The sequence below is a fragment of the Phragmites australis genome, chromosome 19 (genome assembly GCF_958298935.1).
Source record: "Phragmites australis chromosome 19, lpPhrAust1.1, whole genome shotgun sequence".
Taxonomy (NCBI): domain Eukaryota; kingdom Viridiplantae; phylum Streptophyta; class Magnoliopsida; order Poales; family Poaceae; genus Phragmites; species Phragmites australis.
In genome coordinates, this window is record NC_084939.1 from 12,340,419 (window position 1) to 12,412,507 (window position 72,089).

Below are 72,089 nucleotides of genomic sequence, written 5' to 3' on the forward strand. Positions count from 1 at the left end.
TATCCATCAAGGCCACCCTAGTTACCTTGAGGGTTACTGGCTGTTCTCAATTCGAGGCTCCCTACAATAGCCTCTTCGAAGGTTGTGGGTCGTGAGGGGTGAAGGCGGTTGCCCGTGCTTTCTTTGACAAGTATTGACATATCTGTGGTTAGAATGAAACCTTCGCCAGTGCCTGAAGTGCTGGGACTAGTGCCTCGGTCTCAGCGATGATTGGACCCGATGGGTCACGAGGTGGAGACATGACATAGGGAGGCCAAGACGAAGGAGTCAGTATTGGCGGAGCCCAGGTGTGGATTTCTAATCCTGGTTCTGCCAATATGTTTATGAGGTCATAGGCAATGGCCTTTGTTCTAATTTCATAAAGACTGGGGTCTTTGTTGGTCTTTTTGTAAGGCAAAATTTTGGTAATGAAATAACATTCCATTGGCTTTATCTCTTAGTCTTCCTCTTAGCTTTTCAACGTTTCAAATGCAACGCCGATGGTGGTTCTGATCCTATTTTTAGGCAGGAGAAGACCATGTCGTCGGGCCTTAGCCCGAAGAGGATTGTGCTGGATGAAATGCCTTTTTTGACGGAATACGAAGGACTTTATATGTATTGTGTGCCATGGCAAACATTTTTATGTTAGTATCCCCATGGTGAGTTAGAAGGCTATTACCATTGGCTTAGGGCCATTAAGGATGCTTGTGATGTCGAGGCTCGAGAGTTTTGGAGAACCATTGATGATTCAGTTTTAGAGGCTCGATGAAAGCGCAGAGGGGCGCAATATTTTTTAGAGGTAGAGCTCCTTGTATCGAAGGAGGATCCTACTAAGGAAGATTAGCCTGCTGTGTCCGAAGCTTTTACTTTGGCTTTGTCATCTGAGTCCCTTCGCTCTGGGAGCTAGTCTGACTGGGAAATAGACTCTGAGGCTCCATTTGATGCGAGGCATGGCCTCGCCTTTCAATTGGCACATAGTCGTTGATATAGGGAGATGTTCTTCGGTGATCCTTCAGGATCTTCGACCGTTCCCTTGGCCTCTTCATGATTTTGTAACATTATCTTGTTAAAAAATTTGTTGGCAACGAGTTAGCAACTATGATGGTGACCCTATGTTACCATGTGAGTTCTTAAGCCCTTAGGTGTTTGGAACCCTTGGGCTCGATCGATGTTTAGGAATCGTGCCCATACATGAGCAGTGACCCTCTATTTATCATGGGCAAGTCCTTAGACATCAGCTCCTCAGAGTCCTTGGGCTTTATTGGCATTTAGGAGGAGTCAAACCCATACATGAGTGACAAACCTCTGTTTATTATGGGCGAGTCATTAGATATCCGCCCTTCGGAGCCCTTGGGCATGACCAGAATTTAGGAGGAGTTGGGCCCATACATGGGTGGCGACCTTCTGTTTATCATGGGCAAGTACTTAGACATCAACCCTTTGGATCCCTTAGGTCTATCCAACTTTTAGGAGGAGTTGAGCCCATACGTGGGTGCCGATCCTCCGTTTATCTTGGGTGAGTCCTTAGACATCAGCCTTTTGGATCACTTAGGTCCAGCCGACTTTTAGGAGGAGTCAAGTCCATACGTGGGTGATGACCCTCTATTTATCATGGGCGAGTCCTTAGACATCACCCCTTCGGATCCCTTAGGTCCGGTCGACTTTTAGGAGGAGTCAAGCCCATACGTGGGTGGTGACCCTCCGTTTATCATGGGAGAATCCTTAGACATCAGCCCTTTGGATCCCTTTGTTGGTGATATGCCCTAGAGGCGATCAAGTTTGCGGATTGGATCTGCTAATGGGCTTTAATGTTGATTAAAGGACCATTAGGGTTTAGAGTCATAATGGGCTTTAATGTTGATTAAAGGCCCATTAGTGTGCTCTATATAAGAATAGGCAGGGGCCAAGGCGCATTGTTTTTTTTCTGAAAACAGATCTTGCCACCAAAAACCCTGGCCGCCTCCTATTCCCGAACTCCCTTCGAAACCCTAGCCGGGTGCGCGGTGCTAGCACACTGGCGCACGGCGATTCCATCCTTGTACGTGTGGATACCGTAGAGGCACTGCTACTATTGCGGTGCTGATCTGCTCGGCGGTACTCGGGACGTGCTCAGGGTACTCGGGACGTGCTTGGGGGTGCTCGGGACGTGCTCGGGGTACTCGGGACGTGCTCGGGGGTGCTTGGGACATGCTCGGGGTACTCGGGACGTGCTCGGGGGTGCTCGGGACGTGCTCGGAGGTACTCGGGTTGTGCTCGGGAGTACTCGGGGCGTACTCGCAAGTACTCGGAAGGTGCTCGGGACGAGGTTGACGATCGACTACTTGACACGCACGACGTTGGATTGGTCTACTCCAACTCTTCTTCTGCTGCACTGCTCGTCAAGTGGTAATGATTCATGATCCCCTACTCGCATGGCTTCCTGGTTGAATGCGGTAGAGAAAATTTATTTTGTGCTAGCGTAGCCTACCCGTTCCCCAACACCCTTAGGATCGACCGGCTTTTAGGAGGAGTCGAGCCCATACATGAATGATGATCATCCGTTATCATATGCGTGTCCTTAAACATCAGCCCTTTAGATCCCTTAGGTCCAGTCAGCTTTTAGGAGGAGTCGAGCCCATACATGAGTGATGACCCTCCATTTATCACGGGCGAGTCCTTAGACATCATCCTTAGGGGAGACCTTAGACCGCTACCCTCTTTTATTATGGATGAGCCTTTAGGCATCAACCCTCCATGGCCCTCGGGCTCGTCTGGTGTTTAAGGTGGCAAGTCCTTAGACGTCTACCATAGGTGAGTCCTCAGATTATCACCCTTTGTCACACGACATAGAAATGCACATTCTTATTCAGGAAATTAATTTTCATTCCTTTAGGGAGAACATAAGGAGGCTACCTCATTAAGAAACTTGCACCCAAAATTGGGGCTTCCACTGCAAAGAAAAGAGTACAACTCCAAAAATACTTCCTTATATATCCTTGCAGAAAAGTAAAGACACTAGCTAACCCTACCTATCATAGCGGGTGTATGAGGGTTGGTCCCTGGACCCAATACTTGCAGAGTGAGTCCACATTCCACATGTGAGTTAGCGTTTCACCACCTAAGGTGGATAGGCAATACAAGCCTAGTCTCTGAGATCCCATTACGATGAACGAGTCGTCCCATTTGGGCTGAAGCTTCCTTACCATTTCATGGTTCGACTTGAGCCGAAGTACTAAGTCTCCGGGTCGGTAGGCTACACCGGCAAACTTCTTATTGACCCAATGTCTAGTCTCCTCATGGTACTTCACTAAGTTAGCAGCAGCCACCCGGTGAGTCTCCTCTACGAGATCCTTCGACAACGCTTCATCGCTAGTGTTTGTTGACAAAACTATTAAAGACTTAACCCGAGCCTCCTCTTGGGTCAACGCTTTGTCCCGATATAGCAAACAAAAAGGTGTGAAACCTATGGGTTAAGTAAGCATTGTGTGGATAGACCATAAACATTCGGTAGCTCCTTCACCCATTTGCTCTTAGGAAGCCCTACTAGCTGCTTGGCTACAACTGTTGACATGCCTTCATTGGACCTCTCGATAGCCGCATCGGACCACGGATGGCACAGTGACACAAAGTATAACTTAGTTCCCATGCTATCATAGAAATGTTTGAACAGTATGTAGTCAAACTTCGTCCCATTATCGAGTGTCACTTCTCAAGGGACCTCGGATCAGCACACAATGTGTTGCCAGAAGAAGCATTGGATGTTCTTCACTGTGATTAGGACCAGTGGAGCAGCTTCAGTCCACTTAGAGAAATAATCTACCGCCACCACTGCATAGAGCAAGTCCCCCAGTGCTCGACAAAAGGGACCAATGATGCCAATTCCCCATCACGCCAGCGGCCACAGTGATGGAATGGGCTAGAGGGGATTTTGATAACTGTGAGACTACCTTCCCTCCACTAACATCCCGGACATGAGCGAACTATGGCCTCTATGTCTTAAGTCTCCATGGGCTAGTAGAAACCTAGCCTAAATTCCTTTGCTACAAGGGCCCTCAGTCCTGAGTGAGATCCACACAATTCATGATGTATTTCTTTGAGGAGCACTGCACCTTTGGTCTTCAGCACGCATCGAAGTAAGGGTGCACAGAATCCCCCTTGTAGAGTACTCCATTAATGACCCAATAGTTCTATGCTCGACATGAGATCCTCTTTGCTGCTGTGTCAACTTTGGGTAGTGCCTGCCCTTGTAGGTATGCCACCAAGGGCTCTTGCCAGTCTTATTTTGCTATCGCACTAGCCTGTATTTTGACCTTTCCTGCTATTGGGGTCTTGAGGACCTCAAAGAAGACTTCAGATGGCAATGGAGTGCCTTGGGCTGTGACCTTTGTGAGAGCATATGCCTCCTGGTTCTCCCCCCTCGGTACATACTTCAGCATAAAACCTACAAAGTACCTCTGCATCTTTACTACCATTTGAAAGTATCTGGCCAGCAATGGATTCTTTGCTTGGTAAATCTTGCCTACCTGACACGCCACAAGCTGCAAATCCATCTTCACTACCGCATGCTTATCTACGAGGGCCTTGTATTTTGCGATATTGTTGGTGGCATCAAAACAAAACCTAGCTGCATAGACAACTTTGACCCTCCTGGCAATTTTAGTACCGCCATTACTCCTACACCTGACAGACCTGAGGTCCGTCAGTGTGTATGGTCCATATCTGGTAAGACTGTGGTTCTTCCAACTCCTTTGCTCCGGGTGTCCAGTCGTCGACAAAGTCTGCCAGCACCTGTGATTTTATGGAAGTGCGGGCTGTGAAGGTGACGCACAGCGGGGAGAACTCACCAGCCCACTTATTGATGTGTCTAGTGGATTCACGGTTCGAGTAGATCTCCTTCAAGGGGTGCGAGGTCAAAACCATGATAGGGTGAGCCATGAAATAGTGCTTTTAGCTTCTGAGAGGCCATGACAACTGTGTCAGATATTTTCTCAACATTGGAGTACCGTTCCTTCGCGTTGTTCAACGCCTCAGAGATGAAGTAGGCCGGTACTTGCCAAAGGCCCCCTTCTCTATTCTGCACCTGGACCAAAAACAACATTTTCTGCTAAGGGTGATGTGGCTACGTATAGCAACAATCCACTTCCAGGCTCCGAGGCTGGCCAAGGTGGTCAACTTCACTAGATAGCTTTTCCAGGCTTCGAAGGCCCCTTGCTGCTCGTCCATCCACCTAAAGAGGTCTGACCCTTGGAGGATCCGGAGGAATGACATGCTATTCTCCACATGTCAAGCAATGAAACAGATCAGTGAGGTCATTCTTACCACCAAACGCTGTCTGTCTTTGATAGACCTCACAAGCTTCATATCTATGATGGCTTGAATTTTCTTTGGGTATGCTTCAATGCCTCTGCGACACCAAGCATACTAGCAGCTGACCTGAGCGGACACCAAAAACACACTTCTCTAGGTTCATCCACAGACCTGCCTTCTGAAGATTGATAAATATCTCCTCTAAGTCGGCCCCATGGTCCCCTTAGCATCAACTTCGGACCACAATGTCGTCAACATATGAAGCTACATTACGGTCTAGCTGGGTATGAAGCACTTTGCTCACTAGCCTTGTGAAGGTGGCCCCAACATTGCATAGGCTAAAAGGCATCCGAACATAGAAATAGGTCCTTGAGGGTGTGATAAAGCTCGTCTTTGCCTCGTCTACTTCGGCCATCCAAACTTGATGCTACCCATAATAGTTGTCAAGGAAGCTCATGAGTTTTGATCCAACGGTGGCATCAACTAATTGGTCTATCATGGCTAATGGAAAATCATCCTTCGGGCACACCTTGTTCAGGTCGATGAAATCCACGCACATGTGCCATTTGTCGTTGTGCTTCTTCACCAATACGGGGTTACCTAGCCATTCTGGGTGCATAACATCGCGAATCACTCCCGCTTCCAAAAGTTTCTTGATCTCCTCCTTCCCATCCTCCTAGCAATCAACAGACATATTTTGAAGCTTCTATTTCCTTGTTTTCACTCATGGGATCACATATAGGTGGTGCTCTATTAGTTCTCTTGCCACTCCTAGGAGGTCCCGTGGTGACCATTCGAATGTGTCTTCATTGGACCGAAGGGTAGCCAATAGCTTCATTTCTTGTTCAGGTGGCAACTCCACACCTATATGCACGGACTCACGTTCATCCTCTGAACGCAGTGGGATCCTCTTGATGTTGCCTTCGGGCTTCGGCATCAGTAGCGTGCTCTCTTGCTCCTTCGTGGCCGCTTTGTACAGCATGTGAATCTTCCACTGACCTAGAGCATAGCCGTGTTTTATCCGATGGGCTGTACTTTGATCCCCCTAGATAGATATGACACCCTTTGGGCTGGGCATCTTCATGCATAGGTAACAATGATGCACTACTACGTTAAATATGGATAACATCCTCATCCGAAGACGGCATTAAATTGGTAAGGTACATTCAATACATCAAACAACATATCCTCTACCCGAACTCCTCTCCCCTCACCGAAGGACACTAGGAGCAAGATCCTTCTGAGAGTTTTAACAGGTATCCCCCTGAAACCTTGCAACGGGGTTCCAACTGGCCGTAGGGGGCTCCTAGGAATTCCAACCTGATCAAAGGCTTCTGTCGATCAACACTCTGCGTATCTTTGATTTGAAAACATCCACAGAAATAATGAAGGCATCTGTATGAGGATAATCATGAACTCAGAGGTCCTCCTAAGAAAAAGTAACCGATTGGTATGACCATCAAGACTTGATCGTTGGGGAGCTTGTTCCCACATGATTGACCCTGCACACATACTCCCACTGCTGCCTCTTGGATTCAAAATCATAGCTGGCACCCCTGGAGATGGCTAATATCATGCTCTAAGCCTCTTCCACGTTATGGACATACCTCATCCCATTAGGAGGCACTTTTCTAGCCATCCTGGGCGGGGGTGGTGGCAACTTAGGTGTCCACGAGCGATGTGAGGAAAGGGATCCAGTCTACGCCGTGGGTAGTAGGGTGGGTGGGAGTACACATGGGGTGATCCGAAGCTAGGCCTCCCTCGTGTCTCCATGTGATACACTATTCAAGGATGGCCTTGAGCCTGGTGGTCTGAAGGACTACTTGTTTAGCACATTCCTTCAGGGCCATTACATGAGGACACAACTTGGTTGTGTGGCCTACGTCTTCGTCATGTACCACACAATATAGTGACTGGGACACTCAAAGCTACAACCATGACCCCTCGCTGAGCCTTCGCCTCATTGTATGCTTCTATGCTGGCCTTCCTCAATGTTGTGCACCCCTCACTTGTAGCCCCTTGGCTGATGAAAATGATGATGATTGGCCCCGCACCTGTCCGAGGACCAGTGGGTTTCTCTCAGATGCTCTTTCTTCTCCATTTCTTGAGATGCTTTCTCCTCACCTGTCCTGTAGCTTTGATTCTTGGAGGCTAGCCTATCGGCTTGCCTTCGAAGTTCATCCACCTCAATCCTCAAATACTCTTCCATCTTGGTGAATAACTTATCCACGTCCATGATTGGCTTCCGCACCACGCATGAGGTCAAGGCCCCTGGCCGAAGGACTTGCCACGTGGAATCTATCACTTTATCACTGAGGCCCTTGGCCTGACACTTCACTCGCATGAAGCTTTGAGTGAATTCTTTCAAGCTCTCACCCTCCTATTTTACCTCAAACAGATCTCCTACAGTGATCAGGGTCACGTAATTGCCCTAGAAGTGCAAGAAAAGCACCTCCCAAAGCTTCTCCCAGGAGAATATCATTCTCGCAAGAAGAGAGGTGTACCACGAGAGTGGAATTCCCTTAATTGCTAGGATGAAGGCTTTAGCCATGGTAGCCTCGTCTCCCCCCGTGGACTCTATCCCGACCTCAAAGCTCATCATGAACTCATTTGAGTTAGTCTCACCTCTGTACAGGTATAGCCAAGGCATCTTGAACCCCAGGGACCATGATAGAATTTGCAAACTCACGAACAACTGAGAAGCTTGATCTACCGCCCACAGCCAATGGGGATCCTTTGACCCTTGGTGATGAGTTAGCTCCGGATCCCTACTGTGGCTGAGTCCTCCCGGAGGCCCTTGTTGGGAGGAGATGGACTGATGGAGGTACCCGAGTTCCTCACGTAGCTCTTGGATTTGCTTATCGGCCTCTTCCACTCGGTTCCTGTACAGCGCATCGTTGCCTTCGCGAACTCACGCTCCATGGTCCCTTGGGTTGTGTGGGGGAACCTAGTGATGCTCCAGGGCATCAGGCGCAGTCATTCGACCCTCCTAAGTGTCTGGAGTGATCGCTCTAGAACCCCTATTCCACCTTTGACAACCATGCTGACTCTCGGTATCTCAATCCTAGGGCCTCGACCAAAGCTCCAGCCCCCTCGGTCGCCACAGTTCCTCCTTTCTGTGAGGGAACCTCGAGCCTCCATAGTTATCTATAGATCCTTGTGCTTTTTCTTTCGTGGCCTTTGGTGACATGAGATCACCGAGTGGTTGTGGGTTTGATCCCGACGGACAACGCTAAATGTTGGGATGTGATCGCAACACGGTGAACATCACTTTATAATCGTAAGTGTAATAATTGTTCCTCTCTAGTTATTAGAATAGGTGAGCAAGGTATTTATAGGCACACCTCAACCACTCACGTCGTCATTACATTTTTACTCCTTATCCACAGGAATGCTGCTTCTAACACTAGAGAATATCTTAGAATATTCCTGAGGTATTACAATCATTTCCCACATACATTGACATATGCAACCAAATCCCAACACGTGTCCAAGAGGGACCCGCACTACATGATCCATCGGGGCTACTAACGATTCCCTTTTGGCCATTTCCTGGTTGGATTATAACTAACTTGCGAGCTCCTTTTTAGGTGAACCTTCGCTCTATCACCGAAGGTCCTCGTGCCGCCTCCTTTCAGCCTAAGGGCTTCACTATACCCTTCATCCTCCAGGCCTCGTCGCGCCCATTCATCCTTTAGGCCTCGTCATGCCCCTTCGTCCTTTGGGCCTCATCTCTCGGCATCCTCCCTTGGGCTTCGCTGCACCTTCTTGAGCCTACCTCCTACAAAGCATAAAATGAAACATCCCTACCTTGATGTTAGCCTCGCTATTTTGGTTTTGGGATTGACCATTGTGGCCAAAGTCAATGAACAGGAGTCCACTCGGTACCATTCCCCCAATAGTTAGTTTTGTCTACTCTTTCAAACCTTTGTTGTCATTCATGTATAGATGTTGTGTAGGACCTTTCTAAGGCCTTAGTTGAAACACGCAAAAGAGCTATCTATGGATGTGCTTGGTTGGAGGACAAGGTTGGATGGGATATAACCATCCATGTTTTGTTGGATGGGGTGAACAAATTTCTTGTTTGGTAGAATGGATAGGGTGATTCAATTTCTTATTTAGTTGGACAGATAGAACTTGGATGGGGTTAACTAAAATTTTGTAGGGTCTACTTATCATATATTTAGTATTGTTGATTTAATTGCAATGAATACAATGGTACAATCAGATAGCAAATCAGATAAACGGTTTAGAAGATATTATCATTTAAAGCTTACTAATAAAAAAGTGCATTTATTCTAACCAATCAGAATATACCACATCAGTAAGATAAAGTTCATCTAGAACTAAAAGGATTGAATAACCTAAGAGGAGGGGGTGAATTGGGCCCTAATTAAAACTATTTCAACCGAACTCTAGAGCAAGTAAACACCCGTATCCTAGATGAATAGTAAAGCATCTACAACACCCAAATTAGATAGAAATCTAAGAAAGAAAACATGGAGGCTACAACACAAAGTGAAGGCGAAATATTAGCATGCATGAATGTAAATGCTCAAAGTAAACGTGGGGAAGTAAAGAGATAGGTAAGAAGGCACCAGAATTTTTTTTGAGGTATCGAGAAGTTGGCACTTCCTCCTAGTCCTTGTTGAAGCATCCACTAAGGATATCGCTCCCCTTTGAGTCACCAAGACTCTCCTTCAGGCACCAAGACTCAAGTGCACACTAGTGATAGCCACTTCTCCATCTCCAGACTAGCAGGTATCAAACTAAGCACAAAACTTCTTCTTGGGGCTCCCATAAGAACTCCAAGATCCCACCAACACACCTCCAATCACCAAGACCGGCTAGGTGTTGCCAACCACCAAGAGTAGCAAGCCAATAGCTTCATTTGATCTCAATCAAGCCTAGACTACAGCTAGATGTACACTTGCTACTCTCCTTGCACTCATGATGTCCTTAATCTTTAATTAAGAACTTTTCAGATCACTTTACTACACTCCCTTGCCTCTTGATAACACATTAAGTGTTTATGCTCTTATGGCTCACAAGGTTACCCAACTGAGACAAAATGAGGGGATATTTATGTGCTAGAGATCCAAACCTAGCCGTTGCCTAACCACCCATATTTTTATGAACATCGAATGATCCGGTGTGAACCATCCACCCAAAACTAGTCGTTACTGCACTGAATCCTTTAGTGAAGTCCCCGATACATACGTCGGACCATCCGGTGTGTATAAATCCATCTTCCATTGAACCGAAAGGAATTCCTCTGGACTTTGCTCTAACGATGTCTCCCATATATGCGCCAGACCATTCGACATGTATAAGTCATTTTTCCACTCAACAGAAAACCTTCTGGACTTTAATCCCATGAAGCATCTCATATATGCGTCGGACCATCAAGCGTGTATAACTTAAAATCCCTCTACTAAAAAATACCTTGGCATAACTAACTTAACCTCGTCGGATCATCTAGCGTGTACACGCATTAAAGCCTGCTTCTGAACAAATACTCCAGCGTATACAAGCTCCTTAGCGCCAGATCATCCGATGTGTAGAGGTTTTTTAGAACTTTCCAATTCAAACTTCTATAAGTTCTATCTTCTTTTCAACTGATCCATGGGCTTCTCTGAGGTACCTAGAACTAGAAATTCAAAAGTGTGCATTCAACCAAATCGAGACTTAACTAGATAAAGCCACTACTCTTAGCCCACCTTAATAGTATGGTCAAAAGAGAGCATATACTACTCTAAGTATCATTCATCTCCTTATGACACTTAGAACTAGAAGGTCCTTAATCTTAACGTTCACATCCTTTGATCACTCATCCAATCAATTAAGAAACTAAGATCATCCAACAATATTGTAACTAATCTTTTTAATTATCCTTTAAAATAACTTGTTAGTAGCAATAATAATAATATTGTTATTAATCACCAAAACACTTACCACTTACCTAGAGAGCTACATACGATAATAACATGGATGACTCGATCCAGCAGTGTTTAGTGGATGGACTCATCTAGCATATGAGAAAAATATTCCCTTTAAATAACAATCCTATCTAACTTATCCTTCAACCAAACACCTTAAAAAATAGAATGGCCATCTTCTATCAATGATATCCATCCTTTATGCACACAAGAAGGCCTCAATTGAATCCGGATACCTCTGATGCCAAGGGTGAACCTCAATGCTTCCCATGCGAATGGCGTGAACCCCAATGCCTCTAAAATTATTAGGTTACAAATTATTTTTGTAAAGTTACAAATTTATTAGCTTCAAAGATACATTGAATAAAAAATTACCTAAGAAAACATCTCAATATCAGAAAAGCTTCGCTAGTATGAATACAATATGCTAATACTAGGAAGACTGGCTAGCTTCTCTAGCGTGAAATTCTAAACCTGGGGATGATGTTAATCTTGGACTGGAGAACGTCATTATATTAATCTTCCCGTAGCATGTTTTTGATTAAAATTCTGTTTGTAAACAAGGTCTATTGGTGCTTTTTCCAGGTTTGAGATTTCTGTATAATTATTTGTTTAAGATATTATTCCTGTCTACGAAACCTATTATGTGCTAATGTTGCACATTTCAATTCAGATTTATATAGTGCGTTTCTGTTATACTTGCATGTTTCTGTTTCCGGGTTCCATTGCGGACCAATCTTGTACTCATGCTTCTTACTCCCCACTAGGTGATGGCAAAACAAATTACATAGTACCTACTCATCATTCAATCATGGGCTGGTGCACTTCAGAGGCCACTAACTTTTGCTTACCAATCAAGGATCGGGTCAGTTCCCGTTCATGGCACTTAGGTTTGGACATGATTTTCCGTGCTGCATTGCTGCGGACGTTTGACTACTGGAAAGAGGAAGATTCTAGCTGACTGACCATGATGGTCCAGGACCCTGAGTCCTGATGCCTCCGAAACCAACGGCGAATAACTGCATATTCTATTGTGCTGTGTCGATGTAGGATTAATACAGAGACGGTCAACTAGCTAGCAAAGAGGTCAATAAATAAGCTGGTAGTTAACTGCATCAGGTTCTCTAGTTTCTCTCCCTGAGCTATAGAAAAAACAGTAAGAAGCAATCAGACAGGGAGACAGGGGTGTGTGTATTATATACAGTATATCCCAAGTGTGTACTGATTAAGGACATACAGAGTTATGTGTAGTTGAATTGCTCAGTCCTGTACAGTCTAATAAATTCTCCATCTCATACCTATCTATAATTGAATATAAATGTTGTTCCATCTCATACAATAAAAAAAAAAAATTTGTCTATGTGTAGCTGAGAGTGAATCTACTTTAACTTAACTAAAAATATCATTGTGACGTATTTGGATGGACCATGTGAAAACTACATGCACTTGTCTTAAAATGTTATTTCTCTTAATGTTTCAGTTTCTACGAGATTTGATATAATTAATAAAAACTAGCAGCCAAATTTAGCTTTAGCACAGCACACTACGTAAAAAAAAGGCCATAGGTGACGAGTGATGTTGGAGCAAAAGATCATCTCATCCCAGTAAGTACGTGAGAGTTTCTTCTAAGGAGGAGACTCATGCTTGGAGACGAAGTTTGAGAGGAAAGAACACTACAAATGTATTGATAGTAAAAATATGGACCGAGCTAGCGGGAGTATCACAGGAAGGCTTTGTGATTATGCTCCTCCATGCTGTGTTGAGTGTGCTCTCTTGCTCAGATGACCATGGCCCCTTATTAATAGGGTTGTACGTAGCTTAGCGTACAAATTACCGCTATGTACAAAATATCTAGGACCTGATCTAGTTACATGGCCTTATCCTGGATAACTACTTTTTACCCTACATAGAAGATAAATATCTACTATGGTAACTATTGGCATGCCTGTACCCAGAGGAGTGAGCCCATCACCAATTGCGGCCCGGTGCCGTGATGTCAGGGGTGTCAGGATAACCTCTATTGTACTGGGGTGTCAGGATGGCGCCCACTAGCCTAGGTAATTAATGCCGATCACTTCCTTGCAGGAGAAGGATGACCAGTGTTCCTCTCCTGGCAGATCTTTCTTGAGGCCCGATGGCTTACCTCGTAGCCTTTGGGAAGCCTGCCCAGGCCCCGGAGACGGGGGCTCTGGGGGAGGCATGCTCCGGGAGATTAATGCTTCGGGAGGCATGGCTCCGGGAGGTATGGCTCTAGGAGATGAAGGCTTCAGGAGGCATGGCTCCAGGAGATGGTTACTCTGAAGCCTAGAAGTCAGAAAGCGGCCTTCGGGAGGTGTGGACCCATGGGCATGGGCTAGCTAAGCCAAGGGGCTGTTAAGGGTCCTTAACAATGACCCCTAACAGTAGCCCCTCACGAGGGCAGCCAGTGGAGCAGTCGAGCCCACGGTTCTTTCAGAGCAGGGCCTCCGGTGGTCCCTGGCTTGCTGTTGATGGCTCATGGTCCCTAATATCACTTGGCTTGCCTAGGAAGATTCTATCCACTTGATATGAACTGTCCGTTCGATGAGGCTGGTGATAAGGGGCATTGAATGCGCCCTATGAGAAAGGCGTGATTACGCCTTGTCAGAAAGACGTGGGACCGGTGGCATCTAGTGGTTGGGGGGTCGTGAGGGGCGGTTCTGCTTCCCTATGATCGTGGCCTGGCAGGTGAATGGATAGGGCATTCGCTCGTTTTTCTAGAGGGGGGGGGGGGTAATCTCTCCCTTACCTTTGTAAGGGGAGGGATAACCCTGAGCGGCCTTTTAGCTTGCGCCTTGTTCTCGTCTGCCCTTTGCCTACGGTTGTCTTTGCTTTGCGCATGTATCTGTTGATTGTTGCTCTTCTTTCTTCTCCATCGTCCACTGCCTTTCATCGTCTTCCTGTGATCTGTATGAATGGCTCGAGTGCCCTAGGTGGAGTAGGAACTCAGGCGGCGAGCGGAACCGCCGGTGCGGCCGTGGCTGGAGGCCCTCAGGTGGCACCAGTTCACCCGTTGTTGATGGGGCCATCACGCCAGCAGAAGTCATCCCCAGCAAACCACCGTGCTGGGGGTGTTTGCCATCGATGATGAGGAGCTTGACCGGATGGTTAGGGAGGGAAGATTCCCTGTAGAGCCGTCATTCGGCCTCCGCTAGACGAGGAGGTCCTGAAGCCCCTAGGCCACGAAGTCGTAGTGTTCGAGGCTTTCTTCAAAGTGGGCCTGGGCTTTTCTTTGATGCCGCTACTCGAGGAGGTGCTCCGCCACTACTACGTGGACCTTCCGCAGCTCCATGCCAACGCCATCACCCCCTGGCCACCTTCGAGTGGGCCATGCAGGAGGAGGGGTGCAAAGGGAGGGTGGACTTCTTTGCGGCCCTCCACTTCACCAGCTGTCAGTAGTGTTAATTTCAAGGGTGAGGGGACGAAGAGGCCCCTCAGCGTCGATAGTGTTAATTTCTAGATATGGCTGCAGTACCACGATGCCTTCTCGATGAAGGCTATTAACGGTCAGTGGTATACTGGCTAGTTGTAGCGATGGTTTTACTACAACGTTGGCCTCGCATCCACCCTTCGCTCCACAAACCAAGATATCACGTATGTCCTGGAGCCGGAGATGGGGATCATGGACGACCAGTTTGCTTCGTGGCTGGCCCTTCTCCGGAGGGTGGCTGAAAGGATGAGCATTAGTGATCTCGTGGAGGAGTTCACCATGTTGCGCATTTATCCCCTTCAGATGGGCCGGGACTGTGCCTTCAACCATGATGCGGAAGAGTGGCCGAGGATGTACTCCGGCCCCCGTCAGCTCTGGTGAGTCCTCTTTGTTGTCTGCTTTTTTATTCGCAGATGTGAGCTACCTTTTTCTTTCAGGGAGCTACATTCTGTTGGAGCACGGGGCGGAGATCGCCGAGGTGATCATGGGCCCACCTACTCACGTGGAGCGGGAGCGGCGGGTGGCTCTAACAGGAGTTGGGAGCGTTACAACCGCGTTTGCTTTTATCTCGGAGTGGGGGCTCCGGCGTGGCAGGATCCACCGGAGCCTAAGGCTTCTGGGAAATGAGCACACGCCACTCCCGTGATCTGAGTGAAGCCACTCTGGTCCTGGCAGCCTTCTATCTCTGAAGGTTTGCATACTAGTTCGATGTCTGAGTCATCTGAGGTGTCGGTGGTTCGCAGGAAGCGTCAGAGGCAGGCTAGGAGCACGGGCGACCTGTCCAGAGGTGAGGGTCAGCTCGGCAGTGGTGACCGGGGGAAGGGCCTAGCCTCTCTGAACATTACCGGCAATGGCCAGAGTTGGAGAGGAGGTGTGGCCTCCATGGAATATGATTTTGGGTTCGCCGGTTCGGACGTCGATGACGATATGGGCCTTTCTATGAGAGTGTTTGGGGGACTTGGTGAGGCATTGTTGCTTCATTAGCTATATCTTGTTTGGGTCGTGCATCGGGATATTGACCTTGTGTTTCATGGTATTTCGCAGCGACCGTCGAGGTTGATATGTCTTTGACTCCTCCCTCGGAGGTTGGGAAGCTCCAGCAGGGGTCAGGGACTCCTCCGGAGGTGTCCCCGAAGGCCGCCTTTGGGTACGTGGCCTCGTCTCCGCGGAGCCCCGAGCAAGGTGGTGACTTGGCCCGAGTGGCCGGTACTGGGGGCACTGTGCCCTCCACCGGGGCTCCCTCTGTGACGGCCAACGGGGGCCCTGGCCTTGGGTTATTGACTTTGGATGACTTCATGTTGTTCCCGGAGGAGGCACCAAGGGCCTTCATCATGTACTCCTCTCTTCTCTGGAGTGGAGAGGTCGAGCGATCGTTAGCCCAGCATCCTTTGGAGGAAGTGGAGGCGCATCTAGTAGTGGCAACCCTACAGGTCAGTGGTTTAGTCGTGATTTACAGGGTATGGTGTCTGGTTCTGAGTAGCTTATTTTGTCCTTTTTCTTCTTCTGTTGTGCCTCGTAGCAAGTAGTTTTAACGATGGCACTGGGAGATGGGGAGCGCCAGGCCTTTGCCGCGGCCCGTGATGAGGTTGATAGCCTTTGTCAGGCCTTGGAGGAGGCCCAGAAGCAGGTGGAGTCTTTGGAGGGTCATCTTCAAGAGGAGATGGCGCTTTGTAAGCATGAGGAGGGTCTCCGGTGGGTGGAGGCTTTGAAGCGGGAGCGCATGGAGGCTGAGGCGCGGAAGGCTGCTGAAGACCTTCGGGATTCAAGGGAGTTCGCCGATGTGGCCAATGCGGCTCGGGTGTCAGCCAAAGGTGATGTTGAGACCCTTCGGGCCGTGGTGGGTGAGGTGCGAAGAGAGCTAAAGGAGGCTTAGGCATCGAAGGGAGCAATGCACTCGGAATGCCAGCGGATAGCTGCATTTGCGTCGGAGGTTGCCCAGATCACCTCCGACACCCTAAGTGGCCTTGGGGCCACGTGCCCACAACTACCTTCCAACTCGAGGTCTAGTGCACGTGTGGCCGCGGCGCTCCAGCTGACCCTGCTGCACCAAGAGGGGTTCGGTCCTCTTGAAGAGCACCAAGTGCCAGACTCCGTGATTGAGGGTTTTCGACCCGAGGCACCTTTGGTGGAGATTTACGCGGCTCTGGAGAACTTCCATCATAACTTGTGGGCAAGGCACAACCAGGGCATGATGTTGCGGTACATGGTAAGTCAGGTGATTCCAGGTGCCCCGGGAGGACTTCATTCGGGTTCTTCGTCGGGAGGTCCGACCCTTCATCCAGAGCCTGCTAGTGTGTCGCGACCTTCTGGGGGCCTGTCGCTTCACGCCGTTGCCCCACAAGAGCAGTCTTTGTGTGTAGATGCCCCAGAGGTATAGCTCTACCGTAGGCTGTCTGTTTTTTTGCTTTCTTTCTTTTCGAAGGGGTTCAAAGTCTTAGTATGTTTACTACCCCCTTTTGCTCTATGTATTTGGGCTTTTTTCTTATCTAAATGGAGTCATGTCTGCCTTCTTGTGGTTCTCCTATGTTGTTTTGGAGTGTTCGTGCCTTTGAGGCTAACTGGAGTCCGATCTGTGTGTATATGTGTGGCGGCCCGAAGCCAAAGGGGGCCTCGCTTGTATCTTGGATGGTGCCTCCCGGGAGGGATCGAGTGTGTCCGGAGTGTCCGGAGCCACTCTGTCTGTCCGAAGGTGGAGTCACTTTGTTATGCCTCGTGATTTCGAGAGGCGCATGGATCCGAAGGTGGCCACCGATGTCTTGGTCAAGGTCGAGCCGGAGGACTCCCTTGTGTCTACCCTGGATGTATGTTTTGTTGCAAAGGACAACTGGTGTGAAACTCGAACAGCCCGGGAGGTTGCCGGTTCATGTTTCTTCCAACGCTTTGTCTTCCCCTGGGATTTTGATGGGTGGGTGCCTTTGGAAATCCTTGAGCCTATCCTGGCCGAGGTGAAGGTGGAGGAGGTGCAGGCTGCGGAGTCCCCATCAGAAGAGCAGGAGGAGGATGAGCTGGATTTGTTAGCCTTCGACTCGTATCCCTTCCCAGTGAATTCTTCATCTTCCCGAGGCCGAGGGGCTTTGCTTTAGGCAGTGGTTCCCTCCGTGGAGGGGATTCGCATCGACCTCGTGTACACAGTTACCGGGTTCAATCCTCCAAGTCCTGTAGTATTTCTAATAGGCGTGGTGGTCGAGCACCCTCATCCTCCCGTAGTGTTCCGGGGAGGTGTAATAGGTTAGCAAGTTTGCTAGGCATAGATTCGATGTATAGCGGTTAGCTGAGTGCAAACTCTTTATATGCCACGTATGAATAAACTTTTGTTGTGTTAGCTTGTTTTTTGGTGTTTTTATAATTTATTGCATCAATGCTTTGTTATCATATCGACATTTCTTTAGTGTCCCCTATCCGAGCCCCTTCACATTTTGCGGTTTGTTAGTGGCCACAGGGTGTGAGATCAGAGGGGTGCAGCGTAGCGTTAGGTGTGTGCAGGGAAGATACAGTAGGTGTGAGATGATTTTGGCACAGAGACTTTTAGTCTTCAAGGTGCCGAAAGATCAATACTTTGTATCAATCCCTTTTAGCATGGAGGCTAGGCCTTCAAGATGCTGGGGAGGTTATCCCTTTGCCACGTAGGTCAGCCAGACCTTAAAGATGATGGAGGGTCTTATGCCTGTCCAGCACGGAGGGTCTTATGCCTGTCCAGCACGGAGGGTCTTATGCATGTCTGCCGCCTAAGTTCCCGCTCCACCTAGGGCACTTGAGTCCCACATCTGCCTGACAAGGCGTAATCGTGCATTTCTCACACGGCACATTCATTGCCCCTTGTCACCAACGTCATCAAACAGACAGTTCACATCAAGTGGATCGAATCTTTCTGTAGGATAGAGAGCCTTGCAAAAACATCCGCAAGATGGAGAGACTTCCAAAACCGCCGCAAGTGGGAATGTCTTCCAAAAAGCCCCGCCAGACGGAGAGGTTCTAAAAACCTATCGGACAAAATACCCTGGCATCTTGAAGGCAATCGCCTTCGTACCAGAGGGGTGCGAAACCCACTAGCCCTCGACAGGCACAGCCAACAGACCAAAGGGGTATAAATCCCCCTCCTCGTAGGAAGAGGTATGGCCCGCATGACTCAAACTATTATGGTAATAGGTAAAGTCATTACCCTACAATCTCATCTAAGACACGATTCATATGTCATTTATGAAGATCATGCAAACATTAAGTAAAAGCCCACTCTATGTGGCACGGGAAATAGTATGGAATCCCTAAATGTTTATTGCAGGAGCCGGCTAGCGGCTAAGGGCTGAGAGGGTCAAGAACCACCTCTCCCACCTAGCCTTCGGCTTTGCCTCCAACACGTCATCGCCAGGCTTCGGACGAATTACCTCCGGAGCCGGGCAGCGGCAAAGGGCTGAGGGGGTCGAGGACTACCTCTCCCGTCTAGCTTTCGGCTTCACCTCCGACACGTCGTCGCTAGGCTTCGGACGAATTACCTCTGAAGCCGTGCAGCGGCTAAGGGCCAAGGGAGTCGAGGACCACCTCTCCCGTCTAGCCTTCGTCTTCACCTCCGACGCACGATTACCAGGCTTCGGACGGATTACCTCCGGAGCCAAGCAACGGCTTTGGGCCGAGGGGGTCGACGAGCACCTCTCCCGTCTAGCCTTTGGCTTTGCCTCTGACATGCTGTCGCCAGGCTTCAAACGGATCGCCTCCGAAGCCGGACAGTAGCTAAGAAACCAAAACTTGTCTCCAGAGGGTCCAGATGGACTTCGCTGTGTTAGAAATCTAGAACAAATTTGGAAGAAGGCCCTACCAGCGCCAAGCCCGAGGAGTATGCAATAACTGGGAACAACGAGGTCGCCACTTCTTCACCCGGCCCTCCTTAGTTACCCTACATGTATACCACTACCAGATTCCCAGGGCCACTTCTCCCCTGGAAGGAACGAAACTAGCTATGATCTATGCAAAGGCTCGGTACCTCGGTCAGCCGATAAACTAGCTATTGCCTACGAAGGGGACGAAGAAGCACGGCTCGAAGGCATGAAGGCACACAGACATGCGGTCCCCTACTCGAAGGATCCCATTACACTTCGGCCCAAAAAGAGATACAATCACCCCTAAAGGTCCAAATTATATTATTAAACAAATCGTGCATTCGGAGGAAGTGTACAAAGAAGCAAACAGTACAAAGACTGCTACAGAGGAGACAAACCCCAAGAGAGCAAACCAGGGGGAACAAGAGTACAAGGTGGTAAAAAACAACTATGACCTGCTGCAGGGCCATAGTCGAATGGCAAAATAGGGATGTCCACGAAGTAACCCCGTAGGCCACCTTCGCCTCCTGCGGATCCTAGTAGGGCCTCGCATTGAGTGGCATATGCACTTCATCTGCGACCTGCTACCACAGAAGTTGATGCAGTAGCTAGCCCCTGAGCTATCTGAAGATGAAGAAGAAACCGAAGGAGCCACCGTTGGGGCCTCCTCCCGCTTCTTCTCGGCGCTTGCTACCAAAGCCTGCTCGTCCTCGTCACTCTCCCTCTGTTGGAGATCCCAGTCGATCTCCTCATCATCATCAAAAATATCAATGATCTTGATAGGCGTGGTCTCCCAAACCGATGGTTGGGCAGGGGCAATAGGTAGTTGTCCACCCTGTAGGGACGAAAGCCAAACAGCCACTAGCGCCACCACCGGTGGCCGAGATGGCCCAGCCCCAGTAGAAGCAATCGAGATCATCGACATTTCCAAAGAGGATTGGGAGGAAGACGATGCCTTATTCAAAGTCAGGTTGAGTACTCGCTCATGGGGCAATGGTAAATCGAGCCGAATGACCCTAGCTTTATATCCGGGCTGAGCAGACACGTACACCCAGGAGGAGAAGCGGAACCAATGCACCATCGCTCCATAGAATCCCTCATTAATCTCTGGGGGGCTCGTGGCCATATCCCAGTCGTTCCAACGACACATGGCCACATCTTATGGCAAAGCCTTGTTTTCTTTCACGAACGTCCCATCACTTTAATGACCTAGACTCCTTTCAGCGCATGCCAGGGGCATGGGCATAAGACCCTAAACGAACCCATGCATTAGCCAGTCAGAAGCACGCTAGTGACACATCGATCCTACCATCCTCAAATTGGTGAACGTGGGGATTCCCCAATCCCACAGTAATCCCCCACTCTAACAAACTCAAATGGCGAGAAGGCCCATCACCAAAGAAGTCCAAAAAATCTAAATCAGCCTTCGCACGAACCCCGGAGCGCATCACCTCCACCGACGCCCCTCCAGCCTCTGGTCCCGATACTGCATACTCCAACTTCAACAGGCTCCGAAGCGTACCTCTTGTGCTAATACGTCTTCGGTGTTTGACTCCAAATTCAATACTGGCTGCACCTCCAACTTCAGCATAACCCTAGGGGTGCTGCCATCACTAATGCACTGTCAGCCTTGAGCTTCACCATCAACGCCCGCAGTTCTCACTGAAAAACTCCTCACGGACGGGGAATGGCCTTCGGGCATTCTTGTTACAAACCCAGGCTAGAGTTGGATTTCCTCTACATCCTCTCACCCCTCCAAACATCGAGGCCAGAGAATGAGGGGCACTGTTGGGGGAAAATAGACCAGCCTGAGGATAATAATTGACGATCGCTATCAAAGGTCCCTCCAGAGCCTTCGGCCACTGGACTCAATAGGAGGTCTTATCCCCTGAGGCTGCGAACACCTTCGGGCCACCTCTCTAGCACGTACGTGGCCTTTTGAAGACTCGAAGCTATAGTAAGTCCCTCCAAAGCCTTCGGCCTTTGAACTCAGCAGGAGGCCTTATCCCCGGAGGCTACAGACCCCTTCAGGCCACCCCTCTAATGCCCATGCAGCCTTCCAAAGCCTAAAGACGCAGCCGGCATGCGGAGATAATATCAGGGAAGAAAGGACACCCTCTGGAGCCGACCTGAGGTGAGGTGACGGACGATTAATGCTCGTGCAAGTGGTGCTCATCCTAACACCCTAGCACGATGCAAGTCATCCTAACACCCTAGCGCTGGGCCGCAATTGGCAACCGGCTCACCCCTCAGGAGGCAGGCACTACAATAGTTACCACGGTAGATATTTATCTTCTATGTAGGGTAAAAGGTAGTTATCCAATATGAGACCCAATAATTTGGTCAGGTCCTAGATATTTGTACATTGTGATAACTTGTACACTAAGCTATGTACTAACCTATAAATTGGGGGTTGTGGTCACCTAGAAAAGGGAGGTCAGAAGGAGCACGCTCAACATAGCACGGAGGAGCACAATCACAAAGTCTTCCTGTGATACTCACCCTAGCCTAGTCTATATTTTTACTATCAATACATTTATGGTGTTCCTTCCTCTCAAACTTTATCTCTAAGCTTGAGTCTCCTTCTTAGAAGAAATCTCACCGTACTTGCTGGGGCAAGATGATCTCTTGCTCCAATAGCGCGCCGTCCGTGTCTGGAGGCGATATTAATGACCATGAGCCATCAATAGCGTGCTGTTGGAGCAAGAGATCGTCTCGCCCCACCAAGTACAAGAGAGTTTCTTCTAAGGAGGAGACTCATGCTTGGAGATGAAGTTTAAGAGGAAGGAACACTACAAATGTATTGATAGTAAAAATATAGACCGGGCTAGAGGGAGTATCACAGGAAGGCTTTGTGATTATGCTCCTCCATGCTGTGTTGAGTGTGCTCTCTTGCTTAGATGACCATGACCCCTTATTTATAGGGTTGTGCATAGCGTACAAGTTACCGCTAAGTGCAAAATATCCAGAACCTGGCTAAGTTACATGGCCTTATTCTGGACAACTACTTTTTACACTACATAGAAGATAAATATCTACCATGGTAACTATTAGGGTGCCTGTACCTAGAGGGGTGAGCTGGTCGCCAATTGCGACCCGACACTGTGATGTCAGGGGAGTCAGGATAACCTCCATTGTAATAGGGTATCAGGACGGCACCCACTAGCCTAGGTAATTAATGCCGGTCACTTCCTTGCAGGCAAAGGATGACCGACATTCCTCTCCTGGTAGATCTTTCTTGAGGGCCGATGGCTTACCGCGTAGCCTTTGGAAAGCTTGCCCGGGCCCCGGAGACGGGGGCTCCTGGGGAGGCATGGCTCTGGGAGATGGAGGCTTCGGGAGGTATGGCTCCGGGAGATGAAGGCTTCAGGAAGCATGGCTTCGGGAAATGGTTACTTCGAAGCTTGGAAGTCACAAAGCGGCCTTCGAGAGGCGTGGGCCCATGGGCTAGCTGAGCCAAGGGGCCGTCGGGGGTCCTTAACAACGACCCCCAATAAGTGGTAAACGTCATTAGTGACAGGTACCGCACTTGTCACCCTGAACGTATTACTGATAAGTCTTCATTGGTGACGGGTTAGGACCCGTCACCAATAAGGTCATAGATGACGGGTGACAACTTGACCCACTACTAATGAAGGTCATAGATGACGGGTCATAACAGTGACCCATCACTAATGATTGATCATAAGTGATGGGTCATAACAGTGACGCGTCACTTATAACTGATGGGTCATAACAGTGACGCGTCACTTATAACTTATAAGTGATGGATCTGATAAAAATAAAAAATAAAAATTTCATACAAGCCACCCAGGGGCCTATCGCATATGGCCCACAAGTCACATCATTTTTCAAACTATTTTTAGTCTTCGTGTTCTGTTTGAATCAAATTCGCGACCTCCCCTCGCGCGCGAACCACCTGTACCACGTCAGCTATCATGTTGTTGCAATAAGAATTGGATATTTTATCCTTTTAACCTTTGTTGCTGAAGGTCATAGGTGACGGGTCATAACTATAACGTGTCACCTATGACTGATTAGTAACAAGTCATAACCGTGACCTGTCACCTATGACTGATTAGTGACGGGTCAGAATAGTGACCCGTTAGCTATGACCATGTTACCAATTTCAATTACAGGTTGCTCCAGAGCTTAAGAGCAAAAGGAAAACAAACACTTCAATGTTTCAATTTAAAGTTTTGGAATCACATAGTGGAATTAAAGTTCAATTGAGCTGTTCATCTCAACCCAAAGCAGCTACAGAATTGAAATAAGCAATATAACAAATGTTTTAAATAGGTGACCTGAAGTGCCTTCGGTAAAACAGGCAAATTTTTTATATACAAACTCTGATTTCAACGTTTTCTGACTCTCCGGATATCTACAGAAAAAGTTACTTCTATTTCTCCCCACTATATTGGGTTCGTCATATTTTTCTAGGCCAAATTTGGCCTAGAAGATTAAGTTCTCACCCCCTGAAGTTTCTACACTATTTTCGGAACGCACGTTTGTATCCATAGCCGCCACCCTTAAATCATGTATAATGGTTCCTATTCTAGTGCTGCTAAGGTGAAAAAAAAGAGAAAAAAGAAAAATAAAAAAATATAGCATCATGCTTATTGTTCCTATTCATAAGTCAGAAGCCTTGTTCAATTTGTGTACAACATACTTCGCTCTTGGCATTCTTGCCTCTTTAATCTTTATGCTTAGTCAAAATACTTTGTGTTTGATTTTTAGTACAATGATCCAGAGAAATATATTAGCTCCACTTTTGGGCACTATAGCACCGAAGTGAGGAGGTTGGACAAAGAGAGGATCGTTATGCCATGCTCTTAAGACTACAATCATGCAAATTTTTGTCAAGCCTGAGTGGATATTTAGTAATAGCTAGGTTATATGCCTACTAAGTTCATTCATGATGTGGATATTTAGTAATAGCTAGGTTATATGCCTACTAAGTTCATTCATGATGTGAACCGGTTTAGTAATTTTTGTTAAGCATGGGTGGTTATCATTACTAAAAAATTATTTTTAGAGACGGGTGATAACTCATTTTTACAGGCATTTAATGCATCTGCCTGTGATCGAAGGCCTGTAGAAATAAATGATTTTCACAGGCGCAAAAGTGACCGCGTGTGAAAATCTATTTTCACAGGCAGTTCCTTAAGCGGACCGCCTGTGAAAATTAATTTCCACAGGCGGTTTCTTAAGCGCATCGCCTGTGATAATCGGTTACTCAATCGATATTTTTTGAACCGAAAAAAAGCAAAAAAAAAAAAATTAACCGACCAGTAACCCAGCGCGTTTTTTCGCGCGAAATACACACGCTACACGTTTTTGGCACTCGAACTCGAAACCTGTCGGGTCGCGCGATCCCTCTCCACCATCACATCAGAGAACGACAACTGAACATTGAGCATATGTAATTCTTTTGATATCTGCAATCCGAAAATTTAAATGATTATTTGAGCATCTAAATGACCTCAAATGAAAAACTTTTCAACTACAAAGTTGTAGATCTCGTCGAGGGCTACAATTTTCATATAAACTTTATCCTCATCCGACTTCGTATGAAAAAGTTATGAATTTTTAAAAATAAACTGTCACCTATTTTCACAGGCGGTTGCTTATGTGAACCGCCTGTGATAATAAGTTATTATCACAGGCGGTTCACATAAGGAACCGTCTGTGAAAATATATTTTCACAGGCGGTCCGTAACTGCAGGGGATCCTCACTAATTGTTCAGGCGGGTTTTCAAATAAACCGCCTATAGAAAATTATTGTAAGTGTCTTGAAAAATAGTTTTTTAGTAGTGTATTCTTGTTACAGGTTTGTATGATGTGAACTATAACTCTGTAATATGTGACGGATTGGTGCATCTATAGAGGCGGTGGCCGAGATAGCTTTTTATTTCATTGTCTAAAAAACAAAGCCATCATTAGTGACAGATCATAATTTGATCCATCACTGATGAGTTGATCATTAGTGATAGGTCACAACTTAACAAGTTATTAATGACTGGCTAAGATGATCTGTCACTAACGAGTCATCATAAATGATAGGTCATAACCGTTGACTGACCTAGAATGATCTGTCACTGATGAATCATCACCTATGACTGGTCTACTATCATAAGTGACACATCATATTATGACCCATCACTAATTTTATGTCTCATTTATCTGTTATTCACGTTGTGACAGCACAATGTCCAAAATATATTTATTGGGAATACACTCTAGCTCCCAAACTGTGGTTTTGAACGTGTCAGAAACATCTCATAACCCCAATATTAATTACTTATGGAGAACTTATTATACTAAATTTCTTTAACATAGTCTTTCAAATTTAGTGTGTAAACCTGATCTATTGATTTTTTTCTGTGGTTTCAGTTCAGTTATTGGATCAATAAATGAAACCAATTTTTTTTGTGTATTTATTGCTCAAATTTCAGTCCTCACTTTGTAAGCTCATTTGTTTAAGTTGTTCTTGGTTTATATGTTTTCCTGCTTCAATTGCCTACAGGGGACTTATCTGATGATTCTATGTGCTTCCCAGTTCCCACAACCCAGTAGTTGGTGGCGATACATATCATGTCGTACCCCATTCATCGTTAAAATTCCAGATTGGTTTGTCTGTTCGATTCATTTCAAGGTTCTCTGGAGGGACGTGGGCCTCGTTCGCTCTAGCGACTAGCCAGGCGACGCCCGCCCCCGCCGGAGTCGGCCACCATGCCATCCTCCACCTCGTCACCTCCTTGTCCTCATGCTAAGATCTGAAAAGCCAAACCCCAAATCTCCATCCCCAGATCCAGATCTAGCCCTTCAAAGGAGGCGGAAAGAAGAGGAAACCCCCAAAATCTGGACGACGTTGATGAGGGCGTCTCGGTGCAGCGAACTGAGGGCCTGGGCTGGGGAGAGGACGACCATGATGCGGAGGTATCACGTGCGGCCTCACCGGCAGAGCCAAGCTCTAGGGCGCCGCCCAGGCTTAAATCAGTTGTCCTCACCGCCCCCTGAGCGTTCAAGTCGCAGCATCGCGATCTGGAAGGAGGTGAGTCCAAGATTCTGGTGGAAGCATCGATCTACCCATCAGCTTGCTCTGTCCATGGCTTTGCGGCCTCCCTCCTTCACGGCAGCTCCTGTTGTCAGCCGCATTCTTAAGCCGCCGTTGCGTTGCGGTCCCTGCTTCCGGTGCCTCGCCAAGGACCACAAGATCGCGTCCGGTCGTGACGTGCCAAAGTGCTTCCATTGCGGTTGAGGCGGGAACTTCTCCAAGTCATGCATGGCTCGCCCAAATACACGTCGGCTGGTCAAGAACAGACCCCGCTGCCCACCGCCCGGTCCACCATCGGCTATACTTCCCCGACGAGTTCCACCTGTTGATGTACCTTCCGCTGCGGCAGACACCTGTTCGTTAGCGACTCCATCAGCAAGCACATTGCTTGTCGGTGCACGCCATCACTCTTCAGGTCTGGGTCTGCACCAGGTCGACAGCGACGACCAGCATCACCTTCGTCGCTTTGACGGCGGCCACTCTGAGCCGCGTTGCAGTTACCAGGCCGTTATCTTTCTGCGACGTGACCGTTCTTGCAGGGATAGATCTAAGAAATCCTTCTAGAATATAGGATAATTTTCATATTTAGGATGAGTAGCTTTTAAGTATATTATTTTTATATTTTATTTTGTAGCAGCTATGACTAAGTCACGTATCGACTAAAATATATTAAATTCTCATATACCTTTTATATATATACATAAAATATAAAATATAAAATATATATCCCATCAATTGTAAGAATTATGGACACTTTACTAAATAGAGTCCTAATCAAGACCGTAAAGAAAGAGCCAATCTCGTCACAAAATAGAACGATGATGAGCCAGCACTATTGATGGTAAAAAGTGGTGAGCTCATCCACATAGTACCGGCGCCGGATGAGGAGACATTCTTGCATGTTGAAAAGGTGGTGCCGAAGCTCAGCGTGGCACCCAAAACACACTACAAGAGAAATTATTTGTACAGATAATTCAGAAACCTCGTGCAAAACTCTTTTCGAACGTCTGTGGAAAAGAGTCTGTACAAACCAGATTTGTATAAATAATTTTTGAACCGTCTGTATAAATGATTTATATAGAGAGTTTCAAATTTCAACCGTCTGTACAAATCATTTGTACAGACGGTTCCAAACTTAGAACCGTCTGTACTAAGTTTATTTGTACATACGATTTTAAATTGGAACTATCTATACTAAATTTTTTGAAGCTAAAAAAAACTAAAAAATATTTTTCTAACCCACACCAGCCCCTTTTATTATTATATAGACATGATCGTAAGTCACATAATTTTTCACGTGGAATACCACACGTGCGTTCTCAGGACTCAACCCCACAACCTCAAATATCGCGCAAACGTTCCTTACCGTCTCGCCTATTATTCATAGCTGATCAATATATGAAAATAATCTATATCAGACATACTTTTAAAATAAATAAGACACTATTAGTACAGAAGTTCCAAACTTAAAACCAGGTTCAAGTTTTGAAACCGTCTGTACTAATAATACATATAATTTTCATTTTGTAACCGTCCGTATTATTTCAAATTTGAACCGTCCCGGTGTTGGACGTGACTGTTGTGCAGACGGTTCCGATTAGATCTCGTGACAGTGGTTGATCCAGTACTCTTCTTCCGCTCGGTGGCGGAACAACGTCTGTGAGAGGAAAAACAAAAAGGAAGGAGAAAGCGAAAGGGGATTGATCCAATTGCTTGCGGCAAATTGATCCATATATCATGTTTTTCTGGTCTGCACTCGATCCGCTCTCCGCTCAAGGCCAATTTTCAGCCAACCTAGCTGCCAATCTAAGTCCTTGTAAGGCGCTGCTCCATGCATGGACCTGAGCTCCCACGCCCTTCTGAAATGGCTGGCTTGTTTGTAAGGTTGCAGATGAAGACAACGGTGAAGACCCACGACAAGCGATTAGAGATCTCGACCAAACCATTCGCGCGGAGCCAGGTAGCTCCTCTGGGTCATGGTTGTAGAGATGGACGGTGGTGAACAGTACAGACAGTTTTAAAATAGAACCGTCTGTACTGTTCCTTTTTACACAGACGGTTTTAATTTAGAATTATCTGTACTATTACTGTATATAGTACCAGCGGTTCTAAACTAGAACTATCTGTATAAAAATATACAGTACAGATGGTTTTAAACTAGAACCGTCTATACTATTATTACAGACGGTTGTAGTTTGTAACAGTCTATAATGTATTGTCTCGCTTTGTTAAAATTACGTATTACTATTTTCTTAGACGGTTCTAGTTTGAAGCCGTCTGTGGTTACCTATGTACAGACGGCTCCATAGATCCTGTTTGTATAGGGACGTCCTACTAAGTGAATTTTGTAGTAATGACAAGGCATGACATCTTGATACGGGCTTAAGTAACCATATGATCAGCTGCATAGAGAATTTTGTTGAGGTCGACATGTCCATCAAAGTGTTGGTCAAATTTGGAGATGGTACGACTGTGGAGATACATGGAAGGGGCTCAGTGTTGATCAAGGGTTACACTAGTGAACATCGGATACTCACAAATGTCTACTACAACTGGAGACTGAAAAGTAATATAATTAGTCTCAGCTTGGATGAGAACGGTTGGAAGATTGTGGTCGAAGGAGTGATGTCAATCCTTAACAGAACACGTAGGATGTTGGCCAAAGTGAGGAGAGATCAAGGAACTACTTGTTTATATTACACATCGATCCGGTTGTCCCGTAGTGCCTCTTGGCAAGAAGCACTAAAGAGGCATGGTGTTGACATGCAAGCTACGAGCATGTAAACTTCTATGCCATCGAGGATCTTGCCCACAAGACGATGTTGCACGGTATGCCCATGATCAGCATGTAGATCTGCAATGGTTGTTTGATAGGCAAACAACATCAAAACCTGTATATCTCCTCAATAGAGCACCGACACCTAGCAACATCGGTAAAACTCTCTATGAAGCCTACTATGGTAGTAAGCCAAGTATTGATTACCTCAGTACCTTTGGGTGCTACTACTAGAAAACATGTGAACAGTGTCAGTTCCAAAACCTCATCAGTGTCGGTTTTGGATCTGATACTGATTACTCGGCACTAAAAATAACTACCAATGTCGGTTTGTAGATCGAATCGGCACTGATAGTACATGTTGGAGCAAGAGTTTGTCTTGCTCAAGCAAGTATGGTGAGAGTTTCTTTTAAGGAGCAAACTCAAGCTTGGAGACGAAGTTTCAGAGGAAGGAACACCATGAATATATTGATGATAAAAAAAATGTATCACTCTGGGAGGAGTATCATAGCGTTCACTGTCTTGCATGTTCTTTCCCACTATCTGTCCCTTGCCCAGAGGACCATAGCCTCCTATTTATAGGACCATACGTAGCTTAGCGTACAAGTTATCATAATATACAAATATCCGGGACCCAGCCAAATTACTGAGCCTTATCCCGGATAACTACCTTCTATTCTGACGGGAGATAAATATCTACCATGGTAATTATCGTGTTGCCAACTACAGCTCGGCGTTGCACTGTCAAGGGCGTCAAAGCAGGCACCATCATGCTGGGGTGTCAAAGCAGCATACACTAGCCTATGCATTTAATGCCAGTCACCTCCTCGCAGGAAAAGTACGACCGGTTCTTCCCTTTTGGTAGATTTTTCCTAAGGCCTGATGACTCACCCAGTAACCTCCGGGAATTCAGCCTGGGCAGCGGGAGGCTAAGGCCTTGGGAGGTCGAGCCTTCGGGAGGCTGAGCTCCGGAAGGCCGGGGCTTCAGAAGGAGAAGACTTCGGGAGGCTGAGGCCTCGGAGACCGAGCCTTCATGAAGCAGAGCTCTGGAAGGCCGGGGCTTCGGAAGGGGGAGGCTTCGGGAGGCCGAGGCCTCGGAGACCGAACCTTCGGGAGACAGAGCTCTAGAAGACTGGGGCTTCGAAAGGCAGAGGCTTTGAGAGGCTGAGCCTACGGGAGGCTGAGCTTCAGAAGGCTGGGGCTTCGGAAGGCGGAGGCTTTGAGAGGCCGAGCCTTTGGGAGGCTGAGCTGATTAAGCCAAGGTGCCGTCGGGAGTCCTTGATAACGACCCCCAATAGTAGCCCCTCGTGAGGGTAGCCGGCGGAGCGATCGGGCCTGCGGTTCCTTCGGAGCAGGGCCCCCCCGGCGGTCCCTGGCTTGTGGTTGATGGCTCGTGGTTCGAGAATCGCTTGGCTTGTTCGGGACAGTTTGACCCGGGTGACAGAACGACATGTGGGATGACGTTGGTGACATGGGGCATTAAATGTGCGTATGCGTGACCTCGTGGAGGAGTTCACCATTTTGAGCGTCCGGCCCCTTCAAACGGGTTGGAACTACGTTTTTGAGCAAGGTGCGAAAGAGTGGATAAAGGTGTATTCTGGTCCGCCCGTCAGTATTGATGAGTTCCCTTTGTAGTTGGGTTCTCAATCTGCCAATGTGAGCCATCTTTTTTCTTCCAGAGAGCTGCCTCCTACTGTAGCGCGTGGTAGAGATCGCAGAGGTGATCCTGGGCCCCCTACTTTTAAGGAGCGGGAGCGACGGGTGGCACTAGCACGGAGCTTGGAGCAGTACTTTCGTGTCTGCTTTTACCTTGGTGTGAGGGCTCCGGCATGGTAGGATCCTCCATAGCCTAAGGCTGCTAGAAAATGAGTGCATGCAGGCCCCCCATTCATGCGAGGATGCTCCAGGCCTAGCAGCCTTCAGCATCCGTAGGCTCCCATACTTGTTCGACGGCCGAGTCGTTGGAGGTGCTCCTAGCTCCCAAGAAGCTAGGGAGCATGAGCGATCAATCTGGAGGCGAGGGCCAAGGTGGTGGTGATGATCGGGGGAAGGATTGGGCCTCTCTGGATATTGCGGGTCACGGCCAGAGCCAACAGAGAGGCGTGGCCTCCATGGACTTCGACTTCGTATTGTTGACTTGGATGTTGAGGATGCTATGGGTCCTCCTCTAAGAGGTTCGGGGGAACCAGGCGTGATTTTCTTCGTTAGTCATATCCCTTTTTTGGTCGTGCACTGGGATCTCAATTTGTGTTTCTTTTTTTGTAGCGACTTCGAGGTGGATGCGCCCTTGACTCCACCCCTCGAGGCCCCGGAGAAATCAATTCCACTCTTGACCCTGCCCCTATCGCCCAGCGGAGATCGGGGACTCCTCTAGAGGGGGTTGGTCCCTTCGAAGCACTGGAGCGGTAGGTGCTGGACTCCATGGTCGAGGCCTTCCAGCTAGAGAAACCTCCGACAGAGATTTGCACAGCCCTGGAGAGTTTCTACTGTGGTGTATGGGCGAAGCATGGTCAGAGCATGACATTGCACTTCATGGCTGGTCAGGGGACTATGGGTGCCTCGGGGGCCTTCGACTGAGTTCTTCGTTGGGAGGTTTGGTGCTTCACCCGGAGTCTACAGGCGCTTCACGGCCCTCTGGGGGAGCTTTGTCTGGCGTTGTTGCCCCATTGGAGCTGAGCGTGGATGCCCCAAAGGTGTAGCTCTACCACGGCTGTCTTTTTTTTCTTTTCTTTCCTGGGGAGGGGCGTCGAGTTCTAGTATGTTGACGGCCTCCTTCAGCTTCATGTATATATTCTTTCTTTTATTCGATGGAAACTGCGCCTATCTTCCTGTGTTTTACCTGTGTTGTTTCTGGAATGTTTGTGCCTTTGAGTTTTAACCGGAGTCTGCTCTGTGTGTATAGGTATGGCGGCCCGAGGCCGGAGGAGGCCTCATCTGTACCTTAGATAGTGCCAAAGGGGAGGACGAGTCTCTGTTTCGGGCAGTAGCCCTTCTTGTGGAGGGGCCTCGCGTCTGTCAATCGTGCGTAGTTGTCATGGACGACTCTCCAGGTCCCGCGGTGTGTCCGGGAGGTGTGGCAGTCGGGCACCCTCGTCTTCCCGTAGTGGTATAGGGGCGCGTAGTAGGCTAGCCCGTTTGCTGGGCATATATTCGATGTACAGCGGTTGACTGTATAAAAAGACCCTTTGTATGTCATGTGTGTAAAACTTGCGTTGTGTTAGCTTCTTATTTTTGTTTCTTTTCATCTCAATTTTTTATGATTGATCGTGCCAACATTTCGCCTGTGCCCCTTGTCCCAGCCCCTTAGCATCCTGTGGTTGCTCTACGACCACGGGGTGCAAGACTTCGAGGGGCATCGGAAGGGTTGGGTGATAGAGACTTTTAGTCATGCTGGTGTTGGTGTGTTTATCCCTTCGCCATGTTAGGTTGTCCTGGCCTTAGAAATGACGAGGGGTGTTATGCCTGTCTGGTCTGAAGGCACTACCTTCAAGATGCTGGAGCGGTCTTTGCCTATCCGCCATTTTAGGTTTGCTAGGCCTAAATGATGATGGACGGAATGCCTGTACAACATGGAGACTTGTGTCTTCAAGATGCTAGAGCGGTCTTTGCCTATCTGCAACGTAGGTTAGCTAGACCTTAAAGATGGTGGACAGAATGCCTATCCAGCACGGAGGATTATGCCTTCGAGATGCTAGAGCGGTCTTTGCCTATCCACCATGCAGGTTAGCGAGACCTTAAAGATGGCGGACGGAATGCCTGTCTAGCATGGAAACTTATGCCTTCAAGATGCTGGAGCGGTCTTTGCCTATCTGCCACGTAGGTTGGCGAGACCTTAAAAATGGCAGATGGAATGCCTACTCAGCATGGAGGCTTATGCCTTCAAGATGCTGGGGGTCTTTTTTTTGGTATCTTTAGGGATGACTGAGCCTGGGGTTCTCTGTACATAGTACTTGAGGAGGGTCTCCGTGTTCCAACTGTGTTCAAGGGGGGTCCCCTCTGTATCGACCAGTCGGTAGCAGCCGGGTCTATTAGACTTGAGGACTAGGTATGGGCCTTCCCATTTGTTGTGTAGAGTTCCTAGGGCTAGGGCACGTCGAAGCACTAGTTCGCCTGGTTTGAAGTTTTGCGGCGCAACCCTTGGATCGTACCAGGCCTTAGTTTTCTTAATGTAGTGATCTAGGTTCTGAATGGCATGGAGCTGCGTGCCTTCGGTAAGGTCGAGGGAGAGCTCCCTTTCTCCATCAGTTTGTGGAAGTTGTACCCTAAGTGAGCAGGCCTTGACCTCAGTGGGGGTCATGGCTTCGTCTCCATACAGGAGGCGGAAGGGTGGGACCCAGTGGCCCGCGTGACAGGGGTGAGGAGGGACCGTAAAACCTTCGGAAGTTCATCGACCCATAGGTCTCAAGCTAAGCCCATAAGGCGACGATTTAGGCCGAAGAGGATGTTGCCATTGGCCCTTTTGACGGCTCCAATGGACTGAGGGTGTCGAACTGTTGCGAAGAATAATTCGATGCCAAGGTCGTCGCAAAACTGTCTAAAAGGCCTAGAGTCAAATTGTGTGTCGTTGTCCATCGTGAGTTGTTGTGGGATGCCGAAGTGGCAGATTATGTTCTTCCAGAAGAATTTCTGGATATTTTTTGATGTGATTGCAGTGAGGGGTTTGGCCTCGACCCATTTGGAGAAGTATTCCAATGCTACCACTGCGTACTGAAGGTTTCCTTTGGTGCCAGGGGCCAGACAAGGGTGATTGGTTGCAAGGGAGTTGGAGATCGGTGGCTTCGGCGTCCCATCCATTGGCATCCTTGGCAGGTGCAGACGAGTTCTTCCTCATCGGACATGATCGTAGGCCAATGGAGCCCCTTGCGATGTGCCTTACAGGCTAGAGGCCTTCGTGTATTTCCCTGAGGAGGTTGGCTCCTTCTTGTTTAGTAATGCATTAAAGAAGGGGAGCACAAACACCTGTCTTGTAAAGGGCGCCATTTATAAGATGGTAGCCCCTGGCACGATGCTGGATGCGGCGGAGTGCAATTGGGTCATCCAGTTCTGCTGTTCCTCTCAGGAAGGATAGGAGGGGGGGCCCTCCAGTCTGCAGTTTGGATGGGGAGGATGGCAACGGTTGTCTCGTTAAGAGCTCTGGTGGTCGGCTGGTGTAGGGTCTCAAGGAAGGTGCCTATTAATGGGTCTTTACCTGTGGTTGTGGCCTTCGCTAAGGCGTCTGCCTGATTGTTGTCCGCTCGCGGGATGCTTCATATTGATATGCCGCAGAAGTGTGCTTCGGCCTTGTGAATGGACTCGAGGTATGTTATCATGTCTGGATGGCGGACATGGAAGTCCTTGTTGACATGACCGGCGATCTGAGAGTCGGTTTAGATGATGACTCTGGCTGCTCCTAAGGCTCGGGCCTTTTGGAGGCCTCAGAGGACGGCCTCATATTTGGCTATGTTGTTGGTCGTCTTGAAATCTAAGCGAGCAACATATTGATCCTGCTAGCCTGTGGGGGAGATGAGGACCGAGCCAGCTTCGGGGCCCGTGGAGCAGTATGCTGCATCAGTGTAGATGGTCCAGATGTCTTGGGTGGGTGTAGTGTGGGTTCAGTGGGTGTCGGGGTCCATTCAGTGATGAAGTCCTCCAAGATTTGGGATTTGATGACAGTGTGGGCTACAGACCGTACCACGAAGGGGGCTACCTCTACCGCCCACTTGGTGATGCGTCCTATCGCCTCCCAGTTGTGAAACATGTCACCAAGCGGGTACGAGGTTGGGACAGTGATGTTGTAGGCAAGGAAGTAGTGCCGGAGCTTGCGCGAGGCCATCAGTAGGGCGTAGGCTATTTTTTCGAGCTCAGTGTAGCGTGTATACAACCCTATGAGTGGGGCGACCATTACTTTTTTCCTCTCGTACCAGGGCGGCATTGATGGCGGATGCGGAGATGGATATTGGCTGAGATGACCAAGGCATCGGAGTGGGGAAATTTTACCCCTTCGGAGTTGTTAACAGTAAATGTTACGGGGGTGTCAACCTAGTCGGGGGCCTATCGATGGATGCTAGTCACTCCGATGTGGTGTACCCCGCATGCGTAGTCTCGCCACTATCGTTTCGAAGTGCCACCAGAGCTCCCTCCGCCAGTAATGACGAGGACAATCTGTTCGCCACGCGCTCCTTCATCACTGTACCGTTCTAGGGATGACTGGGGTGGTGAAAGTAGGGCCAGCTGCGGAGGATTCTGTAGGGCCAGGTGGTCGACCCGTCGGTTGGCCAATGACCTGCGATCTTTGGACTGCCCCTTGGGGGCCCCACCGTTGGAGGCAAGGCCGCCTGCCTCCCGAGGTACTCCTCTCGGAAGGTGGTGAGGGTTCAGGAGTTATCGGTGTTATGCCCTCGTCCTACGCCATGTAGAGTGCACCAGGACTCTTCCTCAGAATGCTGGTTTGTGGTGTGGCTTCACTCTGGGAGGCCTCCGGAGCGTCCTCGGCCGCGTCCCGTGGGATGGCCTTGGTTTGGAGCCCCGCAGCTTAGGCTGATATTACTGACATTTCAGCATTATTGTTGCCGGCCCCTTTGGGACCCGGTGGTAAGGGCCTCCTCAAAGCTCCTTTTTGCTAGGGGAGCAGGGGCATGTGACGATCCCCCTTTGAGTGTGGTCTCTCGGAGTTGGCATGGGAAGCCTTGCCACCTTGTGAGCACCTCCGGTGGAGTTTTTTCTCCTCTGCCCGTGCATATTCCTCAAACTTACTCATGAGGACTTCTACCATGTGTATTGGGTGTCAGTTTAGTCGATCATATAAGGCCTTTAGCTAGGCCTTGGGTTGCGGCATCGATGATCAAACAGTTTGATATGTCCCTAATCTGGGCTTTGATCTGGGAGAACCTTCAAAAGTAGTCCCGAAGGGTTTCATCTGGCCCCTGCCTGATAGTGAACAAGCTGCTAGAGGATACTGGTTTGATGAAGGTGCCTTGGAAGTTGGTGCGAAAGAGGTATCAGAGTTGGGACCAGGTGTGAACGGTGCCGGGTTCCAACGCCCAGAACCAGCGTATGGCCACCCCTTCTAAGGCTAGGGGGAAGCATTTAGCCATGGTGGCCAGTCCACCCCCGCTGGCCCTATGGCTAGGGCGTAGGATCGGGCGAACTCATCGGGGTATGAATCACCTTTAAACTTGGGAAACTTCGGAGTCTGAAAACCCTCTGGGGAGGGCATGGCCTGCAGGTCGGCCCGTATAGGAGAGTCGTGGTCCTGCAGGGGGTCCTCACGACGCTGGCCCCAAGGTTTCGAGGACTGAATGGGTCATATCCTTGCATTGAGGGGTTCACCTGTTCGTGGAGCTTGGGTCAAAAACGCGCCAGCCATCCTGGGAGCGGTGGCAAAGGTGTGGGCAGCTTCCTGCTCGACCCATAGGGCCGTCCATAGCTCCTCCATCTACGCCAGGGGTGCCACCAAGCGTGATTGCTGCTCGGGCAAAGCGGTGATTCCGGTGGCAACGCCGGCCGCAGCCTCTAGGGGCGCAGCGGGGGCCTCGTCTTGCTGCTGCTAGGACTCCGGGGTAGAGAACCCTTCGGTGTCACCCGCATCTGTAGTTATGGTTGGGTCAGTGGTCACCGTAAGGTTCTCGTTCTCCCAAGCTGGGGTATAGCCGGCTGGACTGCCGCGCAGGCGTGACTAGGGGGTCGGTCGCTGCTGATGCGGCGTTGGTGGTCTTTTTCTTGGGTGGCATCCTACCTCTCTTAGCACTTCTGTGTTCGAGTCCCCACGGATGGCGTGCTGTTGGAGCAAGAGTTCATCTTGCCCTAGCAAGTATGGCGAGAGTTTCTTCTAAGGAGGAGACTCAAGCTTGGAGACGAAGTTTGAGAGGAAGGAACACCATGACTATATTGATGATAAAAAAATGTGTCACTTTGGGAGGTGTATCACAGCGTTCACTGTCTTGCGTGTTCTTTCCCATTGTCCGTCCCTTGCCCAGAGGACCATGGCCTCCTATTTATACGGCCATGCGTAGCTTGGCGTACAAGTTATCATAATGTACAAATATTCGGGATTCGGCTAAATTACTGAGCCTTATCCCAGATAACTACCTTCTATCCTGTTGAAAGATAAATATCCACCATGGTAATTATCGTGGTGCCTGCCCCTTGAAGGCGGCGGGATGGTTGCCAACTATGGCCCAGCATCACACTGTCAGGGGTGTCAGAGCAGGCACCATCATGCTGGGGTGTCAGAGCGGCGTCCACTAGTCTAGGGATTTAATGTCACCTCCTCGCATGCAAAGTACAACTGGTTCTTCCCTATTGCAGATTTTTCCTGAGGCCTGATGACTCACTCAGTAACCTCCGGGAAGCTAACCCGTACAACTGGTTCTTCCCTATTGCAGATTTTTCCTGAGGCCTGATGACTCACTCAGTAACCTCTGGGAAGCTGACCCGGGCAGCGAGAGGTTGAGGCCTTGGGAGGCCGAGCCATCGGGAGGCTGAGCTCCGGAAGGCCGGGGCTTCGGAAGGGGAAGGCTTCGGGAGGCTGAGCTTCGGAAGTCCAGGGCTTTAGGAGGGGGAGGCTTCGGGAGGCCGAGGCCTCGGATACCGAGCCTTCGGGAGGCAGAGCTCTGGAAGGCTGGGGCTTCGGAAGGCGAAGGCTTTGAGAGGTCGAGCCTACAGGAGGCTGAGCTCTGGAAGGCTAGGGCTTCGGCAGGCGGAGGCTTTGAGAGGCCGAGCCTTTGGAAGGCTGACTTGATTAAGCAATTGGGCTGTCGAGGGTCCTTGATAATGACCCCCAACAGTACACATATCAGTTCCGGTTGGTAAAACAAACTGGTAGTGATCTGCTATCAGTGCCGATTTGTTTAACCAACCGGCACTGATAGGTATTTCCCCACCATTTTCAAAATGTGGCGGTTGCCGCTAATTCCGTGACATTTTCAAATTTTGGTAGTTGCCGGCAATAGTATACGGTATATTTATGGACACGCACATATAAATTTAATTTAAGAGACGTTGAGTTTTATCGTAGCATATATACAAAAGCACATATAAATTTCATTTCAAAAACATCTAGTCTCATCGAAGGTTCTGTACTCTGCTTTTTCTTATTGGATCAAGGTAATGAGAGAGAGGAGCCAAATTCATGGAACTCGCGGTTGGACTGATGACTTGGTCACTGATGAACCCGACAAATTTTTCTTGAAGTGCGATGATTTCAATGGCCATGAGTCAATCTCTGGATAGTGCGAGGAGCTACAATTTCAACAATTGAAGAAATCAATCCTTATGAACACGTGGCGAACATGAAAATTAGTCATAAAATATATATCGCATACCTCAGCATCGACCACGTGGTACGATGCGTCTCTGTTGAATCCGTGCATAAATTCCATTACATAAAAACCACATAAATTATTGCCCGGACCCTGCTTCCTACAAGGAAAGTCATGTCGAATAATCCATTCTTTTGTGAATGGCCAGCGTCTGACACTTTTCTTGATGTATCATAGGTACACTCGATATGTGTGTGATTATTACCGTAAGTAGATTTAGATTCAATCTAATCAAATATTACAAGAGCAATAACGAAATGGTCAAGTTTTACCTTTGTAGCAAGTCAATGACGGGTTGGTAGGTTTCTTTTGAATTATTCTGTGCATCAAAAGCAACGATCTTACTGATGTCTGGCTAGATGACAAGGAGGATCCAGTGATAACTGCATATAGGTCACCATAGGTTAGTTGGTCCTAATTTCTAACTATGTATTGCTCAAAACGAGTAGAACATTCATGGAGGGAAACACATACCCGAAGTGGTAGGGCAAAAGTATGTATTTCTTCAATTGTAGCCTTAGAGCATCATATTAACCTTACAACACTTGACTCATCCAAATCTTGATTTCTTCAACAGTGAAGATGGCAAAAATGACGAACGACGCTGTTCTGGTGGGCTTGCGGCGGCTCTGGTAGCGCTTGGGGGAGAAGGCGGGCTTTATACTGTAGGGCCACATCAATGTCGGTTCTCAACTCCTCAGTGGTTGTTCACGCGTGGGAGTTTAAGAACCAGCACTGATATGTCAACAATATCGGTTATTGTTGAACCGACACTGATTGACCGGCACATATGTGGTGTTTTGTAGTAGTGTGCCTTGCACATGTGAAGGTGGTGACACCGCACTTCCCCAAACTAATAGATTGAAGCATGCCAATTGTGTTCATTAGATATGATTCAAGACAAAGGGCTATCAGATGTTCAATCCTATGACACGACAAGTTGTGGTGACTTGTGATGCAGTGTTTGAGGAGGAGAAGCAGTAGGAGTGGAGCGGAAATCCAACGACCGAGACATGACATGTGGTGTGTGTTTACATTGCATTATCCTCCTGAGACGACATAGAGACAAATGGAGATGAGGTCGGGAACATGACTCTGAGATAGACTCCCCATCGCATGTGCAGCATTTGTCTGGCGTGCTAGATACGACGAACAAGCCTGAAACAAGCACAGGATCCAAATCCCTTAGATTGTCTTCACCACACATTTCAATAGCTACAATTGATGCACCGGTGTTGCACATATCTCAGCTGCCAATGGTATCTGAAGCAAGCTCAATAGAAGGACCACAATGGGAGCGTGACATCCAAAGTTTGTATGATGCCACATCCATAGTATTGAAGTATTAAGGATGCTATTTGCTAGGTAATGAGGAGCCCACAAATTTTGAAGAAGATAAAGGAGAGCATGCGTGGACAAAACCTATCGAGGAGTAGGTGTCATCTATCCAAAAGAATGGATCATGGAAGCTTGTTCCATTGCTTGATGGCCATAAACCAATGGGTTCGAAGTGGGTATTTAAGCTAAAAATGGACACTCTAGGCAAGATTGTGAAGCACAAAGTGAGGCTAGTAGCAAAGGGGTACATTCAATGACAAAGAATTGATTTTGAAAAGGTGTTTTTCCTTGTTGCTCGACTAGAGATATTGCGCCTACTCATTGCAATTGTGCTGCATGAAGGATGGGAGGTTCATCATATGAATGTTAAATCAGCTTTCCTAAATGGTGACTTGGAAGGAGAGGTCTACGTTGTGCAATCTCAGGGATTTTAGGAGAAAGGAGAAGAACGCAAGGTGTTAATGCACAAAAGCTTTGTATGGCCTTCGTCAAGCCCCAAGAGCTTGAATTTCAATGTTATACAAGTCCTTGGTGGCACTCAGTTTTGAAAGATGCCCATTGGAGCATGTGATGTACATAAGAAGCCAAGGAAAGGGGAATTTACTAGTTGGAGTTTATGTGGATGACTTGTTGATCACCGGAGGCTATGCCAAAGACATCAAAAACTTCAAATCTTAGATGAAGAAATTATTTAGCATGAGCGACCTTGGGTTACTTAGCTATTACATGGGAATTGAAGTTTGTCAAAGCTTTGAGAAAATTATGCTCAGCTAGAACGCATATGCAAGAAAGGTATTGGAAAAATGTAGCATGAAATATTGCAATCCAACAAAACTTTCAATGGAACCACACCTGAAGTTAAGAAAATAAAGCACAAGCCCTCCTGTGGATAAGACCCTACACCAAAGTATAGTTAGCAGCTCGAGATACCTGCTACACACATGCCCAGACTTAGCTTTCTCGGTTGGCATGTTGAGCAGATATATGGAGCAGCCCACAATAGGGCATGTTGACTGCCATGAAGCATGTACTACGGTACATGAAATGAACTTTGAACTTTGGTTGAGTCTACAAAAAGAAGGAAGGATACTTGGAGTTGATTGGTTACTCTGATAATGATATAGCCAATAATATCGATGATGAAAGAGCACTTCAGGCATGGTATTTTTCTTGTGTCGAACACTGTTAGTTGGTGTTCACAAAAGCAGAAGGTAGTCACCCTATCTTCTTGTGGAGTAGAATACATCCAGGTTATGCGGTGACATATCAAGGGATGTGGATGGGATGATTATTGGCAGATGTGCTAACTACAGAGGTGAAGAAAGTAACCCTGAAGATCGATAGTCAATCAGCAATTGTCATTAGCAAAAATTAAGTCCATCATAAAAGAAGTAAACACATTTGTTGGGGGGGGGGGGAAATAGACCAACCTGAGGATAATGATCGAAGATTACCATCCAAGTTCCTCCGGAGCCTTGATCTCCAGACCCTCAGCTAAATGCTTGATCTCCGAAGTCATCAGATCCCTTCACGGCACCCCTTCGTACCTGCGAACCCTTCCCTTGGCTCAGCCGGCTCGGTCTCCAGAGGCCTCCCAAAAACCCAACCTCCCGGAGCCTCGGTCCCCCGGAACTTTGTCCTCATGAAGCCACGGCCTTCCGGAGTCCTGCTTCCCAAAGTTTTCACCTCCCGAGGCCCCCGCCTTGGGCTGCTTGAGCTGCCTTCGCAAAGGCAACAAGGTGAGTCAGCAGGCCTTAGGAAATATCTACCGGAAGGGGAGCATCGGTCGTGCTTTGCCTGCAAGAAAGTGATCGGCATTAAAACCCTAAGCTAAGGGACACCGCTCTGACACCCCGCCGTGATGGAGGCTATCCTGACAACCTTGACAGTGCGGCGTCGGGCCACAATCGGTGACCGGCTCGCCCCCTTCAGGGAGCAAGCACCATGATAATTACCACGGCGGATATTTATCTCCCCGATAGGGTAGAAGGTAGTTGTCCGGGATAAGGCCCAGCATTTTGGTCCAATCCCGAATATTTTCAAATTATGATAACTTGTACGCCAAGCTATACACGGCCCTATAAATAGGAGGTCATGGTCCTCTAGGCAGGGGACGGGCAAGACAACAAAAAAGACACAAAGGTGAAAACACACCAAGTCACGCTGTGGTACTCCTCCCAGAGCGATCCATTTTTCTACCATCCATACATTCGTGGTGTTCCTTCCTCTTAAACTTCGTCTCCAAGCTTGAGTCTCCTCCTTAGAAGAAACTCTCGTCGTACTTTCTAGGGCAAGACGAACTCTTCCTCCAACAGCGCGCCGTCTGTGGGGACTCGAACACAGAAGTGCTAACAGAGGTAGGAATCCACCAGAAAAATAACCAAAGGGCTAGCTAAAATCGTCATACCCACCGTTGCAAGCATGCAATCATATGCATGGCTTCCTGAGCCATACGCAACGTATGCCTACTCCAGCCTCGCTGCCGTATGCGACGGCATTCCTCTAACCTTGGCCAACTCAGAACCCTAGGTCGGTACAGGAACTCCAGACGGCGCGGAGGCCTTCTAGCCTCTGCACGACCAAGACCTCACCGCCTTAGGAGAGGACTCGGCCGAAGCCACCACCAAGCAGACTGCCTTCCAATGGTTTTGGGCGATCCAACCCAGGAGTGCTCCCACATAGACTTGGTCCCCAGGTATCTCATTCGACCATACCTGGGATACCCCGAGCGAGCCAACATCTTCAAAAAGTCTTTCCACACAGCGCCCTCCTTGGCCCCTCAGGCGAAAGAAGGTTCCAACGAGACGGATGGCTCTGGGGTGCGTGGACCCCGCCAGTGCCTCCGACGCCACCCTCGTAACGCCAAAAGATTAAGGAGGAGATTTTTGAGTTAATCTAGTTGCTTTTGGTTAGAAATTAGAATCCTAAACAAAGTATGTTTAGATTTTCTAGTTAAAGTAGGAGTCAAGTACGTATCCTAGTCTGATTATGGTAAATCTATCCTGTATATATATAAGAAGGGAAAAGGGGTCTGTTTTTGTACCAAGCAAGAGAAAACAAAATAGAAATAAAGAAGAGGAGATGCGATACGTACCTCTGGCCAAAGTGCGATTCAATCGAGTTCTAGCATATGTGAGTTTTGTGCGAGTTGCAATGTATACGTGAGATTAGCAAGAGTTCATCCACTTGTCGTATCTTGCCATTTTTGCAAGTGCAACTCAATTCCATTCTTCATGTCAACACCTTGGGCGTATAACCGAAATTTAAGATAGATATTAGTTATGCAAAGTGCATCATGCACATTCTCTTAGTGGCTCCTACTTTTCACATTACAAATCTAAATCACAAAAAGAAAGCAATTAATCTATGAAATCATTAATGGTATTAAACGACTCATTAACATATTAAATAGTATAAACTCCTCATTCCTGCAGTAAAAAGAAATAGCATAAATACAACCATGTAATCATAATTTCAAGAGAGTAAAGAACCGTCCTTAAACTTGTCCCTGGTGTCACTTAGGTCAACTATGAACTCTCAAAATGTAGTTTTAGCCCCCTAAATTTGTTAATTAGTTCATCAGAGGTCCAAACCTGCCAGGTTAGCCTCTTTTTGCATATGGTGCATGTTGGTGTGTGTCATCGATGCGCAGATCCAACGAGGAGGCAGCGAACAAAGGCAACAGACCGAGGCAGTAAAGATGGCAACTGTGACTTGGAGAAAGCCCATGACGGCGCGGGGTATATGAGACCAAGGTTGGATACAGACGTGGTCTTGCAGGACACGATTTGACAATAGTGAGATCGGGGAGGCGTAGGTCCAGTAGCGATGTGACTAAGAATTGTTGCAGCGGTGGCTGTCAGCTAGTCAACAGTCTTGGCGCCTAGTCAGCATACCACATCAGTAAATGTGGAGGGTTATAGGCTGGACATCAGTAAATTGTGTTTAGGAGTTTATGCATCTAAGTGACACACTAGAAACAATTTAATTTCATGGGATATTGCTTATTGGTTTCTTGAATACCGTGTCTCTAATAACTTATCACAGACAGTTATCGTCAGTGATAATCAATTATTACATATGGTATTATTAAAAAACTGTTAGTAATACTATTGTTGACCGTTCTATTTAAAAGATAGTCTGTAACAATGGACACCATCATTAACAGTTTTTAAATTGAACAACAAGTGATAATGACCATCTATCATATACTGTTATTAAAAAGAACCGTATGTGACAGTAGATTATGACTGACGGAATTTTGTTTGAACATTTAGTGATAATAGTTTCAAAAATAATAATATTAGTAAAAATATTTTTACAATTAATATTTTACACATAATGGACTATCAGTGTTGGTTCCATAATTGGAACAATCACCCATAATATTTTAACTTACCAAAAATTGTTCACACTTGGAAGAGGGTTTTTAAAATAATAAAGAATATTCTGAATTACATGAATAGTTGTGCAAAAATGAAAATTGAAAATATTCTTATGATCAAGTGTACACGCGCAAAAGAGGATCAAAAGAACACTTATCCTATCTGTGAGCTCACCCGGAGTCAAGAGGCTGTGAGATTTTTTTAATTTTCCATTTTTTTATCATCGAAATACTCATTTCTCTAGAAATAATATCACTAACGGTTGGAATATAAACTGAATGTATTAATCAGTTTTACAAATGACCAGAATTTTACTGACCTTTAGCATGGCGGATTGGAAACCGACTATAAAAACGGTTCTAAACCGTCAATGAATGATCTTTCTATCATAGTGACACTGCATAGGACCACTAGTGTAGGTATTTTACTCATCTTCCAAACTATCATCTGACTTATATCATGAAATGGCTTCTTTCAATAAGACTTGTACGGCTATGTATTGAAAAACTGATGCAGAATATATATGTGCAAGCAAAAATAGATAATAACAGCAACCGGTAGCAAATTATCACAAAGTCCATCACACAGCGTACCATTATTTAGGACTTGCGTACAAGCATGGCAAACGCAAAAGTCCCAGATTCAAGCACTAGTAGTAGCACACAGAGCTAGCTAATTCGTCCCCTGAACTGGATATATATATAAGTCCGATCCATGCATGGGTGCAGGTTATTTAAGGGGACACACAACATGCATGCACACACATATATAGCAGTTTTTTTTAGCTGATCCTCCATCAGTTGGCGACAACTCGGAGCTTCATCCCGGCAGCGCAGTGGCCGGGGACGCCGCAGATGAAGTAGTTCACGCCCTTCTTGAGATCAAACTTGGCGGTGCCAGATGCCATCGCGGCTGAGTCTGCGGCACTGCGCACCTTGCAGCTCTGGTACTCCGACGCGCCCACGGCCACCGCGTTGTGCACGCCTGCCAGGAAATTGAAAACTGCAAGCACAAGGATTAATTTCATTTCCCAGGGTTATACTGAGGGTTCTTGGATTTGTTTTCTTAATAACCCATAAAGAATTGTGTCCTTCAACTTTCTTCTGATTGGAACGCGGGTAAGCACACTCTTTGCGTACTGTATAAGCAGCGTGCATGTTTACCTCCCATGACATACCATTTGAAAAATTGAGAGTTCATTTTGCTTATCAAAGATATGTAAAAAGATGGACCCCTCTATTTAGCCTTAACTTCATTATAAAGGGCCAAGTTCCGTATGCCTTTTTTCGGGTTAGTTGGAGTAGCAAGAGATTAAACCAAATCCTTCCTTCGGATTGGCAATGAATATTTTAGCTCATTTTCCCAACAATCCCAATGGATTCGATGGAATTCATGCCTATCTAAACATGTTGAACTTACGAACGAGAGGGGGAGAGTGAGAGTGACAGAGAGAGTCTACCGATCGTGTCACCAGCAGCGAAGGGCTTTCCGTTAGACCAGCTGTCATACGACACAGACAAGCCCCAGCCCTTTGAATCTCCAACGACATAGGTTTCAGCAGACACCATCGCTGAACAGACAAGGAGCGCGAAACCTAGAGCCACAAGGCTGCCACTGCACATGCCTCTTCCCATGGCGTATTTATGTGCTTGCTCAGACCTTACACACGACTTGCAACTACAAAGAGAAGTTTTGTCGGGTTGAATTTGCTGTGCTTCGCAAGCTTAGCCAGAATCCATATTTATACTGGTTTCTTTGCGTGCAGTTACTTGTTAGTGTACATGTACGTTAGTTTTATTGTGGAACGTGATAGTGTCGTGTGCACATGTGCTACGTACTTTTCGGTTCCTCAGCAAGTTGCAAGTATCATGCTCCACCACGCTCTTGTGGTGTATGAGTAATCTGGCATGAAGAAGCTTCCCTTTGTCCATAAAAAAACACTACTAACGTCTCGTTGTTTCACCTTAAGTGTGCATTCTTTTATCCAACATTACTCACTTGATCAAATTTTATATGCCGGCAATACAAAATATAGAATGAACGGTATCTACGATTTTGTTTATTTATCTTGAACCCACGAGCTTAACCTATGTGCACTCCCCGCAGTTGGTTCGCACACTCAATTGTGCTTTTAATTAAGTATAGTGGAGTACATGCTCTATCACTAGCAGTAAACTATGTATGTAAATATTCATTAGTCGCTCACAAAAGTAAATATTCATCAAAAGCTTGCATGTCAGCTAACTCCAATGCCGCTTTCTGTCCACTCACAAAAATAGTGACATGTTGGATAACCAACGGTAGCTCAGTTTGGTGCACCGTCAGAATCACCGTAGGTATCATAAACCTAGGAACGTGTTAAGTAGCTGGCTGAATGATATATTAGCAGCCTTATTTTGGGTTATATGGAAATGACGCAACGATATTGTATTTGACATAAAAAAAATTAATTCTTTTTTACAGGCACTTTTTAAGGGTACCTATTGGCTCAGCTGGATGCTTTTGCAAAAAGAGGAAGAGAGGGAGCCACACGGATGCCATGCCCAGCACTGAAAGTTGTGGCTATGGAATTTTTCGTCAAGAATAGATTGCGGTTCAGTAATCTATGTGTTAGATGATTTTCTTCATGTAGCTTATTATTTTATCTTTCGTGCTTTTCAGCTATGAGCTGACATAATGTAATAATGAACAAGGTTTGGTGCATCTTACAATGCAGTGGCCGGAACATTTTCCTTTTCCAAAAAATAAATCTAAAAATAAGTCTGATGTTAAATCGCACGAGAGCATCGAGATTATTTTTGCGTCTAGTTACGTAGATAGGTGATGGATGAACAGATAGAGTGTGCTCAACTGAATGTGTTAGCTCACGGATTGTCAACTACAATCTTCACATTTCAAGGATATAATATAATTGTCTATACATTTTATACGAGAGCACAAGATAATAAGAGCGTCAACCAAAATAGCGGTGTTTTTATAGATGCTTACAACTGTAATGGTAATAGAGAGACCTACTATAGATCCATAGAGAAGAACTGAGAGCTTGACTATGGAGTGTTAAAGATTTCTCTTTTCCGATGCCAATGAGTCAAACTCCCAGCAGGTGTGAAGATCGATAAGTACGGTATGACTACAGTGGACCAAAAACTCGTTGGATACAGAGAAGAACCATTTGTACTTGCAAAAGATGTTATGAAAGTCTTCTACGTAAAGGACCTAGACTCAGCTAACAAGGAGGAGCACGACATGCTTCTTCAAAGAAAAATAAGGATTGTCAGAGTGGAGAATGTCATCGTCGAGGGAGACTACAATCAATTCAATACGCTATCTCCTTTCGGAGAGGATGTTGATTTAGTTCTCATAGAAAACATCGACAAACCTATATACACCGTGATCGTAATGAAGAGTGAATCGTTAAGCTAGATTAAGTAGCTTTATTTGCATATTAATGAAGGACATGAATTACTATGTATTAATGAAGGACTAATTTGATTTGTTTACCTAATGAATTAAAAAATTTAACCATGAAATTTAGAAACAATTCCATTTTTAATAACTTACTACGATAGTGAAAGCACACACTTTGAATGTTTAGATACAATATTCAAGTAGCTTTTTTGGATACGGCGAAAGCTTGAAGTTGTAGAAATCAAGCATAGATACATAATCTACTATATTAATTAGCAATCTCCAATATACAAATTTAGGTATGAACATATTTATTTTCCTTTTTTAAAAAATTACAATTTTTAATGAAATTGAGGTATATTGCAAACTTTAGGTATAAAATTAAGGTATATAGCAAGTTGAAATTAAAATAAATATAAATACTAGCTTGCTGGAACTTAACTTAATGCTAATGAGCAATTTCAGTACCTACTACAACTAACATAAATATTGGCTTGCAGGAGCTTAACTTATTCTTAATAAACGGTGTACCTATTTGGCCAGCAGTGAAGTCCCCTATATAATGAAACATCGTTGGCCTGTTGCCCTCCAACACTTGGAAAATTTTCACTTCTCCGATCCCCTTCCCTGTGCCCTCCGCTGAATCGTCTCCCGACACCACGTCCCCAAGTCCACCGCCCCATCCCTACAGACGCCTACCTCCACGCCACCATCCCCATCGCCGCCTGCCTCCATGCCGCCATCCCCGAGGCCATCTTCCTCCATGCCACCGTCCCCGTCGCCATCGTCCCCGAGGCCTCCATCAACCGCGGAGGAGGTCCCTTCAACATTCATTGATTGTTTAGTACACCTAAATGTTACCTTTAATGTTATCTCTTAGGGCTTTTGAGTTGCACCCACTATTTTCGATATAATTCAATTGCATGACTGGAATTGTTGTTCATTAGAAAATAATTCATTCTATCATTTTCCTGCGCTTTTGTTTGTGATAACTTAAATACACAACTCTACCCATGCATGACAAAAATAGTTGGTGCCTACCAGTTCTGTTTTCTATAGAGTTAGCTTTGTGTCCTATGTTGTATTTTTCTTAGCGAATCGTGCAAGGTTCTTTTCCTAGTGGCCAGTGGCTGATGGTAATTGAAATCACAAACTAAACTGATTCTCTTATAATCAGGCTCTTTAGCCTCATTTGAGACCAGATGCTTTATCCTATGAGGCAGGGCTGTTTATTGAAATCCAGGCAATTCATGCTGATTTTAGCTGAGTTTCGGAAGGCTCTTATTTGTAATCACATCATTCAGGAATGTTCTCTTTGAAGATAGAAAATGTAAAAGTGTTGCCTCTGAGTCACGCTGAAAACAATCAAGTTCTGTTGGTGGCTGCAAATATTCCTAATGAGAGTTGTCTCTGCCAAGACTACTATGCAGTGATTAGCATCGATAAGATTGCAGCCTATTATGATTAATTGCTAGACCTGAAGCAGTAGCTGCTCCTGTACAAGGTCTGGAATCCTTGGTACAAAGCCATTGGTGACTTCAGATGAAACCACAAGTAGGACTAGTAATTGGTTGCTCTCTCCCTCTTTGATTCACCCGTGTCAAGATTTTAATTGTGCATTGCGTTAAGTGATTTATCTGCCAACGGTATTGTCTGCTCTCAATTCAGTATATTATATTGTGTAGGACATCTGCAGAATCTGTAACTTCCCTGGTAGCATTGCACTGAAAATTGGCACGTATATATGATTATGAAAAAGATCACTGAATGATGTAATGATTTATCAGAACTTCAGATTGCTGCATTGTGTAAGCTATACATTTAGTTAAACATAGCTTTAGTTCTGGCATTATTTGATGCCTCTTCAAATCACTGCAATTGCGTTTTTATTCGTTTGTTTTGCTTGCCTGAACTAGTTTATTGCAGCAGGGTTTCTTAGTCTGTTACCTGCTACATTCCATAACATACTGTTATATTATAGTCACATATGTCACTACACATTACTTATTGGCTTATTCCACATTATGTTATAGATTGTTTTCTTCTGGTGACTAGTGAGCCAATAAGATGGTGCAGGCACTCGTAATTTGTTTGATTAGCGTATGGTCAATTTTCTACTAGCAGAAAGTGAGCCTGGGCTGCTTTCTAGTTGTAGTGACATTTTTGTTTATGAAGGAGCACTGAAAAAACAAGATCGGGACAGTATTGATGTAGCAGGAACTAGTATAAGGAAGTCAGATAATTATGAAGTGTTTTCTCCTACAATTTTAATTTCATTCCATTATAACTATGGCAGTAGCTCATTTTACTCAGATGTGAATGAAAACTAGAGGGTAGGTTCCGAAATATAAATTATTTTCTAGTTTGTCTGCTCAAACATATTATTTAAAATTTAGGGCTGCTATGATATGGTATATTGTGCGTTGTGGTTGGCAAAGTAGAGTGTTCTTCAGTTGGGAGGCACAAGTTGATAAATTCAAAGGAGCATGTTACAAAGGATACAAGTTTAAACATGAAACTGTTGTGGCATACAACAGTCAAGTCATCCAAGCCGAGCTAAATTTGACTATCTTTGAAAATAAGAAGAAGTGTGATTTCACGTGTAAAGATGTCATAATCCGAGTTCTAGTTGTAATCGTCATTATTTTGCTATGTAAGATGATGTGACTTGTAAAGTCAATATGTCAGTTGTCAGTACCTTAATTTGTGCCAATTTTGCTATGTAAGATGTGACTATTTGTGTCATAATCCTATTTGTACCTATTTTGCTATTTTGTCCCGATTATTTCACTCTTTCAAAAGCTCTCTCCCTCCTTTCTAAGCTCTTTATCTGTAGAATACTCAACCACTTATCGTCATCGTATGCAGAACTCTTAGAAAAGGATGGCATCACCAACCGCTCATCGCCATCATATACAGAACACTCAGGAAGGTGGCTCCTCCGATCCAGCCTAGGTGCTAGAAGGAGTTGTGCCGCCATCCAACATTACAGAAGGTAGCCCGAGCAACTACCTTAACCAAGACCAAACGAATGCCCATGTAGGCGATAAGGTAATTCAAAAGTAGATGAATGCATTTGTTGTACAAATTATCATATAGATTCTCAATACATTTTTCACTTATGTGTAGATGCCTGATGCTCTAGAGGGTCACGACAATGATCAATCCTAGGAGCATCATGTCCGAGGTCCCTCGAAGATTCCTGGGGTGATAAAGGCATGGCTCCCTCGGATACACACAAGGTAAATTCTTTCTTCATTATTCATATTTTCTTTGTAAAGAATAGCATACTACTAAGTTTTTTTATTGTTTTGTTGCTTAGGAATATAGGAGAAACATTACAAGCTCACTTGGACGTAATTATTCAAGTGCCAAGTCTACTCAAACAACAAGTCAAGCTCAAGTCAGACTCCAAATTCGGCTTGGAATCTCATAACAACATGTTCTCAGAGTCTAGGATTTGTACGTCTCTTTCCACGACTACACAACCTTAGGTCGACTTGCTCATGACCCCTTATATATACACAGTAGATGTCGTAGTTTAGACTTGGGTTTTGCTTAGATTATTCTATTTTAGACAGTTTCGTCATATATTGGTTTGTAGAACCCCAAACTCGGGCACTTCATTGGTAATTAGTAATATTAAGATTGCATCTACATATTCTTTCTTGTGTTTTTGATTCTCTTACAGGAAAAGCCTTCTTGGCAAGGTCAATCACGTCTTGGCACAGTTAATAACCACGGAGTAGTGGTGTAGTAGTTGCGAGGGTTCTGGATTTGTTGTGATAGGAGCCTTTGGATCATAAACATCAAAACTTCACAATCGATTTATCATATTACCTTTGGAAGATTGGGCAAACTCATATCAACTGGTATCAGAGCTTCGGTTGCCCGTTAGGTAATCTTAGTTATCCCTTTATTTCGTCGTGTTCCATTACTTAGAGTCCAGAAAATTACCCCAAAAAAAGGATTTAGATCTTAGTTTTTCTGTTGTCCAAACCACTTTGTGCCTTTCATAATTTTTTTTCCAGTTTTCGTGTTGTTGAGTTTGAATCCATTGTCGGTGTCTTTGTTGTTGGTTGAGTCATTGTGTTCTAGTTTCTAGTGTCGAGTCTTTGCTGATTTAGTCATCGAGTATCCCGGCCTGGCCTTGTTTGCTATAGTCGAGATTGTGTCTCTAGTCGAGTCGACTATCAACTCGTGTTCTACCACAAGTGACTTCAATCATCTACTCGTGTTTGACCACTAGCCGAGTCGACCATCTACTAGGGTTCGACCACTAGTCGTGTTGACCATCTATTCAGGTTCAATCACTAATTGTTTTGACCATCTCCTCGTATTCAACCACCTAGTCGGATTCGACCATCCTTTCGGGTTCAACCACCAAGTCGGATTCAACTATCCACTCGATTTTGCCTCCACAACCTAGTCAGGGTCTATCAGTTTCTGGTTGCTCTCGGTCACCTCCGTGCACCCTTCATATCGAGCATTGCCCAACAAAGTTCGAGTAGCAACTCCTTAGGCAAAACAGGGTAAGCCAAAGTTCAGAGAGAGAGAGAGTTTTGAAATATTGTCCAAGTTTGTGACCCATATACCTCATTGGTCCTAGAAAAGGTAGTAGAGGAGTTTTTAGTTTTTCTCACATTCACAAAAAAATCAGAAAAAAAAGAAAGACAGAAGAAAGCAAGAAGCAAAGAATGCCAAAATAAAAGGGAGAGAGAAAATTCAGGTTTGCATTGCGAATTTTATTCTATTGTGCTTGTGTCTTTTATAGTCTTCGGCTTGCTTGAGCTAGTTCTAGGAACATGTTCAGGTCAGCAACTATGATGAGTACCGTAGATTCTTATTCAGCTTTGCTAATCTGATTTCATTAATTGCCATTCCTTGCTACTAAATATTGCTTGTCCAAGCTCCACCATCTCTCGATCAGAATAGTTCTCCCTTTGCAGCCACCTCACTTGCACTCAATAAGGTATCACGAACTAGCCACTGGTTGTGCCATCTGTTGCGATTGGTAAGAACACTTTCTAGAATGTGGTAAGACACTTAAGAGTGTGTGATTCCACTTCAATCTCCACCACGTAGTAGTCGATAGGGATAATATTTTTTGTTGTCTCTTGTGTGCTGCTAATTATGGTAGGTGAAGCACCGGATGCGAAAGAGTATGTTTTGAGGGAAGAACTCACAATATTGTTGGATGATCATCGAAAATCTATTAATGACGACATTGTTAAGAAGCTTGCAGGAACAAATACTGCTTTATAGCGACTCAACGATAGCATTGCAATGCTCAATACATGCTTTGATCAGTTGGTCACTCAATCCCCGAACAATGACCATATGGACCCTCATGGTGCAGCCCATGAACATGACGAGTCCATCGTTGTTGATGAAATTTTAAGACAAGAACAAGATGTCTTTGATGCATGACAACAGAACCGATTAAACTTCAACCGTCAAGGTATGAGAGGTAATAATTTTCAGCAACATAACCTATGAATTAATGATGATCTATTTGCTAAGGTTAAGTTTACTATACCATCTTTTGCAAGTGTTTATAATACTGAAAAATATTTAGATTGGAAGATGATGGCCAGACAGAAGTTTAATGCTCATTTAGTTCCTAAAGTGCATAGAGTTAGGCAAGCCACTAATGAATTTAAAGAATTTGCAATTATCTCGTGAAATAGAGTATGCATCGATGGGTTAGCGCCTACTACATTGAATGTTTGAAAGGTTGCTATGCGTAACAGATTTATTCCACCCTCTTTTAAATGTGATTTGCGTAAGAAATTGCAATACTTAAATCAAGGTGATAGATCCGTAGAAGAATATTATCAGGAGCTATAAATTTGTATGTTACATCATTATATTATTGAGGATGAAGAGGCTACAGTAGCACACTTTTATGGAGGATTAAGACATGAAATTCAGGACATAGTTGATTACAAAGACTATAATAGTGTTCCTAGATTGTTCTAACTTGCATGTTTGGCATAGAAAGAATTGCAGGGATGACAACAAAGATCCAAGAACAATTTTGGAAGCACGACTACTTCAGAATCAATGCCGGGACAAGTCAAAATAGCCCCATGTTCAGCTGCACGGTCTGTTGTCCCTTTCTCGAGTAGGGCACATTCAGTAGCACCTCCAGCAACCCCAACAACAACTCCAAGCTCCGGTGCCCCCGGAGGCATACGGGTGCGTCCTGCATAGACCAGGGTGCGGCCACAACACCAACGACTGTCGCACCCTCATTACCTTCTGGGAGGAATACCTCAGAAGGCAAGCTGAATACCTAGCTGGAGAAGGAGTCAGCGAAGGATGACGTGGAGTTCGGGGGCCTGGGGAAAACTCCCGGGCGAATCCTCGGCCCCTCAACCTTGCACCATCACCACCAAACCTACTATCAATGGTACCATACCCTGCAATGAGAACTGAGTCGAGGACACGCCGTCGCCAGGCTCCGGACAAAGTACCTCCGGAGCTGGGTAGCGGTTGGGGGCCGAGGCGGTCGAGGACCGCCTCTCCCGACCAGACTTCGACCATGCCTCTCACGTGCCGCCGCTAGGCTCTGGACGGGTAACCTCCAGAGCCGGGCAACAGCTAAAGGTGGAGGGGGTGAAGCTCTGCCTCTCCCAGCCTAGCCACAGGCTTCGAGGCCGCCAAGCCTTACAATAGAGGCCTTATTTCTACAAAAGTACGTCCACTATTAACTACCCAGTAGTTTATCTAGTGATCTACCTTTCATGCGCCAAGGATAGAGTCTGTTGAGGGCCGCCAACTATATTGTTAGAAGTCTTTTTGCAATAGATAGCTACTAAGTAGATGCGGTAGAACTTAAGTTACATTCTCATTTAGCATGAGTAGTTGTTTAACCTAGCTTTGTTTCATGCTACAAATAGCTTCTTGTTGCCAGCAGTAGACTGCAAAACTTAGGTATTATAACCATGCAAAATCCCTGCACTCCCGCAGACGCATCGTGCCTAGGTCGCTTGGGGGGCAAGTCTGCCTAGTTTTCCTGGAAGGCATTGTGTGGCCTCGGAAGTGCAATTGCCATGTATCAAGGGATTCCCTTGATAGACCGTGTTGCGGTGCCACCCGGAGGACATCTTCGGGTGGTGTGACAAGCCCACGTATCGTGGATGTAGCATGCCTAGGTCAACTGGAAGGCAAGACTACCTAGATTTCCTGGAAGGCATTGCGTAGTCTCGATAGACAGTGAGGCCCACACCCACGGGCGCCGCCCATGCCTAGGTCACCTGCAAGGCAGATTATGCCTAGGGTGCCCTGGAAGGCATGTGCATAGCCTCGGGTGTCGAGGCCACGCCCCGGGGGATGTCCTCGGTGGCGGAGTTGCGGTGCTCCGAGGAATGCTGACGCAAGGAATTCTTGTTGCATGACATGCCTACACATCGGGGGCGTAGCATTCCTAGGTCACCTGGAAGGCAAGACTGCCTAGGTTTCCTGGAAGGTATTGTGTAGCCTCGATAGTGTGTAGATGCCGGATACCAAGGGACTTTCATGGTAATGTAGTTGCGGTGCCCTCGGGGGATTTCTCCGGAGGCGTGACAAGGCCATGCACTAGTAAGCATCGCTTGCCTAAACCCAAGGTCACCTGAAAAGGTTTCGCAGAGGGTAGGCTTTGCCTTGGTCGGAAGTGGAGCCCACACACCACGGGCGTAGCATGCCTAGGTCACCTGGGGGCAAGATTGCCCAGGTTTCTTGGAAGGTATTGTGTAGCCCCGATAGTGTGTGGACGCCGCATATCAGGGGACTGCCCTGATGTGAGGATGCAGTGCTCTGAGGAATGCTGTTGCAAGGAATCCTCTCTGCACGACATGCTTATATACCACGGGTGCCGCTTATGCCAGGTCACCTGCAAGGCAGATTATGCCCAGGGTACCATGGAAGGCATTGCACAACTTTGGTCATATAAATGCCACGCGCTAGGGTACATCCTTGGTGGACAGTGTTGCCGTGCACCCCGAGCGTTTCCTTGGGAGCACGCCAAGCCTACACACCGCGGGCGTAGCATGCCTAGGTCACCTGGAAGGCAAGACTTCCTAGGTTTCCTGGAAGGTATTGCGTAGCTCCGATAGTGTGTAGGGCCTTCGACATTAATACATGCCAAGGAAACTTACCAAAAACCTCCCGTAAAAACAGAGAGCTTTACCAAACCTCCGATAAAAACGGAGAGCTTTACCAAACCTCCAATAAAAATGGCTGGTAAAAACGGAGAGCTTCACCAAAAACCTCCGTAACTCCCGTAAAAATGAAGAGCTTTACAAGACCTCCGGTGAGAACGGAGAACCTTTCACAAGCCTCAGGCAAAAATGGAGAGCCTTTTCCAAACCTCCGAACGACAGAGAGCTTTCACAAAAACCTCTGCACCATGGAGAGACTTCCGAAAAAACCCCCGCGATGGAGATGTTTCTTCGACAACTCCATCGGGCCAAAGGATTCTGAAAGGACCTAGCGAGAAAGGTACCCCAACATCATGAAGGCTAATGCCTTCGTGCCGAAGGGGTACAAACCCACTAGCCTCTAAAAAGGCACAACACGCCAATCAAAGGGGTATAAAAATCCCCCTCCCTACGGGGAAAGGTATGAACCGTGTGACTCCAAAACACGCATGGTAAAAGGTAAAATCATTACCCTACCATCTCCCTTTAAGACACATTTCATACGTCATTTTTTATACTAACATTTAATAAAAGCCCATGCTGCGTGGCACGGGAAACATAGTGGAATCCCTGACTATCCATTGCAGGGAAAGCAAGGCCTGGCAGGGGCTAATGGCCAAGGGGGTCACGAACCCTCTCTTCCGCCCGGCCTTCGACTTCGCCTCCGACGCACCTTCGCCAGGCTCCGGACGGAATACCTCTAGAGTCGAGCAGTGGCTAAGGGCCGAGGGCGTCGCGGGACCTCTCTTCCACCCAGCCTTCGGCTTTGCCTCCGACGCGCCGTCGCCAGGCTCCGGACGGAATACCTTCAGAGCCGGGCAGCGGCTAAGGGCCAAGGGGGTCGCGGACACTCTCTTCCGCTCAACCTTTGGCTTCACCTCCGATGCACCATTGCCAGGCTCCGGACAGAATACCTCTGGAACCGGGCAGTGGCAAAGGGCCAAGGGGGTCACGGACCCTCTCTTCTACCCAGCCTTCGGCTTCACCTCCGACCCGCCGTCGCCAGGCTCCGGACGGAATACCTCTGGAGCCGGGCAGCGGCTAAGGGCCGAGGGGGTCGCGGACCCTCTCTTCCGTCCAGCCTTCAGCTTCGCCTCAGACACGCCGTCACTAGGCTCTGGATGGAATACCTCCGGAGCCGGATAGCGGCTAAGGGCCGAAGGGGTCGCAGACCCTCTGTTCCACCCGGCCTTTAGCTTCGCCTCCAATGTGTCGTCGTCAGGCTCCAGATGGAATACCTCCAGAGCCGGGCAGCGGCTAAGGGCCGAGGGGGTCGTGAACCACCTCTCTTGCCTAAGCCTTTGACTGCGCCTCTGACACATCATCGCCTTCAACCCGAGCAGTTGCTAAGGAACCCGAAGGGTCAAGGACCACCTCCAGAGCTCATATCCAAAGGTTCCAGAGGGACTAAGCTGAGTCAGAAATCTGGAAAAAATTAGGAAGGAGTACGCGGTAACTAGAGACGACGAGATGGCCACTACTCCACCTGGTTCTCCTCAGTTAGCCTAAGTATCCACCGGTCATCAGAAAAAACTAGCCATCGCCTTCGAAAGGGACAAAGAAGTACGGTTTGGAGGCACGAAAGCATGCACGCATGCGGCCACCCCTTCGAAAGGTCCTCTCGCATTGCGATACAGAGGGAGACATAACCGTTCCCGAAGACCCACGTTATATTATTAAGCAACCAATACATCCAAGGGATACAAACTAAAACAACCGTACAAAAATTGGCACAAAGAAGATAGATCCCTGCGGAGCAAAACAAGGGAGAAAGAGTACAAGGTGACTAAGTTTAGCCATAACATGGATATATCATGGCGTCACAAAGTACACCATCCCGGTGACCGCCTTCACCTCCTACAGGTCCCGGCAGGGGCCACGCGTGAGACGGTGTATGCGCCTCATCTGCAGCCTGCCGTTGCGAAAGCCGATACAGTAGCCGACTCCCGAGCTGCCAGAGGATGCTGAGGAGGCCGAGGAGGTCACCAGCGAAGCCCTCTCCCTCGCCTTCCGGGCCCAATTGATGCCAGCTTATTCTCCCTTAATAAGAGATCCCAATCTTCTCCTCGTCGTCATCGGAGATATCGATGGTCTCGACAGGCATGCCCTTCCCAGCCAAAGGTCAGGCCGGAGTAGCAGACAACCACCTCCCCTGCAGGAGAGGAAGCTGTTTCGCCTCCGACACCTCTACCGACGACCGAAACAACCCGGCTCCTGAAGGAGCCATTGAGGTCATCGATGTCTTCAAGGATGAGGAGGAAGACGATGCCATACTCAAGTCAAGGATAATTGCTTGCTCATGGGCTTTGGAGGCTCCAACTGGGTAACCCTGGCTTTATACCCGAGCTACGCAGCCAAGTAGGACTGGAAGATGAAGCTGGACGAACATCTCCATGTCCTCCCATTAAGACTCCTATTGGAGAGGTCGTGGCCCTATGCGGTTTCCCTCTAACACGTGGCAACACTCCACGACGAAATGCCTCGTTTTCTCACACGGACGTCCCGTTACATTAATGACCCAAACCTCTTTCGGCGTGTGACAAGATCACGGGCACAAGACCCTAGTGACCCCTCGCATTATCTAGTCAGAACGCAGTAGTGGCACGTCTTGTCCTGCCAGGCGAACGTATGGGATTCTCCAAACCTACACGAAACCTCTACTCTGGTGACTTCAAAGACAGAGAATCGCCATCAGGCATCCTTGATACGACACCAGGCTGGGGTTGATTTTTCCTCTACATCCTCTCCCCCCTCTGAAACATCGGTGATTAATGACCACCGTATTATTGTGACTAACAAATTTGTTTTGAAGGGTATCAAAAATTTTAGTTCACAATGATGATTGGGTATTCTTAGTCCCTAAGTTGCTTATATGGACGATCAAAGGAGATGTGTATCAAGCTTAAGGATCTTCTAGTTCTAAGTATCACAAGGGAGAGGAAGGATACTTAGAGTAGTATAAGTCTTCTTTCTTAGTCTTTTGATCATACAATAAAGAGAGGCTAAGAGTAGTAGCTTGACCTAGTTGAGTCTAGACTTGGTTTGATGCACACTTGTGAAATTCTAGCACTATGTAGCTCATACAATGTAACACCCTGATTTTCAGATTTCTCAAATTTCTAAAATTTTCCAAGAGTATTGAATAGCTTCACTAGTAGTATAGGTTTAAAACTTATTTTCTTAATCAATCAATCAATATAGGTTATTATTGCTTGTGCATTGCATGCTGAGTTTTGCAAGGAGCCAGGTAAATGTATTAGAGTTCTTTTCTTTTCTTTTTGTTTGGTGTTTTGAGTGAAAAATATTTAAAAAAGGTTTTTACAATACTCAGTAGTGAATAAATTAAGGATCTTAATGGTTGGAATTCAAAATCTTTGAATTCATCATCTATTCAATCCTTGATTATACTTGATCCTTCTCCAGGTCAATTCAAATCTTATCCAAATTCTTGTTTAAAGTCAATCTCTCCCCTTTCTCAAATTCTACCCAAAATCTAAATTCAAATTCATTTTCTACTCCTATTTTTGTTCAACCTCATCTTTTTCGTTTCTCTTAAATTCACTCCAATCTCAATTCAAATTCAAACTCTGTTCAAATTTTACTGCAAAAGTTTCTTTTCTAAACCCTAGATATACCTAAAGTATATTTGAGCTCAATCTTGCTCCAGTCCAAACCCTTAGCCAAATCTTCTAGATGACCCAACAAAGGATCCATGAAATCTGTAAATTTTCGCGGAGTCCTAGATAGCCTCATCTTCTCATGATGTTTTGGAGTTCAAAACGGCCTCAAATGTAAATCTTGACAACACCAACGTTGTAGGTCTCGTCGAGAGCTTCGATTTGAACCTATGGTAGTACTCTTTTGGATAATGGAGCTAGAAGTTATGGCCCCCGAAATCAGTGCTGTGCAGTGAAGTCCGAGTTCAAACAGTTTATCTTGTGGTGCATTTTTGGAAATCAAGATGACGTTTTTAGAAGTTCCAATGACTATCAAAGTTGTAGATCTTTTCGAGTACTACAATTTAGAATTAAGAAACGTCCAATTTGGTTTCCGTACGATGGAGATATCATCCTCGGAATAGAGAGCTACGAAAAAAGAAATCGTAACCGACTCGAACTCGAACCCGATTCGTGTTCGGCTTAGACCTCACCTCAACCAGCCGCCCCTAGCCCTATATATATGAGTTGCACACCCTCTCCTACCTCTATTTCATGCCCCCAAGCCCTATAAGTCACTGCTGCCCTGCCCGTGCGTTGCCGGAGCGCCGCCGTTCGCCGGAGCCGCAGCCGCTGCCACTCGTGATGCGCTACGTCGTCTTCTCCGCGAATCCTCCTTTCTCGACCATCAAAGCAAGGTGAGGACCCCTTCTTCTCCTCCCTTACTATTGTTTTAGAATCATACTAAGTCCCTAGCCAAGCCCTAGCCTAGCCAAAGCCCGATCTACGCCGCTACGGTCGTCGCCGTTGCGGACAGCCGCGAGACAGCCGTGCTGTAGCCGATTGGCATCGATGTTCCCGACCGACCAGAGGTCAAATCACCAAGCCCTTTCACCGGTGCATGTCTCATGATGTTCCCCACACCCTCACCAACCGGTTTTACCAGTAGATTAGCCAAACTATCGAAAGCAAGGTCGACATATCCGCTGTCCGGTTTCTGGACGTGTTCTGCACGCACACCGGATTTGCATTCACGTCCCCCGTCAATCCGAAAGTCGTATGGATGCCCCAACTACGTCACAACGTGTCCCATGGAGTCTTCTACGTTACCCTAGGAGCCCATCCCCGTTTGTACAGCGACACGACCAGGACGCCATTGCCAATCACATCATGTCACAGCCATCACCCGTTTCATCTATGCTGATCGTTCTTCCTCTCAGTGGATGATCTACCAAAATCTATGCCATAGCATTGTGTTCCTGGGTTATATGAACATCCCTATTCAAATGGTTCCTCAAAATTCATAGCCAATCTCTGGTAATGCGAGCGTCTTCGTTCCTGCATCTGTTCGCGGTCACCACCAAACCTAGAAGAAGTTATAGTTGTTTTGCCGCTACCTCGGATGACCCCTTCCAAAACCAACCATACCGCTGAGTTAGTCTTTCTGCGTTCTACACCATGCTTCTCTCGTTTCACTGAAACACCACTAAAGCCGACATCAATATCTGTGGCCACATGCCCGATTGCCATCTCCGACGAAACCCGAACCACCACCGCTACATAGAGTCACCAGTAGTATCCTTAACCTAGAAGCGCAACCTTCGGCCTTTTTTATCCATCATAGGTGGTCGATACTAGATCTTCACGTATCCCTTTTTTAATCCAAGATGGTACTTGCATAGCATGCCAAGTCAGCGTCACATCATTCTCCTTAGCCTAGTCAGTGAAGTCTAGTCTGCCCTACACTTCTTGAATCTTGCGCAATGATGTTGTCAAGTCTGACACAGTGATTGTGCAATAAAGCCTTTTCCCATAGGAAGATAGTTCCGGAAAATCAGCATTTTCTTTTCAGTGTAATCCATCTCTCAAAAGCTATTCTCTTTTCATCTTAACTCTAATTTAGACGATTCTTGCATCTAAATATTTCTAAAATCATCCCTATCCAACCATAGTGTTTTTTAAAGTGTTTTGATGACGTTTGGTATGTTGTTCTTAGTGTTTACTTTGTGTTGTTTGTCGGTAGTTCTTGCGATTAGTCGATAATGTTCCGGAGCAGTTCGAGGGACTTCAAGATCAAGATTTCGACAACACTGAGCAGCATTGGGTAAAAGGCAAGTGTCCTTGATCATGTTGAACCTATGTTTTTAAATATTTTGTTTTACAAAATTGCATGCAGCGTCAATATGATGGGTAGTCACCTATGTTAGGATTTTCTCTAGATTTTCCCTTATCATCCCTTGGAACCTAGATGGTTTATGGTTAGGTGTCTTTTATGGGTAGATTGCTTAGCCATGCTTTTGGAATGTTGAGAAGTGTCATAATCTTGACTAATGAACATATGCAACAATGGTCGTTAATATGTTAATGGTCTAGCAACATGGAACCTTAGGCCTTGAGCAAAGTGGTTTTGATGGTTGTCATGGATATGATGTTGATTTAGTGTTTGCTCAAGTAACCTAAGTAAGGACCGATTCGTGGAGCGACAACCCAAGAAGTAATGTACCAACCACGAGGCTGATATGGGTAAGGCGTGACATACTGATTAGAGTCTATCCAGTGTGTGTTGGGTCAGCACAAAAGGGGGCTTCTGGGTAGGAGCTTAGCTTGCGTAAAGCCTAGCGGTGAAACCTAGTGAGCAGACACATACTGGATTAGTCTCTGGTTGGTGGCAAATGTCATGTAGTGATTCTTGGCGGCACACCACTGGCGTGTGTTAAGTGTTTCACGAACACGGGAACATGGAATTCACTGACTCGTGGGGAAAGCTGGACAACCTCTGCAGAGTGTAAAACTGTTATAACAGCCGTGCTCACGGATATGAGAGACTTGGATCCTCACATGATTAGTGGGTTGTGGTTATGGGTTGTGGTTGTGGTTGTGGTTGTGGTTGTGGTTGTGGTTGTGGTCTTGGTTGTGGTTGTGGTTCTGGTACAAGGAGTACTAGATGGTTGTGGTTATGGTCTTGGTACAGGGAGTACTAGATGGTTGTGGTTTTGAGTATAGTACAAGGAGTACTAGACAGTTATGGTATGCAAGGTAGGGAGCCTTATATGCTGAGTGTTAGACTGTATGGGTTACATTCACTTAATAATTGCTTAATGTTTTTGAGTCCAAATATGTTTTCATTACTCGCATTTACGCAAAAATACCATGTGTTAGCCTATACTTGATATAAGCCTGCATATCATTACTTTTCCCCACTTGCTGAGTACTCTATGTCCTCACACTTGCTATTTTCCCTATACCATGCGACATGTATGCTGCTGCTCAGTGAGTGAAGATGTTGAAGACTATCAAGACGAGGTTGTGACGTTCTAGGCGTGTGTCTCCCGGTCAGTTGCCTGCGGTGTTGTTGGGCACAGTGCTTCTGTTCCGCTGCTGATATCTTCATAGAAGACAATATATGTCAATTGCTGTAAGAGTTTAACGTTTATTCTATAAAAGTATTACTTTTGTTACTTCACCTGTGATGTCCTTATGTGTGTTGAACATCCTGGGCACACATAAGCCGCATCTGGTTTTGGCCGTTAAAACTAGGTGTGACATACAAGCCCATGGTAGAGATGTCGAGAAGTTAGAGATCAAAGAAGTTTGAATTGGACGAGCTCAAATATGGTTACCTCAGCGGATAGTCTGGTCATGTGAAAGGCGAACTCACCAGATCAATTTAGCTTCTCAACTCAGGAAGGTGTTGAATACACCTAATGGTCCGGTGGCAAAAAGGCTTTCTCACTGGAACATTTTCTTGGTGACACGTGTCCTAAATCTTTGAAGTGTTGCACCAGATGATCTGGTGATACACCGGATTAGAGCATCAGATCATCTTCAATAGAAGTAAAATTTTCTAGAAGAACTGAAGTCGAGCTCAATGGATTATCCGGTGATTGAAAGATGGGAGCATTTCTTGCGAAGAAGAATTTTTTGTTCCAGAAAAGCTATGCTCACCGAATAGTCCGGTGAAAGCAAACAGGAATCACCGGACTAATTTTTGTAGAGAGGATTGCAACGGGTAGTCTAGCTTGGTTTTACTGATCGGATGGTCCGGTGATGAACTAAGGCACACTAGATGAAACCATCGTATCATTTATCAGTAGTAACAGCTAATTACAGTTGGCACAGTAGGCTCTAAATATTGTACTCACCGAATTGTTCGGTGAGTGTGAAGACATGTTCACTGGATTTTCCGGTGATAACAGAAAGTTTGGGTGGTTGGTTAATCGGTAAGTTGGTTCGTACAATGATGGTCTTCCGATATGGACAGAATTGAACATTGTCCTTATAGTATTGTGCAAATATCATGTCTATGACTATGTATATGTTTTCTAGACTTAGATTCAATTGAATGTAAGATTACTAGAGCGAATAACAAAATGATTGACTTAACCTGTTTAGCAAGTCTATTACAGGTTGAAATTGTGTTTGTAGCCTCCTTTGTGAGTTAAATACAATGATTTTGCTCTTGTCGGGCTGGAAGACAAGGAGGATCCATTCATACTGCATACCTTCAAATATATATATTAGTCATAACATCAAGTTGCGTATAAAAGAGTAGAATGAGCATATAGGGAAACACATGCATAAAGGTGTACGGAAAAGAATGTATGTCTTGTATTATAGCTTGACCATAGCCTTCCATGCATGGATCTCAGTTTCGTGTGGATTATCTCTGAGAAGTATTTTGTTGATAAGTGCTAGGTAGAGGAATCTTATTTTATAAATGCACTCTTTTTCTACATTTCTGTACCTCCATTCTACATAAGAAATAATTTAGAGGTGCAATTAAATGGTAGAAGGATGTAAATGTAAGACACTTACAGTGTCCAGCAACTCATGATAAACTGGTTGAGGGATTCTAGCTGGTAAATGTTGTAAAGTTCCTTGAATTCCAGCCATAATACGTCAGGGCCGTTGTGGAAATCTTCATCTTTGTATCTTGCATCGATCATTTCTCTACCCTTTTTCTTCTCCATCATGTACCACTGATAGAATTTTCGCATTTAATAGGATAGGTTGACCATCACATCTGGTTTGACCAGTGGTTTGCCTAACTAAAACTCCCATCTAAGCTCTAGAAAGACAATGTTGTCATCCCTGCCAAGAATTTGGTCTTGTGTAAGTCCGATTTCGGCAATAAACTGTTTGATCAAGGTCTCCTTCAGGTAAGGCTTCTCTTTGATGCGCATGTAGTCTGATTTCAGCTTTGGATCCGGTGCCCCCGTCTATTTTTGTTTCTCCATGGATATGAAAAACTTCTGCGCTACAAGATCGACTACATCCTTTATCTTAGGCTGAGCTGGCTTGAAGTGTGTAGTTACACTACCGTTCACTATCCGCCTCAATTCCTCAGGAGTTAGTTCTGACGATTGAAGAGGTGCCAACATTTGAGGTGGCACCCACTTCTTAGATGAAATTGTTTTCTTAGATGAAAGCGATTTCTTAGATGAAATCAACTTGTTAGATGTTGCAAGTGCTGATGGCAGAGGACTCGGACCTCTTGATGGTACAGGTGCTGGCGGGAGAGGACTTGGACTTCTTGATGGTGCAGGTGCTGGCGGCGGAGGACTCAAACATCTTGTTGGGGCAGATGGCGGCGGCAGAGGAGTTGGAGTTCTTCTACCTAGAGGAGAGTCAGCGGATCGAAGATCTTCTGAGTAAAGGGGGATATCCATGTGAGTCCATCTCCTCTTCTACATTGTAGATACCCGTACACCATCATCCAACATTATAAGAAGATCTTGAACCAATGGTTTCAGGTACACATTGATATCATTTCTAAGTTGACTCGGCCCTTCGATCAGTAACGGCATCATAATGTACTTCCACTTCATACACATATAAGGTGGAAGGTTGTAGATACATAGAGTCATGAGCCAAATGCTATGACTATTGCCCATGTTGTCAAAGGATTCATCCCATCTATACTCAATCTGAATCTTATATTCCTCATGTTGTGTGCAAATGTCTTCTTGTATTTTCTATCAATGTTCCTCCATCTGCGGCGGCAGAGGTGTTTGAGCATTTTGTCTTTCTTACACTCTTCGGCACGCCATCACATCAATTGGGCATATCTTTTGTTTGCAAACCATTGCTTCAAACGACGATTATAGGGAAATAGCCCACCAACTTAGTGGGGAGTCTTTTCTTCTTACAGTTCACCCCCCACATCATCATCACTATTACGCCACTTGTATCGTGATGCTCTGCACACCGAATATGCATCCAAATTTACAAAATCTTTGCGATACAATATGAAAACATACATGTATTTTCTCTATTTACAAACCCAAAGGCCTGTTTGTCCTAGTACGTGGTTTCAGGCAACACGTTCCTCTCTGGTAGCGAGTCAACCAAGAAACGTAACAACTCGTTGAAGCTTTTATCTGACCAACCGTTCCTAGCCTCAATTGTATCTGTCGGAGGATGAACTCCGCAAGCGGGGATCTTGAGGAACCCCCTTTGAGATTCGGCCGGGGGGATGATTCTGAATCTACCTCGTACGTGGATTTAATGCAAATATGTGAGATGTAGGCGGGATGGAGGATCATCTGCTAGTGGGAGTAAATACTCAAGGGATTTTAGACAGGTTCGGGCCGCACGGAGCGTAATAACCTACTCTTGTGTGTATGCTATTGATGCTCTGGGAATGCCTCTATCTGGATCTCTATATTACAAGGTTTTTTGTCTAAGTCTAGAGCTTCAGTCTTGCTTTGAGCTTGGTGAACCTCTGCTCCGCTTCTCAGACTTGTGTGATGTGCTCGTCCGAAACTTGTTTGACCTTCTAAAAACCTCTCCTCCTCCGAAGTGCAACCCCCCCTTTTATCCTGTTGGGGGAGGCTTGGCATGCCCAGAAAGGAGGGCACGGGTTCCCATGAGCCATAAATGGAAAGCAACCATCATGGGGCTGCAGTTTGATGTTACAGGGGGTTGAAAATGCGCCCTCGGCTGGTCCTGTCGCTCATTACGCCAACTTTAGCAGGTGCAGGGGGCCCACCGGGCAGTCGCCGAATAACCCCGCATGCCCGCTCGATCAGAGCTGGTCTGACACAACAGGGGAGCAGGCGATATGCCTCGAGCCCAGCGATGATATCTCCAAGCCGCGCAGGGTGACGTGTGATGGGACCCGTCGCATTAAATGTCGCCACGCCTTCCTGCCAGGCAGTGGCAGGGATTGACGTACTCAGTACGACAGGCGTCGGGGGGAGTGGTTGGAAGTGACAGGCAACGCTACCTCTTAAATATAGCATCGGGCCTCTCACCAATTGACACCTCACCGCTGAGCCCTTGTGGGGTCCACCGACAAGGGGCTTCTCAGGTCCTCAGGGAACTCTAGGTGCTCGGGGACTACTGTTCATAGCCCCGAGCGCCCTCTCCCGAATATGTCTCTTCTTGGTCCTCGGGGAACTCCGGGTACTCAGGGATCACTGTTCTGGCCCTGAGCACCCCTCCTGGAACTGGCTCTTCTTGGGTCCTCGGGGAACTACGGGTACTCGGGGACCACTGTTCATGGCCCCGAGCACCCCTCCCGGAACTGTGCCTTCTCGGGTCCTCGGGGGACTACGGGTACTCGGGGACCACTGTTCATGGCCCCGAGCATCCCTCCCGGAACTGGGTCTTCTCGGACCTCGGAGAGATGGTCCCCGAAGGAAGGTGCCACGTGACATTCTGCTATCCTTACCTTGGGACTCAGGGAGCCCTAGTTCCCATGTCACCGACAGCAGCCCCCGAGCCCATCGGCAGGCGATGGCCCAGAGACTGCGGATGGGGCCCTATTTCTTCGAGGCTGATCACAGCATTGGTGTCACGTGGCTTGTCGTCAGGTGCCAAAATCTTACGGTCTTTGCAATCTTTTTGGCCCAGGGTCTTGGTACGGCCTAGGTGGGAAAACGAAAGGACATATGCCCTTCCGACTTCCGAGGGGAGTCATAACGAGGCGGGAGGCGCGTGTGGCAACCGCGCGGATCGAGAGTGGTGCGCCTAGCAACCGCGCGGATCGAGGGAGATGCGCCTCGCAAATTGCACCGAGGAATGTGCCGTTTGAATTCCCCACGATATAAAAAGGAGAGGGGAAACGAACCGTTACCCCCCACGCCATTCTTGCGGTTGCCATCCTCTGTCTTCGTCTTCCTTGCGCACCGGGAGCTCTCTCTTTAGCCCACGGTGCACCTTGCTTCTAGCCTCTTCCAGCACACTCCCCACCCCCCAAAAAATGCCGAGGGCAGGAAGCGGCCATCGGGACGCGTCAAGCACCAACAGCGTCCTACCGAAGTCCCGCCTCATGAATGAGGAGGGGGCAGAAAAGGTCTGCAAGTTGATGGTCCCCGCTGGTCAGCGGGAGGCGTTGGTGGTGATGCCGACCAACTTTTCACCCTCCACGCGCAGGCCCGGGCGGATCGTGATTTTCGTCTCCATCATCGCCGCCGGGCTGGTGCCGCCGTTCTCGACGTTCCTCCTGCAAGTGCTGGACACATTCGGCGTCCTGTTGGCCCACCTGAGTCCGAACTCGGTGGTCATCCTGGCGATCTTCGCCCACTTCTGCGAGATGTTCGTGGGAGTGCCGCCATCGGTCGCGCTCTTCCAGCACTTCTTCATCCTTCGAGCGGCCGACAAGAAGAAGGGATCTGACGAGGTGGAGGTTATCGGCTGCTGCAACTTCTGCCTGCGGGAGGGACTCGACGACGTCTACATCCCGCAGGTGTTGCGCGGCAAATGGGACAACTGGTGTCAGGACTGGGTTTACGTCGACGTCAGTCCCCATGACCGCCTCTCGCTGCCCCAAACGCCAGCGGAGCCCCACAGGCCGATCTGGGAAGCGGCCCCTACGGAGGACGAGCGCCTGCGCCCGGTGCTGAACCGTATTGAAGACCTACGCCGGGCGGGGATTACCTCGCTCATGGTGGTCGCAGATTACCTGCGATGCCATTCGGCCCCTCTGCGGGAACGCGCCCACTTCGCCTGGATGTACACCGATCCGGGCGACTTAACGAGGACCTGCATAGGCGAGGAGGGCAGCTGCCGGAGGATGAACTCCGCAAGCGGGGATCCTGAGGGACCCCCTTTGAGATTCAGCCGGGGGGGGGGATGATTCTGAATCTACTTCGTACGTGGATTTAATGCAAATATGTGAGATGTAGGCAGGACGGAGGATCATCTGCTAGTGGGAGTAAATGCTCAAGGGATTTTAGACAGGTTCGGGCCGCACGGAGCATAATATCCTACTCCTGTGTGTATGCTATTAATGCTCTGGGAATGCCTCTCTCTAGATCTTTGTATTACAAGGTTTTTTGTCTAAGTTTAGAGCTTCGGTCTTGCGTCGCGCTTGGTGAACCTCTGCTCCGCATCTCAGACTTGTGTGCTATGCTCGTCCGAAACTTGTTCGACCTTCTAAAAACATCTCCTCCTCCGAAGTGCAACCCCCCCCCCCTCGTTTTATCCTGTGGGGGAGGCTTGGCGTGCCCAGAAAGGAGGGCACGGGTTCCCATGAGCCATAAATGGGAAGCAGCCATCATGAGGCTGCAGTTTGATGTTACAGGGGGTTGAAAATGCGCCCTCGGCCGGTCCTATCACTCATTACGCCAACTTTAGCAGGTGCAGGGGGGCCCACCGGGCAGTCGCCGAATAACCCCGCATGCCTGCTCGATCAGAGCTGGTCTGACACAACAGGGGAGCAGACAATATGCCTCGAGCCCAGCGATGATATCTCCAAGCCGCGCAGGGTGACGTGCGATGGGACCTGTCGCATTAAATGTCCCCACGCCTTCCTGCCAGACGGTGGCAGGGATTGACGTACTCAATACGACGGGCGTGGGGGGAGTGGTTGAAAGTGATAGGCCACGCTCCCTCTTAAATGTAACATCGGGCCTCTCACCAATTGACATCTCACCGCTGAGCCCTTGTGGGGTCCACCGGCAAGGGGCTTCTCAGGTCCTCGGGGAACTCTGGGTGTTCAGGGACTACTATTCATAGCCCCGAGCACCCTTTCCCGGATATGTCTCTTCTTGGTCCTCGGGGAACTCCGGGTACTCAGGGACCACTATTCATGGCCCCAAGCACCCCTCCCGGAACTGGTTCTTCTCGGGTCCTCAGGGAACTACGAGTACTCGGGACCACTGTTCATAGCCCCGAGCACCCCTCCCGGAACTATGTCTTCTCGGGTCCTTAGGGGACTACAGGTACTCGGGGACCACTATTCATGGCCCCGAGCACCCCTCCCCGAACTGGGTCTTCTCGAGCCTCGGAGAGATGGTCCCCGAAGGAAGGTGCCACGTGACATTCTGCTGTCTTGGCATCGAGACTCGGGGGCCCCTAGTTCACATGTCACCGACAGTATCAATGTCAGCACTATGTGCAGCTTTTTGTGCTCATCCTTATAGTTCGGGAACAAGGGTGTTTTAGAGTCATCTATCATACACTAGAACTTTTGATGTTGTCTCTCACTGGTGAAGTCTCCCTCCTCAACATGCAACATCTGATCTATGTCATCTTCATCATCATGGACCAAAGTATCTTCGAACATCGGCATATTGTTGTCTTCATTATCCATCATATAGTTACCTCTGTCTTCCTCGATAGTGGGTTGTCCTTCATATTCAAACTCCTCATTTTCACCGTGTTTGGTCCAACATGTATAGCTAGGCTTGAAACCCCTCCGAAGCAAGTATGCACGGATCTGCTCTATACTTGGAAACCGTTTCTCATTCTCGCAATTATTATATGGACAACATATATAGTCATCACAATTAATTGACTTGTACAGTGTGGAAAAGCTCAAAAAGCTTCCATGCCGTTAAAAAACTCTAGGCCGCTACGGTAGCATTATACACCCATATACTTGTTGATAATAATCAAGTTATAATAATTGATTGTTGTTTCATATTAATGTAATGGATTTATAATAATTTGTTAGATTGCTCCAAGTGTCTTAGCTATTTGGATTGTTCATCTTCAAATTTAATTAATTATTATCAACAAAATAGAATATAATTATAAAGAAATTCATACCTATAATATGAAAACCTAAAATTGATTATTTGAAATTCCTCATCATGGAATAAGCATCTATTTTCAAAATCTAGAGCAATCTAACAAATAAATCTAAATACAAATAAAATGTAAATGAACCTAATTACCTAGATAATGTATACTTAAAATCGATTAGCTTAAATTTAATACGACACTTGGAGTTCTTCTGCTTCAAAATTCATTATCATGGAACAAGCACTGATTTTCAAAATCTAGAGCAATTTAGCAAGTAAATATATGTACAAATGAAATGTAGATGAACTTACTAACATTGGAGCACCTAGGTCACGTTGATTCCACCAAATTTTGATGCCTCGCTGCACAAGCTCACTGCAAAGAGACGCCGCACGCCGAGCAGAGCTGCTGAGCAGAACATAGCTCCTTTGTTCTACTTGTGCTCGGGGATAGAACCATTATATACCATGACACATCACTGTCAATTTTAGGAACCAAATGGTAGTGATACTTCTTTATCACTACCGATCCATGACACCAACCGGTAGTGATAAAACACTACTAGTTCTTATAATCAACTTGTAGTGATAATACAAGTATCACTATCGGTCTATTATACGAATCAACAATGTTATATCACTGCTGGTTTGTAATAAAAAAATGTCAGTGATAGTGCTTATCACTGCCGGTTCTCAACAGCTCACTGATTGATCGACGGTTGGGCCTTGTGAACCGGTAGTGATACCTTATCACTATAGGTTATTTTTAAACCGGTAGTGGAGAGGGAGCGCGGATGACCCTTTCTGTAGTAGTGTCGAATCCTAATGCCTCCGGACCCAAGGGTGAATAACCTTGTTTTCCATTGTGTTGTCTAATAGCAGGATTAACCGAGACACTGAACTAGCTAGCAAAGAGGTAATACTATAGAAATAACTTACATCCAACTCTATTGTTTGTTCCCAGGACTCCCCCTATTCCTTCTCCCTAGGGCACTGCTGCTTACTACTTTACTAGATGCAAGCAATGTTTTCAACTTGCTTGTGGGTTGAATTATGTATCAACAATGTATTGTCAAGGATCTCCAAAGCTATATGGAGTTAAATGCTCAATCTTATTCTGCCTCATCCATCTCATATCCTAGAAACAAATTAGAAGAACATGTCCACCTCCAATAAAAAATACATGTTGTTGTCCTATATCACAGAATCCATAAATTTTTTATAAGATTTGATAATATTTTTATAAGAGAATAGCTCAAAGTCATATCCAAAAGTACACTTATTTGTTAATAGTGCCATAAGCATCTCACAAGCTCAATATCGATTTATCCTGGAGAACTTCACTACTAATATTCCCTTAACATACTTTTGCTTGAAGTTTCTGGTGTTTTCCCTAGGTGTTCTTAGGGTGGTGTTGTATGTGGTTGTGCTCAGGCTGGTGTTTGACTACAATGTTTTAATGTAATCCTGCCTATTCATTTCAAAACTTTTGGTTGAAGTTGAGTGTAAAAAAAGATCTATTGGTGCTTCTCTAGGTATGAGATTTTC

The 72,089-nt window shown here is 46.7% G+C and overlaps 1 protein-coding gene across 1 annotated transcript; it reads right to left on the reverse strand.

Moving 5' to 3' along the window:
• Window positions 1–44,863: 44,863 nt before the first annotated feature.
• On the reverse strand, window positions 44,864–46,030 carry LOC133900800 (basic blue protein-like). Its single transcript, XM_062342046.1, has 2 exons — window positions 45,778–46,030; window positions 44,864–45,320 (listed from the first exon to the last, which is right to left on the reverse strand). The coding sequence occupies exons 1-2, from the start codon at window positions 45,950–45,952 to the stop codon at window positions 45,115–45,117; spliced, it is 381 nt and encodes a 126-aa protein (XP_062198030.1). The 5' UTR covers window positions 45,953–46,030; the 3' UTR covers window positions 44,864–45,114.
• Between the last annotated feature and the right edge of the window lie 26,059 nt (window positions 46,031–72,089).

What these genes read in the sequence shown, in the direction of transcription:
- LOC133900800 (XM_062342046.1), bottom strand. Translation starts at nt 45,952, where the DNA reads ATGGGAAGAGGCATGTGCAGTGGCAGCCTTGTGGCTCTAGGTTTCGCG. An exon ending in CGCTGCTGGTGACACGATCG is followed by an intron (nt 45,321 to 45,777) that starts GTAGACTCTCTC and finishes TTGTGCTTGCAG; the next exon opens with TTTTCAATTTCCTGGCAGGC.